Raw genomic sequence first — 72089 nt, forward strand, 5'->3', positions numbered from 1 at the left:
CTATTTAGAATTAAAATTCTATACCTTCAAGTGGGACCTAGAAACCCTACCTACCACCATAGGCTCCTTTCCCACTGCCCTCTTTGTTGAGGTAGACGTATGAATTGTATCTACATATAATAAACATTGCATTATACAATGTCAACTTTTTGCTTTCAACTGACATATGTCTTAAAGAACTTAAGAGAAGAATAATATTTTATTTATCCAGATAGTTAAAATTTCTGTTGTTCTTCCAAGTTTTCTGCTGGACGATGGAACTTGTTTCTCTGTTTACCTCCTTATGTTTGAAAAATTTCTTCAGGAACGTTTTAGAGGATATCTCAGGGTTCTTTATTATCTGAGAATGTCTTTTTTTCACTTTGATTCCTGAAGGATAGTTTAGTTGAGTATAGAATTCTTGCTTAAGACTGTTTTCCTTTTAGCACTTTAAGAAGACTGATCTATCCCTACTGGTCTCTGAGGGCTCTGGTAAGAAATTTGTAGTTCTCTGAATAGTTTTTCCTCTGTAAGTAATACATTGTTCTTCCCAGGCTCCTTGTAAGACCCTTCTTTATTTCTCAGAAGTTTGATTATGAATCTCTGGCTATGGATTTTTTGTTTTTATCCTATTTTAGATTTACTGATATTCTTAAACCTGTTGGTTTATGGGATTTGCTACATATGGGAAGTTTTCAGCTATTATGTCTTTAAACATAAGGGTATTATCCACCTAAGCACATATATATGTGTATACATTCTTTGCAATCTTTACTCTCCTGGGATTTCAAGGATATGCGTTTGAGACTTTATTTGTATTGTCCCACAGGTTCCCAAGGTTATCTTCATTTTTTGTCACTTTTTTTGTGTTATCCATATTGAGTAGTTTTAAAGTTCACATTCTCCTCTTTCACTTTCATTGTCCCCTGGCACTCCCCAAGTGAGAGAATTTTTTTTTTAGTTTCAGTTATTATATTTTCAGCTCTAAAAGTATCATAAAATTTCTTTGTATCTTATTTCTTTGTTGACACATTCTTTCTTTCCATTCATTTACACAGTGTTTCTTCCTACTCATCCATCATTTTCATATTAGCTGCTTTTAAGTCAGTGAGATACTTCCAACAACTGTCATCTTCGTACTAATATTATTTCATATGTTACTAACATGTTAATACATTTTCATTTCCTTACACTTGAAATGTTCCAAGTTTCCATAACTGAGTAATTTGTTTTTTATCATAGACATTTTGAATATTAGAAGACTCTCAGGCTTGTGTTAATTCTCTTGGGAATGTTAACTCTTTTTTTTTTTTTTTTCTTTCTTAATAAGGTAATTGACCCAAGAGGGTTCAGACTACAAGTTTTGGCCAGCTATCTGTGTTCTGTTTGTTTGTCTGTTTGTCTGAGTGTCAGTTCCATATTCAAAGCCTTTTTGGCACTATTCATATATGTGGTATATGTTGTATCACTCAATGCCCAGTGTAAAATTTGAAAGGTGCTATAGCCCTTAGTACATTTCTCAAAACCCTTGGAATTCTTGGATGAAATACACCCATATACAATTCAGGGACACACTCAGCCCTTTAGTTAAAAACTTCGTGAGGTTGGTTTCCTGCATTTCTCTTTCTCTGCAATCTTCTTTACTCTTTTGGGTTATCTGAGGGCTCCTCTTTTTAGTTCTCTAGCCAGAAAGTTGTGGCTTTGTTTTTCTCTATTACGCATTTTTTTCTATTATGTGCTTGTGACTTCCATGGGGGAAGCCAACCAGGAGGACAGAGACAGGAAAAAGCCCTTTTGCTCTGTCCTCCTGGGACCAAGCTTCTTTTCCTAAGATCTTGAGGCACCTGCAAGCCCCCCACTGCCATTTCTATTACTTCCAGAGACTCCTTTGCTACTCCATGAGCCACAAGTGGAGATCTTTATCTGGAACTCCTTCTGCTTATGTTGATGTTCACTTCAAGCTTCCCCAAGTTGAAGCTGGGTGCTCAGAAGAAAAACATGGTAAACTCAGCACTAGTCTTGTAGTATTTTTATTTCTAGCCTCTATCTGCTTTTTACTGTTCAGAGTCCTTAAAAATATAATCCATGCATTTGATCATGTTTGATAGTTATGTTCAGTAGGAGAGACAAGGTTCAATCTGTCCAAACTGGAATCTCATAAAGAGTTCTAGGTAGACAAATATCATAAGAAAAAGAGCAATTTAGAAAGATAAATCCTGCTGTGTATAAGTTGTCTTTGTTGGAAAAGAGATTAAAGAGAGACAATCCAAATGTTTCTTTTAGTTTTTAGTTGACAACTTGAGCCACAGCAGGATTTTTCTGAATCGTTTTCTATAAGATAACTAAAAATTAGATAACCATTTCCTAAATAACAGAGTTACCTATATTATATAATGACTTCTTACAACTCAGAAGTTAATTTAGTGTGATGCACAGTGTCAGGTATCAGGAATGTCTCAACAATAACCACTAGTATGGGCACCAAAATAATATATGAAAATAGCAGTGATAATGGAATTCAGTTGTTCAAGTTCCTGTCTTTAATTAGAAAAAAATCCTCTGCATTCATCCTGTATGACTATTTTCCAAATAAAGCCCAGAAGTACGGAAGGCTCAGAAACATACTTTCAGTGCTCAAATAATCCACCTCTAAATAAATCCCTTGTTATGTAAGGCTAAAATTTAAATTTTAGTACTAAAAGTGTGTGTATGTATAGTGTGTGTGTATATACACATATATGTATGCATACAAACACACACAAATAGACACACACACATACACACACTACCAGAGCAACTTTTTAAAAAAAGTCTAGGGAGATTAATCATTTGTTTGCAATGCGAAAAAGACCATAACCTGTAACTGCTGACAGCAGCAAGAGAAGACAATGGGCACTGTGCATATAGTCAATTCTCCTCTTCAACTGCTCAGATGTTCACAAACCAAGGAAACCAGCATTGCCTGAACTCTGAGGTGGTGATGTTTATCCTCTAAAAACACATTGAAGTGTTTTAAATCCCAATAAATAAACAGAAGTTTTCATTCAGGTCCACCTATTACTTGCGTAGCTATTTGTAAGAATTTAAGTTAAAGCATGCATAGTTCAATAGCTACTCAGGTAATTAACTAAGGATTTAACCGTTTCTAAGGTCATTTGCAAATTGCCTGGGCTACTTTTTGTAATTTATTAGCATCATACAATATGATAGGGACGTCCTCAAAACTGTTTTTCTCTAACACATAATCTCTGAGGTATAAACTCTATTAGGGCAAGTACCAGATACTGGGAGCTGGAATACAGTCATGTTTAGAATGAGTTTGTTTTCTTCCCTTAGCAAGTTCAGGTTAAAAGCAATGGTTGGCCCAGAAAAAGAGCTCAATAACGTTTGTTAAATTCTGGGTGCCTAGGTGGCTCAGTTGGCTAAGTGATGGACTCTAAATATCTGCTCAGGTCATGATCTCACGATTTGTGGGAATGAGCCTCACTTCGGGCTGCAGAGACAGCATGAAGCCTGCTGGGGATTCTCTCTCTCTCTCTGCCCCTCCCTCCACTTGGGTTCTCGCTCTCTCACAAATAAGTAAACATTCATCTCAGTCATGCATCAGCAGAATCTCCCTTTCCCAGCTTATATTGCAAACCCTGGAAATAACAGAAACCATTTCTATTTCATGCTAAAATTGTGCTTAAAAACAAAACATAAAACAAAACCTCTGTGTCCATTTTTCCGATGTACGGATAGCTCCTGTGTGCTAAAGCACCTGAGAGATTAAGCAAACATACCCAGTGATTTTTCCATCACCTTCTTCTCTACTGTCCTCATGCAAACACATGAAATAAACAAACACTAATAACCTAGGTTAGGTTATTTGAGACCAATGCTAGAATGACACTCATAGGCTAAGATAGACAAAAGGAGGAAAAGACAAAACATCTGTTGAATGAATCCTTTGTTTCAATAAGTATACTAGTTGCTTTACATACGGTATCTAATTTATTCCTCACAGGAAGCCTACAGATTATGATTAATGTGATTCAACAAATAAGGATACTGAGACGAGATAAAAGCTAGCAAGCATAGCCCTAAAATATGATTCGGAAGTTAAATGTAAAAGCAAATTGTTCACTGTTAGTTTTCACAGATGAAACAATAATATAAAGCCAGTACAAACAACCTACAACTCGGCGATGCTTTGCCCATAAGACTATATAATTTCAGCTCACTTCCTCCTTGGTCAGTGTTTAGTGTACTGACACATTTCTAGAAGTGATTTTTCCTTAAACTTTTTCTGAGAGGGATTTTTGTGACGCTGCCCAGAACAAGAGAGACACCCACTCAGGGAGAAGTTTCCAGGGACCGCATTCTGGTTGCAGGCAAGCAAAATGAATTTGAACAACAGGTGGGGCTAGTTTCCTTTACAACAGACCTTGGCCGGATGCAAATGCTCTCTGGCCTAACTGCTCAGAGGAGGAGGACCAGGTTCACTCACAGACCTCAGCCCTCTCAACAAGGAGACATGCTCCCAAGTGTCGCATTCTTCCAAAGCCAGTACCGAATGTGAATTTCAAAACTTGGCATCACACGTTGTTAAAAACAGACAACGATATGGGAATACCGGGGGTAAATATAAACACAGGGAACATTTGGTTTCCTCTGATTCCACTAGAAAGCAAAATAAAAATCAAGCAAAGCAAAAGCATCATCACCATGATACAAGCTCTTGTCACTTTGTCTGTCCAATTCTGTTTCTAGCAGTATCTGCATTGTAGACCCAGACCTAGGTTGTTCATTGAATTATTAAGCAGGTCATTGCGTAGCTGTAAAGGGGATAAAGCAGATAACTGAGACCACCACTCCATCCTCAGAGGCACGGTTGTTAAGAGCAGAAAGGGGACAAACAGGAGTGTGTGAGGAGCAGGTGCTTGGAGAGGAGAGGAGAAGCCCTCACGGGCAGTGCAGTGAGCTTCTGGGACCAAACAACACAGCTAAGAGTCAGTATGGGGTGACTGCACTGCTGCCTTTATCATCCCAGGAGGAGTTTTCCTTAAGTCACTGCCAAATTTAAAGGGTTGGGCAGACACCTGCCCACCTGCAGAAAGACAGGTGGCCCTGAGGTCAGGAGGTGGCCTGGTGCAGAGGTTGCCGTTCTTGGAAACAGGGTGCAGGCAACTGGAAGAGAGCTGTGGTGGCAGAAAGCTGATGACACTTCGACGCCGGCACCAGAGGCCGGTGCTATTGCTTAGAACCACCGGCTCCCTGTCACTTTCTCCCCGAGAGATGGCTGCCGTCAGGGATCCCCTGAGGCCACCTGGCAGCCTGGGAAATTTTGGCTGTAGGCAGATGGTAGCCCAGGATCCTGCTGGAGAGGAGATAACAGAGGGAACAGAGTAACCGATCCTACCAGAATAACGAGGGAAATACCTTGAGTTTTATTAGGATATATACTGTTTAATTTTGTTTTAGCCGTTGTATTTTATTTTTTAAAAATATACAGACTAGAATTTTGCTTTTAAAAGGAGAGCCATTCTCAACACTTTGGCTTCTCTCATTCCTGACGGCTCGACTCTTAAATGATGCTAAAGTATGCCCGAAGACCTCCAGAGGCTTTATCCTTGACTCTGCCAACACTCATTTGCTTGATCTACAGACAGCAGAGAGGATCAATCAGAGGCAAAGAGGCAAGAGTAATGCTACATATTACCATCTCCAAACTGGGCCTTAGAGAGATGTTTTTCCTTCTCTAGCTATGGAGTAGCCCTTAGTAGGTTTTTAAAAAAGCCACCCTTTGTATTAAATGGCTATTTTATATGCAGGAGGCTGAGGAAGGCGACAGAGCTGACAAGCTGAAGCAGTTTCTAAAAAAATAAAATAATTCATATTTAGAAGGGCCACACGAGATGAACTTCAGCATCAGCGTCTGACTAAAACATGCTCTCTGTTGTTAGATTCATTCTTAGCCTATAGAGACAGTGGAAGAGCCAAATCCTATACCGATGTCATTTCTAATACTCTCTAACTGGAATATGCATACTTAACACATGATTACATAGATCCTAGATCACTATACTACCCAATCAACAGCATTACTTCCGTGGGAGGCTGCCATGAGGACTGGATGCCATTCTGGGTGAGTGCTCACTTACACAATGAGTATTACAGATCTCATGAGTGAAAATCTGATGTGCATTATGTGTTGCAATTTATCTACAAGTTGAAATGCAGATGCATAGTTATTATTTGAACAGTAAAATGCTATAATAACTAATGGTGACTGTGAACCCTGTGAAATCTATGTACAAAACAATTATTAAGGACTTTTAATATAAATAAGCAGGGAAATAGATTAACAGTTAAAATAAAATGAGTGTGTTATGCAAATGCCTTTAAGAAAAACACCTCTAGAGCCAACAAATGTTCATTAAATGTCAAAATAACATAAAGCTAAATGCCAAATATTAGAGCATATCAAAACTTAAAACCTATGGATTTTTTTTCATGAACTAGCATTCATAATTTTAAATATAATTAACCTTGAGAATTGAATTCAATTATTAGGTATTTCATACCATTTAGGTCATGAGGCTTTCAGGAAAAATTTCTGCTTAGGAATTCTTTACATCTGTGAGAATAAATTAATAATGATAGAATGTTAACTATGCAACTCAAAGTTTCATTATCGAGAAAAACTCCAAAATATGCAAAACCCTAATAGAGTTAGAAAACATGTAGGCAAATTTCTTATTGTACACATGAGGAAACTGAGTCACAAATCCAACACTAAATCACAGAGCTGATGCTACTCTTCAGTTTTCAATATCCGTGCCCTGTTGCTTTAACATTAAGTCATGTTCTCTCTTACAAGGAAGAAATTATTTTTTTAATTCTTATAAATTCTTATAAATGTTTTTCATTAAAACATTCTTGTAATGTTTTCCATTAAACTATTATATATGGTAATATACAATTACATATATAATTATATAGTAAATAATATATTTAATTCTGAGATGCATAGATCTGATCCTTTGTGTTTGCTCATTAGAAGAAAGAAACTATATTTATTAATAGCTGGGCCAAACCACATGGATAAAGAAAGTTTAGTAAAAGTTAATGAATTAAGAACATCAAAATAATAGTGAAAAATCATTATTAAAAATAAAAAAAGCTATGAATTCTGTTTTATTAGGAACTACAATTTAGAAACCATTATTTCCTAAATAGTTTGATGCAGAGTAACAAAATAGAAGGAGAAGTAAATAAAGTTTATGCAAAAAAGGAAAAAAAACCTTGTTTGGTAAGGCACTGTAATTCAGGTTTTATCTATTGTTGTAATCTAGCCTACCCTACCCTGAAAAATATATTGGCTGACTCTTTGAAGACAGTGAAGATTCAAGGCTACACAATTTGAGAAATTATTTACTACCTTAGTATATTTTCCCAGGAGACTGGACTATATTCTTCTTCCAATGCATCACAAAATATCAGAAAAGACATTAAAATGACTGCAGAGTACAAGAGGAGCTCCCTCCCTTCTTCATTCAAAATTTCCTAGATTGCAGAAAAAGAGATAGCTCATGAACGAAAATCCAGGTCTCAAACTGTATAGTGAATAAAGAAAACACACAGTATGGTGGGAAGGGAGTCGAGACGCTGCCCATAGTGTATCAGAGCTAATATGATGCCTTGACAAAGACGTCCAAGAATGAGCCAGAAGAAATGCGGTGACAACTACACAAACCCACTTGAGTGAAGAAAGGAAGGAAGGGAGGGAGATAGTGTACAAAAGCCCCACAAACTTCACAAATAAAAATCTAAAAATATGGGACACTCAGCTAAAATTAAATTTAATATAAACGACAATTAACTTTTAGGATAAAAATGTCTTAAATAGTGCATGAGACACATTTATACTAAAATGAAACATTCACTGTTAATCTGAAATGCAAATTTAACAGGCATCTCTTATCTGACAACCACACTCACAGCTGCTTCTTCCACTAGAATTCAATAAGAGAACGTGAGTTCATTAAAGCAAGAAATCAAAGGCAAAATGACAAAATAAATAAGATGATAAAAGGGACAACTGAACAAAAGTGGGAAAAGATCCAAAGCAATAGCCTTATGAAACTACAAAATACTTTAGGAAAAGAAGAGATGTGACTGAAAATTTAAGTACTGACATAGAATGGCTTAAGATAATACAGTAAAGGAAGATGGAAAATAAATTTAAATCAACTAAAATAAAGCTAATCGACAAAGACTAGACAAGGAAATCCAACATGAAGCTCATAGGTATCCCTTAAGTAGAGAATTTAACAAATGAAAAAGATTATCTATTGAAAGATGTAATCCAAGAAAATTTCTTGCAAAAGAAAAAAATAATAATAGTTAAATAATCTTTAGATTGAAACAGAACGGTGTCTAAAACATCAAGTGCAAAACACTCAAAAACTCAACTTTTAGATATAACAAAGTCAGGCTATCCTATTTTAAAGATAAAGTATTGTTAGACATCCTGGCACTAAAAAGCCAATCACCTGTAAGGTAGAAATATTAGTTCTCCTTCAGATTTGTCTCCTGCAAATTTGAATAAAAGAATTTTGTGGAAATTTTCCACATATTAAATGAAAGAAAATGTAAAGAAAAGGTATTATATGAACCTAAAGTGTAATGCAAACAAAAAGCAGTAAGTCAGTACTGTCAAACGTGAGAACAATTCATAGAAAACAACCCAAGTGAGCCCTTCGTAGAGGAAAAAAAATACTTGACAATAAATTTCAGCCAAAGAAATGAATTCAAGTTAAAATTCAGAAATGAGATACAGTCAATAATATTGGAATAATGTATGTTGAAAGACGGTGACCACACTTATGGTGGTGCAAACTGAGTAATGTGTAGAATCAGGGAAATCACTATGCTGTACACCTGAAATTAATGTGACATTGTAATGTCAACTATACTTCAGTTAAAAAGAAATTCAAGAACTGAGAAGAGCCAAAGGACTAGCATGGTCAAGGGCACTGAACTGACTTGAGCTGATGACAGTTGTTAGAAAATAGGGTCATGGGAGAGAAGGACTTGGTAAATGTAAAAACTAGTAACCCAACTAATAAAAACTGGGAGTTAAGCACTGTGATGAGACCAAGTATGAGGTGGTAACATCTTCGCCTTCATAGTTGGAAGTCAGTTGACCTTCATAGGATAAAAAAGTAAAAAAACAAAATTAAAAAAAAAGGAAAAGAAACCTACTTTAACATTTCTCATTAAGATAATTTTGCTTGAATCTTCAATGGATCTTTTAGGAAAGGATATTTCCTTACGTGAAAACAAAACATTAATTTGAGGTCAACAGCACTAAGAGTAAAGCTTCAGTTTTAGGCTAAAATATTAACTCTACTATAACCTAAGTATTAAAAAAATGAGTCCTATTTGCCTATATGTATCTCTATCTGTATATGTCCTTCTGTCTGTCCATCCATCCATCCATTCACTTTTCCATAATTTTACCCATATATACACAGAGAAATACATCATGGAATTTTACGCACCTAATGTTAACCTGTGAGTCTCTCTCTGTGGTTTGATTGGAGGCTTTATTTTTTTATTTTTTACTAGTTCAATGCATTAAACAATATAGTGGGTTTTCTTAATGAACAAAGAAAACTATGCAAGCAAATATGCCAAAATGCTAAATAAGGCTAATCCTGAGAAGAATATGGATTATTATCTTAATCGATGAATATTTCAGTATTTTTTAAAATTATTTATTTTGAGAGAGAGAAAGAGAGAGAAGGTGCGAGCTGGGGAGAAACAGAGAAAGGAAAGAGTGAGAATCTCAGGCAGTCTATGCACCACCAACACAGAGCCTGACACAGGGTTGGAATCCATGAACCACGAGATCATGACCTGAGAAGTTGGATGCTTAACTTACTGAGCCACCCAGGCACCCCTATATTTCAGTACTTTTAAAATTAAAAATATTCGCTCATGCCCACTAGAGAAATATAAGATGAAAGTGGCAAGTTTGCATCTCATTCTCATTCCCATTCTCCAGAAATAACCACTGTTAATTGTGTACTCTTCTTTTTAGAAATCTTCTATATATAGTTATATACATACACAGCTATAGATATAGATGAAATCTGTTTTTTTATACAAGCCAGATCAAACAATTCTGAAATACTTTCTAAACAGTTTTAAAACATTGTATAATGAATTCGTTTACTCTTCTTCATTTTCTCTTCATCTCAATGAGAGGCTGGAAAACGTTATGCTTTGTAGGAGATAGTATGCATGTTAAAGAACGTTCTATTTCTTAGTCTTCTTGTGACGGGCTTTCCACTCAGATTTTCCAGTTCTTTCCTGATTTCATGATTCTGAATTATTGATTCCAGCCTCTTGGGTCCCAGAGGAGTCTCGGAGATGCCAATTAACTATGGTGCTTGGTAAATATGGAAAGATCAACCTTGAGGTAGTCTTTTTTTTTTTTAATTTTTAAAAATGTTTTATTTATTTCTAGGAGAGAGAGAGACAGCGTGAGCAGGGGAGGGTCAAGAGAGAGGGAGACAAGGACTCTGAAACAGGCTCCAGGCTCTGAGCTGGCAGTCAGCACAGAGCCCGACGCGGGGCTCGAACCCACGAACCGCGAGATCATGACCTAAGCGAAAGTCGGACGCTTAACCGACTAAGCCACCCAGGCGCCCCAACCTTGAGGTAGTCTTAATCTAGTAAATTTCCACTGGCTTCTAAGGCACTTCCCAATCTTCCTAAATACACAGGGTATTTATTGCATAGCATTAGTTCCACTAACGACAACTTCCCGCCAGAGCACATCAGAACACAGATCACCGTAGCCTTGCTTCCTTCCCTTATCCTTCCCTCCCCTTTGTTTCATGCCACATGTTTCCCCGCCTTGCCCACTATTCAAAGCTTAGGAATTTAGTTCCGTGGCCTGGGGTCATTTTCTTCCATTTTCTCAAACCTCTGAAAAGTTCACTTTGCAATTTTCCATCAATTCCTTTTAAAAGAGTAGCAAACCGGGGCGCCTGGGTGGCTTAGTCGGTTAAGCGTCCGACTTTCACTTAGGTCATGATCTGGCGGTTCGTGGGTTCGAGCCCCGCGTCGGGCTCTGTGCTGACNTAAACTCTCCCTATATGAGAAGTTCATACAATGGAAGTTTCCAATGAGATGAAATTACTGTATCAGTCAGGATTGCAGAATTCAACAGAAACTGCCTGATGTGTATGCTTAGAGATCACAGCTTGGACTGGACAATGAAGTATAGCATCAGACCCCAAGGTAACCCTAAAAGGCCCGTTTATAGGAAATGACATCCAGGGCAACCTCCTGGCTGTACAGGAGACTGGCTCCATCCAGCCTCTTGCCAAGACTTCCTTCTGTGTCTTGGGATCCAAACATAACCCATAGTATTTCAATCTAAGTAGGGGAATGGACTGATGACAAATCAGTGGTGGCTACAAGGTCATTTCCTCACAGCCTGTGTTCTAGAGAAAGGTTAAGACGAATATACTGCTAGCCTCTTGTCAGAGTTTCTGACTTGACCCTAATTCAAATGAAGCCTGAGAAGCCTGCCTCCAGCCTTTTCTTTCTTCTGGAGAAGCCCGAGTGTTGGCTTCTCCATTTCAAGGCATTCTCTCCTGGTGCCTTCAGAAACCTAGTGCCTCTTTCTGGGTCAAGACACAGTTTCCCTCTCCTTAACCTTTTCCCTAAGAATCTGAAAGACCCGAAGATGCTCCCAATCTGCTACCCAGCAGCTGGTCACCAGTGGGTACGCCTCAGCAATTAAAATGCCAAGACCAGTTTCTGGAGAAAGGCTGGTGATGCTTTGTGCCCTGCAGCTGCTCACAGACCAGAAGAACTGCCAGCCCAAGGCAGGGCAGTCAGTATATCATACTCACTTGCAGCTGTTACTGAATTTCCTCACTTCCTTTCCTACAAATTCCAGGGTTTTTCTTTGCTGCACTATAAATCAAGCTTCATTCCGATTTGGTGGAATTTGCACTTTCAGTACTTTAAGGAATATCTAGGAAACTCTATGCTTTCTAACATACTTCCATTATTTTCCTTTAACTGTCTCTTTAACTGTGTAGCCAGGGAAACGGTGCAATGTGGCTCAAAAGGAATTAGGAGGGAAATATGAGACAGTAGGTGTAAAATCGTATTATATAGCCAAAGTCAGTTAAAATATTCCAACTGTAAGTTCTGGAGATTCCCTAAGATGTAGCCCAGTTAAGTATCTAAATCACTTGATGTACACAACTATAAATGAATTTCCAGTATTAGAAAAATACACGTAAATACATGCACACGCATCTGTCTTGGTAATGAGGAAGGTATAAGGCACAAAGGTGGTAAGACAATCCATAAGGTTTCATGAAAACAATTTTGAAAGCTCTGCTCCCATGCACACTACACTGTGTGTTTGTGAAATCTGCTTATTGTTGGGTTATAGTGATAATAACATTTAGCTGTTCAATGGTTAAGTGAATGGAAACAGAATGTTCAAATATTGAGATATTGTGGGCTTGAATCATACGTGAAATGACTGCACCAGGTACAGTGGAAAAAAAATGCAAAAATAAGGTCTTGAGCTACAATTGTTTTTATCTAAGTACTGACATTATACAAATCTAGGTGATTGTATATGTCATATTAAATGGAGTGGTAGTCAAATAATGTGCCAATAAAATTTTAGCTAGAGAAACAGGTCCTATGTATTCTAAATAGTTCCCTTGACCCTGCTGTCAGTAGACTGCATTAGTTTTTTTCAAACAAAGTTTGCATCTTGTCATTTGAATATACTTTAGACTATCTAATGGAGCTCTCTGATACCAGATTTACCTTTAAATGTCACAATTTCAGCATTATCAGTGTATCTGCATATGTATTCCTTGTTAAATAAATCATCTGAGTTTAAGCATGGCACAGAGGAGAAATAAAGGCCCTGTTTAATATGACTGACAGGACAGCTGTACTATGTACTCGGGATGTTGATTAATAAATGCTTTTCAATGAATTAGATTAAGAGAAGAATTAGGACATACTCATATTTCTACTTCAAACTTAAACAATGGTTCAAGTAAAAACCCTGCTCTACCTCATTTCCACCTCTCACATTCATAACGATAATTTTGCTTTTTTTCATAGAAGACTTTAGACCATGAATGACATCAGTAAGATTACATAGCCTTTAGCATATATAATTAAAAGTAATGTTTATAAAAGTATTAAGACCTGACATAACAATAACAAACAAAAACACACACATTAGGGGTTTAAGACCTGATACAACAACAAAACCTACACATTAGGTTTTGCTTAGGATAAAAATGCTCAGACTTAAGTCGACAGTAATGGAATATCTCCAAACACTCCTGTCCGCAACCTCCTCCAAACTGCCATCATTAACTAAAGAAATCTGGCAACTATTAGTAGATAAGGAAGGAAGGAAGGAAGGAAGGAAGGAAGGAAGGAAGGAAGGAAGGAAGGAAGGAAAGGGAGAAAAAAAAAAAGAAGCAAAGCAAGCAAGCAAAGGAGGAGAAAGAAGATGCAAGACCAAAAAAATTAACGTTTTCCCCCTCTATAGTGCATAGATAATGAAAATAATACCAATGAATATTAATGTGTAATTTTGAATTTAGAGTCAATTCTGTAGTCCATGTGGTCAGACAGCAAGACGTGTTGTAAGAATATATAGGAATTAATAGTTAACATTATACTTTTGATGATTCTGAAGGCTTTTAAGTGTCTTGTTATAGTTTCAAAGCTATATATGTTCAAACGTCTCCTTCCACATTAATGTATACTGGGTTAATAGAGTTTTTTAATTGACACTTTCCAGAAAAATTCAACTTTGATTACACTTTGTTTATTACAGCAATATTGTGATAAAACGTAGTGCTATTTAAATAGTGGCTATAGCATATGACACAATTTGAAATTTGAGAATAACAACAGATCTGCTTTCTTCAAAGAAGACAGAATGGTGGTTACCTTTGGGAGATGGGGTATTATCTGGTAAGGGGCATAATAGAATGTCTAGGTTAATGAAGCTGCTCTTGTTTTCGCCTAGATGGTAGTTACACATGTGTAAGCATGTAAAAACATTTCAAGATCACTTTGTATTTGTGCATTATCCTCAAAATAAATGGCACATGAATTAAGTAAGAACAGTTTTTAAAAAAGGAGACAAAGTAATCCACCTTTCATTTGAAAACTTGCAAATGAATAATTCAGTTAATCCCCTGATCAGGCAAGGTTGTTTTTCCCCAATGTTCTTCTATATCTAAAAAAAAAAAAAAATTAGTCATGAGAACAATAGGAAGGAAGCATACAAGGACATAATAGAATGATTTTTATTGACATACTTTCTGACATCACTTAGAAACACACACACATACATACATATACATGTAGGTATGTATCTGTAATGCAGAGTACAACTGAGGATGTCAAGTCTTAATGTATCTCTATTTGTTCTTCCAAATCACAATCTCACTCACACACACACACAAATACACACACAGAGCTTTTCACCTTATTTTTTCTGAATCCCCAGTATAAAATGAAGGGAATTGCCAGGTTCTCAAAAACACAGAGCTGAAGCTAACCATAAATATGAACCACTCCAGTGTGCTCCTATTACAATGTCTTAACATTGTCTTCTAAATTAAAATGTGACTTAGAATTTAAAATCTTACAAATAAATGTTTGTACTGTTGATACCATTACTCTCAGGAATCTTGGAGAGAAACACAAACTAGCAAATCATCCTATAACTCTTGGAGTGGCACTGCTATTGAACTGTCACAAATAGACTGTGAAGTGTACAGGCCATGGTCACACAAAAGCCTCTGATTTTGATCATTTTATTGTTAGTGTCAAGTTCAGTTACTCACCTCCATCCCCTAATCACTTTTTGAAAATGTTCTATTTGCTATTCATAGAACCTGGACTTTAATTATCCTGGTTATTATATGCAACATCCCAATTTATTGGGAATGAAAATGAAAATAAACATGAAGGAATGGCATATTTGATAGTGTAGAGAGAAATTCCCAAAATATTTTTTCTGTTATTATCCTGAGAGTGTTAACAAATGAAATAATAAAATTAGTTGTTCAATATATGTTTGCTATGTTTTTAGTATGACAATATATACGCAATGCCTTGGAGTCTGTTATAATGTGTTATGTATAAAACAGATAATTATTTTGGGCATATCTTTCTTAAAATAGTTTCATTACTATTATATATATTTATTTTAAAGGATTACATTACAGTTGACTCTTGAACAATGCAAGTTTAAACTGTACAGGTCTACTTATACACAATTTATTTTTTGATGAATACTGTACAGTACTTTAAATGTATTTCCCTTGTGACTTTTTAAATCATGTTTTCTTTCCTTCAGCTTACTTTATTGTAAGGATACAGTATATAGTACCATAAGATACAAAATACATGTTAATAGATTATGTTTTTGGTAGGGCTTCTTGAGTACTTAAGCTTTAAGGGAATCAAAAATTATACATGGATTTTCAACTGCAGTGGTGGGGGTGTCAATGCCCCGAAGGACCATGTTGTTCAAGGGTCAACTATATTTCCAGCGGGCAGAACATTGAAACTGCAGGAATATTTACATCTGCTTTTTCTAACAACATACTGACAGAGTTTTGTTTATTTATTTTTAAGAGAGACAGAGTGTGAGCAGGGGAGGGGCAGAGAAAGAGGGAGACACAGAATCTGAACCAGGCTCCTGGCTCTGAGCTGTCAGCACAGAGCACAACGCGGGGCTTGAACTCACAGGGCTCAAACTCATAGAGCGCGAACTCAATGGAGGGCAAGATAATAACCAGAGCCGAAGTCAGAAACCACCCAGGTGCCCCCCGGAAAGAGCTGTTTATACCTGAAACAGAATATTCTCTCAAAACAGAATATCCATCACTGCACATCTGAATATTATGCATACCTTATTTCCTATTTTGGACTGGACTTTTCCAGAGTATAGAAGGTTAAATGTTTCATTTTAAGTGGCCCTCATTCAATCCATGACTTTCTGTAGTATACTATATAAACCACGGATGTGTAGACTTAGCAGTGAAACATAATTTTCAACTAAATTCTTACACTGTATTCTAAAATGTAATGCAAATATAGATGAAAATTGACTGAGATATTCAACATAACTCAGAGTGATAAAAATAAAAAACAAGAGGAAACCTTCTGCTACTGTGAAGCAGCAACTGACTTTTACCAGATTTGTTTGGGCTTGGAGTATAATAGTAAATATGTGGCAAGTATAGCAGATAGAGTTCAATCCATTACTTATAAAAATGAGCCATTTGACAAGATGTATGGACCTACAGGGTATTAAGTAAAATAAGACAGGGAAAGACAAATACCATATGATCTCACTTACATGTGGAAAATAAAAACAAATAAATTTTAAAAGGCAGAACCACATCTATAAATACAGAGAACTGTTGGCTGCCAAGAGAGAAGGGCGTGGGGGTATGGACAAAATGCGTGAAGGGGAGTGGATGATACAGGCTTCCAGTTATGGAATGTGTAAGTCACAGGCATAAAAGAAACAGCATAGAGGGGTGCCTGGGTGGCTCAGTCGGTTAAGCGTCCGACTTCGGCTCAGGTCATGATCTCACAGTTTGTGGGTTCGAGCCCCGTGTCAGGCCTGCTCCAGATTCTGTATCTCCCTCTCTCTCTGACCCTTCCCTGCTCACGCTCTCTCTCTCCCTCTCTCTCAGAAATAAATAAAACATTAAAATTTTTTTTTTAAATAAAGGAACAGCATAGAAAACATACTCAATGGTATTGTAAGAGTGTTGTATAATGAAACATAGTAGCTATGTTTGTGGTGAGCATAGCATAATGCATACAGTTGATGGGTCACTATGGTATACACCTGAAACTAATGTATCAACTATATGACATGTTATGTGTCAACTATACTCAAATACATCAAAATTTAAATTGAAAAATATTTAAGTTTTACAAATTTTAAAACTGAGGCATACCTGTTCTTAATTTTTTAAGGCTTATGTCACTTTCTGATAAGATTTGATATGACAACTAAAGAAAGAGAGTTCCATGTACACAAGCATCAACCTCGAGTTGGCAACTCTGTTACTATATATCGTCTGCATAAGAATTATGGAATATCATGGAGTGCATTATGTACTGTGCAATTTGGTGATGCCTTAGAATCCTGGGAGAAGAAAAAGTTTTTCTTCCCTCAAGGACCCATAGTGTTCCTCCTCGGTAATAATAAAACTTATGCGACCAGACTCATAACTCTTTTCACTTTGATTTCCAGGAACCTCAAATGTGGAGCTCAACTGTATCACACAGACTTTCCCACTCTTTCCTAATGCAGCTTTTTCATTTATATTAATATATTTCATAACTCCCAAACTCTATATGGATCATAGTTTGTTTTTTTTTTGTTTTTTTGTTTTTTTTTTTTTTTTTTACCGAATGGGGGTTTGTGTAAGATGCCTAAAATCTTTTAGTGTATCAAGTAGAGAGAAATAATTAATTTGCTGATGAGACATAGGGAAAAGGTTGCATTAGTTTGCTAGGGCTGCCTGGACAAATACCAGAAATGGAGTGCTTTCAGCAACAGAAATGTACTGAGTCTTGTTTCTGGAAGCGAGAGGTCCAAAATCAAGTTATTAGCAGGGGTGATTCCCTCTGANCCTGGCCTCTGATAGGTTGCTGGCAATTCTTGGGGCTCCTTGGCTTGTAGATGCACTATCTTGATCTCTGCCTTCTTCTCCACATGGTGTTCTCCTTGTGTGCATATCTGTCTCTCTGTTCAAATTTCTCATTTTACAAGGACACAGTCATGTGGGGTTAAAGCCAATCGTAATTGCTTCATCTTAAATTGATCTTATTTCAAATAGAGATTTCACCTTTTTTTGTGGGGTACAGATGTGGAGGGTCACAATTCAACTCATCACAGAGTTCAGACAACTAATGAAAGGAAACAAAAAGAAATCAGGCCCATGCGACTTGAAAGCCCACAGTTGTCTACACTATCAAGCAACCTTCCTATGCCTCCCCAGTCCCGCTCAGCATGGGTGGGCTCCCCTACCTAAGTGCAGTTCGGTTCTTCTGAAAGCTCAAGCACTCGGCTCACAGGCCAAGAATAGGGACAGATGACTCCCGAGGCAGATGTGACTGGCTCTGGTGTGGACTGCATTTCCCCAGAGCTTTTGCCTGATGATTTGTAAAAGCAAAGGCTGAGGTGAGGCCTGGGTGTATACTGCTATCATCTAAGTTTTATTACAACTGCTGTAATAATAATAATAATCGGAGCAGGGTCATAAATTTTTCCTCCTTCAAGTTGGCTATGGGAAAATGCAGCTTTTTTTTCTTTCTGCCTACAAGGCATTGCATCTTTCTCCTGACTGCCCCCCCCCACCCCCCAGCTGCTTGTGTGGTGTTGGTGGTCATGGTGGTGAATGGCCAGCGGAAGATTAAAATTAGTTCCATTAGGTCAGGTAGCTCAATCCAATACTATAAACAAACTCACATTTTCCCCTCTTCTTGTGATTCTCTCCCAGATTGCACTGGGCATGTGGAGACTGTAGTGAGTTTCAAGACCTCTGAATAATGGACAGACAGGGTCTCTGAGTCTATTGGAGACTGGGGGATGTGAAGGTTTATGACAGTCTCTGGTGTGAGTTGTTCCCTGAATGGGGCCCTCCCTGCGATCTGATGCTCAAGTCGGACAGCCAGTCTCCTGCAGCCTGTTCAGGGCTAAGGGCCCCTCCCTGGAACCCTGGCCTTCTTTCATTTCTCACTGGCACGGCCTAGCAGTCAGCACCCATGCATTGGATTCAGGAGACCCAATAACTTCTCAGTCCCATCCCTGTCAAAGTCACAGACAGGCAGGCTCAAGAAAGTTAGGCACCAACATTTTCTCCACACCCAACTACACTGTGTCCCCTGGTTCACGCCCCTTCTCACTGTGCCCAGTGGGTATGCGAGCAGCCAACAAAGTGATTTATCTGCTGCTGGCACTTTCTGTAACTAACACAAAATGTCTTTCCAGTCCTGGACAAAGTCTGGAGAAGGAAGAGCTGTTCTTCCCCTTCCTACCTTCCCCTTCTCTTCTCACATTCCGCAGATTGGAAGGGAAAAACTTTCTTTCCTTTCTTTTTCTGTCTACATAGGTCCTGCCTGTGTACAACTATGATCTAGTCTATCCACAGACTTCTTGATAGTGAATTTTATAAAGCCTCTTTCTGTTGACAGTCTGGCTTTCATTGCAACCATCTAGCTGTTTACTGAAAATTCCCATTAGAAATATCAAAGAGCTGGATTTCATCTCGTTCTCTTTCCATTTCTCCAGTAATGATTCTACATCAGCTCTCCCCATAGTGGATGCTTTAGCTCATTTGGAAGGAAATCACACATTCACAAAAATGCAAAAGAGAAAGCAACTTGAATTCTGTTTCTGTCTCTATTTCTCTCTCTCCTCCTCCTCCTTCTTTCTCACACACGCACAGTTTCAAATTTATTTCTATTACATAATAACCTATACCTCTTGAGCATGTAATCAGCATGTACAGTACGCTAACTTCTTGATATATATCATCTCACTTAATCTTGGCAACAACTCTGAAATACAGGACTTTTTAATACCATTTTTCACATGAGGAAACTGACGATTTTTCCCAAGTTAAATTGCTTTCAAGTGGTAGAGCCAAAAAACTAAACCTGGTTCATTTTTTCTTTTGTTTATTTCAATCTAAAAAGCTATATGTACCTGAACTTCATTCTACCTTCTGGTCCCATTATCATTCTTTAAAAGCTGATTTTCTTGTGAAGCAATTCTACACAGTCTCTCCCAATCTCCCCCCAGATTTTCATGGTGCCTGAAACTATTTATAGCTTGTGATTCCATGAGCTCCCTCTCCCTTGATGTCACTGTGTCCCTGAGAATCAACTGCAACTCTCCCACTTAATTCTGACACTGATGCTTGTCCTTGCTACACAGAGATTGACTGTCACGGACCCCCTGTTGCCTGAACATTTTTCATGCCTAGTAAATATACTTGTCATCAATAACCTATTAGCATTCAGCAGCGGCAATAAAACAAAAATAAACAGTTTAAGAACAAACAGTTTAAGCTCCAGAATTTACAGAAATCCATAAGCAAAGCAACGGACAGAGGGAAAGCTCTAGATTTCCTCCAAAGGCCAACTCTCCTTTCATAAAACAGCATCTAAGACTTCAGACCCAGCAGGGGGACTTCTTCAACAAAGACCCCGTAGCCTTCCATAAATATCTATTTGCTCACCAAGCTTTTCCCTGGTCCCTGCCGTTTTATACGTGTGTGTGCATATATATGTGTATAGGCGCATGTATATATATGTATGTATGTGTGTATATATGCATACCTATGTATATATGTGTATATATAAGATTTATGGAAACCTTACATATTTTCCTTTTTGTTCCACACATCATTAGGACATCAATAGGATGCTATTCCAGCTGCTTTCATTTACAAAACAAAAGCTCTTATGTCATCATGAGGAAAATCTCATGTACCATCTTTCAGAAGCTCAATTAATTAGAAAATTGTCCTGCTCCCAAGCCCAGCAGCATGAATCAAAAGCATGCCACTGCCTTTCCCAGGTGTCTGGACTTTCTACCGCTTCCTCCTCACCTACAAACTTCGGGGAAGGAGAGCCAGATAGTGCTCAGAACTGTGTACAACATTTGCACCATCAGAAAGCAATTGGTACAACAAGCAATTTTGATAACAAGGTACAATTTTTTGACAAAAAAACAATAATAGTTTCAAAAGTGACAGCACACAGCTACAGAAAAGGGCAGATTAAAGAGAAGTGTCTGATAAAAGCACTTGTAGCTTTGTAATTTTAATCATCCTGACGTTTTGATGAATGCTTAACCTCACCAGAAAGGCTGGAGGTTGAAGTGTTAATCATGGAATGCGCAAAGCCTGTTGCTGCTAGCTTGGAGCCTTGAACATAAATGTGCAAATGGGACCGAAGGTGTGAAGGATGCTCTAAATGCTTGAGCTTGCTGAACCAGTAGCACTGCAAGGAAACATCACTAATAGGTAAGCGTTTGTGGTCCTGGTTTGAAAAACACCTGCAAATACCATAGTATACAAAAGAAAAAGCAAGTTCACGGGCTCTGCAGAAGATATACGCACACATATGCACACATGCGCGTGCGCACACACTCATCCCCCCGCCCCCAAAGTACCTTAATGGCATCACTGGTGATGAGCTATAGAGCTTTGTCACCACAAAACAATTTTAATGTGTAATCTGTTCATCTCTTTCCACTACTCATTGCACTTTGGTATCCTATCATCATGGTTTTGTAAACCAATGATTCCAAAGACTGCTTCCCCGTTATCTATCCAATATCACTTTTTAAAGCATATACTTAAAAATCTCATTTAACAAGGGAGGTTTCTTTTGACAAAACTGGATATTCAGCTTCTGGTTGCAAACAAGTTCCATCATTCCTTTAAAACATTACAGGACATCGGGTTTGGTACGTTAAGTGCTGAAAAACCAACAACAAAAACAAGTATGTTTCCTCTTATTCTGACAACTTTCTGAAGATAATATCAGGTACATTTAATGTCAGAAAACATATCAATGTTAAGGGCTAAATTATTTTCACATAAAACAAATCAGGTGAAGAGCATTTAATGGTAGGTAGTGCTGGGAGAACCAAGTCATTGAAATAAAGAAGAAAATAAGGGAATAATCCATTTCAATTTGATCAACATTTTAAGCCATAAAGAGAATAGCATTAAAGACAATAAAAATTACCCCTCTCTTACGTGATGCAAGAATTTAAAAATAATTGTAACTTCACAATGAGTATGTGCTCCACTTGCCAGAAGTTAATAGCTGATTTAAAAGAAAGCAGGAACCACACAGGCCCTCTGTCTAAATATTAGAAAAAATTAATGGACAGGGAATAAGGAGAATGAAGTGAGGAGGAGGAGGATACATCATAAATGTTATCTCATGTAATCACCTGGATGAGGTCACAAAATAACCTAAGAGTTTATTAAAACCTAAGAATGTATATTATAATGCACATAAATTGCTTTGATTCCTTTTAGGATGCTATGTGTTGAGCTCCACAATGACAATTTGCTTTACTCTAATTACGATGTGCTTCCCTTTCTTATAATAACAAAAATATATTTAACCTACCTGATGCAGGGCATGAAGTAATTAAGAATGACTATGAAGCTATTGTTGCAAGAGATGTGTTTAATGAGCGTACCTAGGAAATGCCTGGTCACTAGTCACTGAGAAAATCGGCTTTCAGCTCAGACCGCAAGCAGCAGGTGATGCCCTCCAGACAGAGGCTTTACCACTCTCTCGTGAATGCCAAGGACATGCTGACCCAGCCAGGATACACATCTGATAAAAGGAGCCAGAAAGAGAGCACTGAGTGGGGAAGACAGGGCAGGGTGGTGGGCAGTGAGAAGGGGGGAAGTGAATGAGTTAGACCATTACCCATTTTCCCTAACCAGTAGGCTGGCTTCTGAGTTTGGCAGAACATGCTGACCATTAATAAAAATAAGACTTAATATGCACCAGCCAAACAAGAATCAGGCATTTGAACAAACCTATAAACAATATCTAAGACCTAGGATGAAGAGTCAAAAACAGGAGCTGGACCTCCTGGTTTAGAGAACATGATTCGAGAGGACTGTAAATCATGATTCAAGAGGACTGGGTAAGAGAGACTTGCCCAGAACCTGGAAAGAAGACCAAAGTGAGACCAGAACTAGCCCATCCATCACAGTCGTTGGGACTATTTTGGGATTCCTGGCGAAGAGAAACTACACGTATCTTAGAACTTACTATATTATATATGGTGAATCAGCCATTCTCAAAAACAAACAAACAAATAAATAAAAAGCCTTGGACCCCTCATAAAATCCCAAATTGAACAGTTACTCTAGACTTTGTGACATATTGACAGCAAGAGCAGGTGAGTACCACCAACAATTATAAGATTTTAGTTCCCAACTTGTACCAAACAAAGTTCACAGCAACACACACAATTTTTTGCATGTGGTTTATTTCTAACAGGGTTGCTGCAGTGTTTTTCATACATTAACTGGGAGTAATTTTAGTCAATGGTGCTGTTTTTCTGCAATTTTTTCCATCTCATCAATGGTGCCTCCATCTCTCTAGTGCACAGACGGAAAAGCTTGGCGTTAACCTTGGCTTCTCTGTTCGGCTCAAACCTCGTATTGAAACCATCAGCAAATCCTCTCAGTTCTACCTTTAAAATATCCACAACCAGGCCATTTCTCATCATAGTCACTGCTTCCACCTTGGTCTAAACCACTACCACCTCTTTCCTGAATTATTGCAGTACTCTTCTGACTAGCCTCCTTTCCACCCTGCCCTGCCCCCCGAGATCCTCTTCTCAGCATGCCCAGCAGTGTGTCTCCTTACAATATTAAGCCAAATCGTGTCATTCTTCTACTCAAACCCAACAAGGGATTCCTCACTTCTCACTGGCTTTTAAGGACTTACACAACCTAGCAATTCTCCCACTCCCTTGACCTCATCACCTTTTGTTCACCTTTTTGTTCTTGGCTGCGGCTAAGTTGGCCTCCTTACAGTTCTTCAAAGGTACCTGGCCTGTTTCTACCTCAGGGCTTTGGCATTACCTCTGCCTGGAATATTCTTCTGGACAGAGATGCAGGCTTTGCTACTTTACCTCCTTGAGTATTTTTGCTCAAATGTCAGTCTCAATAAGCCATACCTAGACCATTAACTTTTTTTCAATGTCCTGTCCTTCCTCAAATCTTTACCCTCTTTCCTGCTTTATACTTCTTGTTAGTGCTTATCGCCTTCTAATATATGTCCTGTTTTCTTACTGTTTTTATTCCCAGACTAGATTTTTAGTTTCAGGTGAGAAATTGCTTGCTTCGATCACTGCTGTGTCCCTCACACTGAGAATAAGTGTCTGACAAAGAGTAAGATCTTAAATAAATATTGATTAATTGAATGAATAAATGTAGAGTTAACCATTATGTATACAACTGGGAGCAAAATACAACTTTACATTGGCAGGCTGTTTCATTCACTGGAAAGAGCAGAGAAAGATGAAATGGTTGGTGTCTAATGAACGAAACAAATGAATAAACAAAAAGCATAAACAGACCTATAAATACAGAGGACATGCTGACAGCTACCAGAAGGAAGGAAGGTGAATGATTGAGCAAAATGGGAGAGGGAGATAGACTTCCAGTTATGGAATGAATTAGTCTTAGGAATAAAAGATACAGTATAGGAATATAGTCAATGGTACTGTAATAGCATTGTATGGTGACAGATGGTAGCTACATTTGTGGTAAGCACAGCATAATGTATAGAGATGGTGAATCACTAAGTAGTACACCTGAAACTAATGTGACATCGTGTATTGACTATACTCAACAACAGTGACAATGACAACAATAACAAAAGAAATGGTTAGCAGGGGTGATGGAAGGAAGGAGAAGTAAATTGACTAAGGTCCCTACTAAGTTCTTGACATCTACTGGGATTGTATATGGTCATATTATCCCTAATGAATTTCCCAAGAAACTTAAGAAGTAGATTATATTTATCATCTTGATTCTACAAGACAGAGAAAGGTCTGCGAAATTAACCAGGAATAAAATAAGGTCACTACAGTTAGATCTTGAAGTCATCCACAGGTCCGTCTAATCTTGAACTGAGTGCTCAAGAGAATATGTCTTAGAAAATATCCTATGACCTTCTGGATATTTGAACACACTTGGATAAGGGAGAAGGAGGAGGGATGGGTCGTGAGTACATCTTCCCAGTGCCTGGTGACAGGTTGACAGTGATGGAAAGAACCAGGACACAGGATTAGCAGACACTATTCAACTTCACATATTTTTCTGATGCTTTGAGTAATGGAAAGAGAAAACACATTTCTCAAGGCTTACACAACTCCTCAGGAAGCCAGCAGAAGTTTCTCCTCTCCTTTTTGTCCTGAGGCTAATTAGTATCAAACAAATGATAAATCTGACGTATTCTCTTCAATGTGTTCTCAAATGAAAGCGTCACTGAAACATTTCAATCTTTCTAAAAACACTCCAATCTTTTTTAATTGTCTAACCACAGAATATAGATGTATATATGTATGTATATGTATATACACATAATGTATATATATTCACTATTTATGTAAATGATACATATATAATATTTTAATCAAAGAATACTTAATACTTGAAATACTCACTCTGAGAAAGTGAACTATGTAGATCAAAGCTTCCAATGAATCAATTTCCCAGGAAAGTTATGTTTTTTTCCTAGCAGTGTGGGATGAATAAATGTTTTCTTTTGTTTCTCTTATAATTAAACTTGTTTGAAACTTGTGAAGAGGTGAGAAAGGAATGGTTATACACGTGTAACAGCTCCCTGATGTCTGGTCCTCAATGGATCTCTGATTTGGTGGGGAAAACATCAGAGTTTAAACAAGCCTCAAAAAAAGTCATGTTTCTACACACTGAGAAGGCATACTCTAATAAATATGTGAAAGAACAAAAGCAAGCTGACATCCATCTCCTCTACACAGCCTATTTGCTGAAGAAATAAGATATGTCTTAATGGCTCAAGGGACTCAGGCAACAGATGCATTCTTTAAATACTGCAAAATGGATGGAGAAAAGAGCAAAAGAAATATAGTGGTCAGAAATATTCTGATTCACGTGAGGTACTTTATTCCCAGATTTTTTTTTTTAATCTTCATGATATAGCCTATCTTCTAGTATTCTTCCTAACCCCTGCAGGTTTGGGAGTCAGGGGTGGGCAGTGAGTAAGGAACTAAATCACAGTTCAGTCACACATATCGGGACTAGGCAGTCATTATGGCCTCACATTACCATCCTTCAGGTATGTAGCACCATAGGTTTGCCTTCCAGCCAATTTCAACACAATTCTGGGAGGCAGATCGATGTTAAAATGAGTCTTAAAAAATTGTAGCCCCAGAGAATGTCACAGTCTTGTTCTGAGTCATGGATATCCTGGTCAGCAGTACAGTGAAAACTTGTGAACATATTTCTCAAAGTGGTCTGGGGGCAAGCCCTATAGAATTGGCATGTCATCACAATTCAGTGTAAAAAATTATTGGAAATCAAGAGACTCAGATTGTAGTTTCTGCCTATGCCATGAACTGACTGAGGAAATTTGAACTTATAATAATTGCACCTCTTTGGGTCTCAGTTTTATCAGTTGCAAAGAGTGACCTTGAACAAGCTGCCTATTTCCTCTGGACTTCACTTAATTATCCATTATAAGCAAGCTGGCTCTGGTGTTTTATAATATTAGTGAGATTCTTATTATAATGCTGCTTTTTTAATCTAGTTAATGTCCCTGCCTACGGTAGGCATTTAAGGAAGATTCTGAGTAGAATTAGCCAAATGATCAAATAATATCTTTTAAGAGTTGGGATTATTTGCTTGGTCACTGAAAATATGAAGATCAGAGGCAGTGCAGCTTGAGGGGAAAGGTCACTGGATCAGAATTCCTGCTGCATTTTGGCTTCTAGTACCAACTTTGCTTCCTGCAACATGATTTATTACCTTAGCTGGTGGTTAGATTTGCAAGACTCCTTATGAGTAAACAGTTATGTGCTATATATTTTAACAACAGAATTTTCAATGGAGGAGACTTATAATCCTTTCTGTGATGTCTGAGGAAGGAAGTCTATTGGTTTAAAGCAAAATAAAGGTATCAATGGGATGAAAAAAATGGCCTGGAACTCTGAAGTATTGAACACTGAAATGGGATACACTTTGGCATCTCAAACCACAAATAGCTACCTGTTTTAAATGCTGTATTCACTTTTCTTTTTTTATAAGTTTACTTATTTTGAGAGAGAGGGAGAGAGAGAAAGAAGGAGGGAACATGTGTGTGTGTGGGGGGGGGGTTGATGGGGAAAGAGAGGGAAAGAGAGAATCCCAAGCAGACTCCATGCTGTCAGCAAAGAGCCCCAGGTGAGGCTTGATCCCATGAACCATGAGCTCATGACAGGAGCCAAAATCAAGAGTCAGATACTTAACAGACTGGGCCACCCAGTTACCCCACTGTATTCACTTTCTATTGCTGCAGAACAAATTATCAAAACCCTACTGGTTTGAAATAAATCTTAGTTCACAGTTCTGAAGGTCAGAAGTCCTGGCTGGCTCAACTGGGCTTTACTCAAGGTATCACAAAGTCAGAATCAAGGTGCTGACCTGCAGGGCTCCCATCTGGGAGCCACTTCAGGTTGCTCATTCAGATTATTGTCCAATTTCAGATATTTGTTGCCCTAGGTCTGAGAACCAGTTTTCTTCGCTAGCTGTCAGCTATGAATCTTTTTCAGTAACTGATGGCCACCGACATCCTTCTTAAAGACCCTTTCATTTTTCAGGTCAAATCCTTTCTACTTTGAACTCGTCCACTTTCACTTCTTTCTTCTTCTGCCACTAGCACAAGAATGATCTCTGCTCTTAACAGCTGATGTAAGTAAATTAGGTCCACTGGGATAAAATTCCCCTTTTAAATGTGGTCAACTTTGCCACATAACATAAGGGAGTGATAACTCACCACATTTAAAGATTCTGGAGATTAGCCATGTAGAATTTGGGGGCCATTTCTAGAAACTCTAATATACGTGCTTTTGTTATGTCTTTTCTAGAGTCACAAGGCCTAAACAACAATGACCTTTTTGCCAGGATATTTCAATAACATTCAGTTTTTGCAAAAAAATAACAGTGTTAGATCCATGCAAAGAATGACACATGAGTGTCTTCTATTTTTGAAGAATTCACGGGTTATTAGCATTTTTGTGACCAGAGTACATCACAGGTGAGGACACTCAACAAATACTTCCCAGTCACTTTATACATAGTCAAACTAGGATTCAAGGGTAACTAAATTTAAATACACATAGCCACAATCAAACTAGGAAATCAGTGAACGTCCAAGAAATGCAATCCATCCATATTTGGAGTCTCTCATCCACAGTGACACAGGGCATCCCTGAAATCTTCGAGAGACTGCACCTGTAGTGAGTCATTCATACTGACAAAGGGGGGGGCCCAAATCTCCCAGACCCTGAGCTGGGGTCATGAACATCTACACACAACAGGGTGAACCAACCTCTCCCAGACACTGCACTTACAGTCACTCATTCATACTGACAAAGGGGATCCCAAATCTCCCAGACGCCAAGCTGGGGCAATCACATGTCCATAGTCACCAGGGTGACCCCACCTCTCCCAGACCCTGTACCAGTGGTCACTCACCCATGCTAACACAGGGAGACCCCTAAATCTCCTAGATCCCAAACCTAAGATCGCTCATCCACACTGACAATGGGTGACCTCCAAATCTCCCAGACACTGAACTGGGGTGGTCACACATCCACTACACTCACCAGGGTGACCCCACCACCTCCAGAGCCTGCACCTGGGGGCACTCAGCCATACTAACACAGAGGGATCCCCCCAATCTCCCAGACCATGCACCTAGGACTACTCATCAATACAAATGTGTAGGAGGACCCCCAAATCTCCCATACCATGAGCTGGGGTGTTCATACACCCACATGCACCAAGGTGACCCTACCTCTACTAGGCCCTGTACCTCAGGTCACTAATCCATCCTGACAAAGAAGGACCCCAAATCTCCCAGACCCTGCATCTGGGGTCACTCATCCATACTAACACAGTGGGTTATTATAGTCCCCCTATATTCCCAGATCTTGCACTTCAAGTCACTCATCCTCAGTGACACAGGGGGACCCCAGAATCAGCCAGATAATGCCTCTGTGGCCACTAATCCATACTAACAAAGGGGGACCCCCAAATCTCCCAGGACATGATCTGAAGTTGTCACATGTCCATACTCACTGGTGTGATCCCACATCTCCCAGACACGGTACCGCAGGTCCCTAATCCATTCTGACACAAGACAACTCGAAACTCTCAAACACTGCACCTGGGGTCACGCAGCCATACTGACACAAGGAAACCCCCGAGTACATGTCCACATTCACAAGGGTGACCACAACCTGTCCCAGATTGTACACCCGAGGTCTCACCCCTACTGATAATGGGGGTCCCCCAAATCTCCCAGACTCTGAGCTGAAGGAGTCACACGTCCATAACACCACTGTGCCCCCTCCCCGACCAGACCGTACTCCTGGGATAATTCATTCACCCTGACACAGGAGGACCCCCAAATATCCCAGACCCTGCACCTAGGATCATTCACCAATATCAACATAGGGAGACCCTCAATCTCCCAGACCCTGAGCTGGGGTGGTCACATGTCCACACTCACCAGGGTGAACCCACCTCTCCCACACCCTCCAACTAGGGTCACTTATCGATACTGACAGAGGGGGACTCCTAAATCTCCCAGAACCAGAGCTGGGGTGGTCACACATCCACACTCACCTGAAGTACATACAAATAACCAACTGAAATAATGAATATAAAATACAACTCTAAATGGTTTTGTTCCTAAATCGTATGGATTCATATCTTCAGGTAATTACAGTTTTCTGAATAAATGCCACAAAACTCCCTACTTTATTCCTTTGTGCATGCTTCCAAAGTATAAAGAGACAAATATGTAGGCTAAAGTACTGAACAGGAGACAGAGGGAGACAGAGAAAGAATTTTAATATGTTAAGTAAAGTAATTAAAACAAAAAAATTTCTGATGAATGGAAACTCAAAAACTCCTTTTAATACTCCTTTTAATGACATAGATTGTATTGAAAAATTCGAGCACAAGTAGAAAAAAATGAAACGAAAATGGTATCAGCTTATGGAGTTATATAACAGCAGTCAAAGAAAGTGGTTCAGCTCATTTTTCTACTAAATAATAATAATTTAACACTCATCTCACTGAACGTTTTGTTTCTGCCCATTCACTCTGAGGAGGCATTTGAATTACTGTAGACAACTTTTACTGTCAGTCAAGTGTCTAAAGTATCATACCAATTGCCTCTGAAATATTTTAAGATAAATAAGGAATCTTGACATGTAAAATTGCTTTTGATATCTGTTGAGAATCATCGTTCAATAACATAACTTGATACCAATACTTGAGGCTGGCAGTTACATCAGATTCTTAAGATGTCTGCCTTTCAGTAATTATCATTTTGCTAAAATTGAAAGTTACTGCCCCTACATTTTTCTCCTGCAAATCTGTCATTCACTCATTCTTGACCAATCTCACCATTTCTATAGGGATGGCTCACATGTGATTGTCCACATACTGCATAAAACTTCAACGAAACACATCAAAGAAGATCTAAGATGCCTTCCATTGGCTATCAAGTAGGAAATTCAGGGAAAACCTAAGATTTTTTGAAGGTACACAACTCTTCAGCACCTGGCCCTGGTGTGAGGTCTCACCAGCCTCTTCCCCAAAATTCATACAATCTACAGAATAGCTATACTACCTTCTCATTCATCCTCTACTTTGTTTTGACTTCCTTCCTTTTTCCTTTACTTCCTTCTCCCTCCTCCCCCTTCCATTCCTTCCCCTTAGCCTTTCCCTTCTTACTTTATATTTTCCTTCCTCCCTTCCTTCCTTCCTTCCTCCCTCCCTCCCTTTCTCCCTCCATACTCTCTCTCTTCCCTTTGCTTCTTTTCACTGGACATATCGAATTTTCTTCTTCAGGTTTATTAACTAACTTCAAATTTTATTCCTCCTTAGTTACTCCCACTTTATTAAGAAAATACCTGATTACTTCCCCTTACTATCCTTATGTATAAATCTGATTTTATATTGCCCTCAAGACAAGTTTTCTAGCACATTCTGATCCCTCAGAGGACTCTCTATGCCCTTTCTCCCACATTCCCACCCCATTCTATTATACCACATATTTTATTTGACGTATAGTTGACATACAATATACACCACATTTTTATCATCAAAAAGGCTTGATCTAGATAAATTTTTAGACATACTTTTTCTCTTTTGGTTATTGTTTACTTACAAATAAACCTTAGTAGTAGTTTTCTCAGCTATAATCGTCATAGTTTATTGTGATCTCCTAGATTTTTTTTCTGCAGAACTTTTTAATCAATAGACTTTAGTTCTTAGAACAGTTTTAGGTTTACAATAAAACTGAAACCAAAATAGAGACTTTCAATATACTCCTTCTCCCTCTACCAGCTTATTTTCTATTATTAACATCTTGTATTCAAAGTGAGACAGAGTGCGAATAAGGAGGGACAAAGAGGGAAGGACAGAATCCGAAGTAAGACCCAGGCTCTGAGCAAGCGTTCAACACAGAGTCCGACATGGGCTCAAACCCACAAACCGTGAGATCATGTCCTGAGCCGAACTAAGTCAGACGCTCAACTGACTGAGTCACTCAGGTGCCCCACCACTGACACATTATTAATTAAAGTCCATAATGTACATTAGGGTCCACTTTGTGTTGTAGAGTTCTACTGGTTTTAGTAAATGCAAAATGAAATGTATCCATCACTAAAGTATCACATAGAAGAGCTTCACGACCATAAATATACCCTACCTTCCACCTATTCATCCCTGCCTCTCCTGCCTCCCCTTGAACCCTTGAAAATCACTGACCTCTATGGTTTTGCCTTTTCAAGAACATCATGTATGTTAAATTCTACAGTATCTAACATTTTCAGACTGGCTTCTATTGTTTAGCCATGTAACATTTAAAGTTCTGTTTCCTGTGGCTTGATAGCTCATTCTTTTTTTTCACTGAATAATATTCCACTGCATGGATACCCCACCTGTGATAGTATTTTCAAAGCACACTTTAAGTGATCAAACTAGTAATAAGTCTATTTCATCTACGCATCTAAATTATATTTGGCAGTATATAAATATCCATATTTAAAGTGTCTTTTAAGAATACACTGCCATCATATATTCAGTATAACTGGTAAGAAATGTTATATAGCAATCTAATTTTTTGCTCCTTTGCAGATGACCTACTCCCTCTCCCCTGGAATATTTTCATTTATTTGCTTTACTTTTGAGGTCCTAAAATTCACAGTGATGTGTCTATATGTAGGCAGTTTTTTCTTTATTAATTCTATTCTTTCCATTAGGAAATCCTTCAATTTGAATTCATACATATATATATATGAACATATATATGAATATATATATATACATCAAATATTATAAGAAGGTAATACCCTCCAAATATATCTTATCCTTAATTATTTTTTTGCTGCTTCTAGAATGTCTATTTTTTGGATATCAACATTATAACATCTGCCCTCTATTTCACTTTTTCTTTCATCTACATGTTTCATTTGTTTATCCCTTTTTTATGCTTTTCAGAAAAGTTCCTAAAAGTGGTTTCCAATTTTTTCAATTTCTTAAGGCATGTTTTATGGGCTAGAATATGGTCTACTTGAGGAACATTCCATGTGAGTTTGAGAAGAATGTGTACTCTGTTGTTGGATGTAATTGCATATACATGGCAATTAGACCAAGCTGATTGATAGTGTTGCTTAGGACAACTTACTGTCTTTATATCCCTACTGATTTCTTGTATCACTGCATTTTTACTCTTTTATTTTGTTTAGAAGTTGCCCTAGAATTCGCAATAAGCATTTACCCCAGAACAGAATGCAGACTATGCCAGAAGAATCTAACTATATTACAAGTATATGAATCAACCTCACTGAAAGGGATTGAAACAAAAGTTGTTAAGCAATTTTGGAAATAAGTAGAATCGAGAAGACCAAAGGCAAAAGGAACTGCACATAAGCCCAGTACTCTAGCTGATAATGTGTTTTTCTCTCTTTTTTTCCTACAGATTAAAGCCTTTCCTCTGCTATGTATGTATATATGTATGCAAGAATTTAACAATCATGTAAGTGCATGGAGGATGGCAGAAACCAGGCTCCTCAGTGTTGGAGTAGGAGTTCACAAAGAAACCAGAGGAGGAGGCCAGAGTAAACCACGTCATCATAGGTGAGAGTTGGAGACATCAGTATGAACTCACGCTCAGCTTAATGCACATAGAAATGGTTACACACAGAAACATTTATAGATTAAGTGTATACAGGTGAGTTAGTATGTACACATGTATTTCTTTGCTTTGTCAGCTGAGAGAAGCTTGTTGCCAGCAACAAGCATTCTAGAATTTGGCTTCAGTACTATTTTTCAATTACAGGTATGACGATTCCTTGAAGAACTGGCTGATTTGAGGGCTAGGCGGGAAACACACAAGACAAGCTTGGTGAGTCTTGTCATTCTAGAAAGTAAGAAAGTGCTCAAAAAAACCCAAAATTCCACTACCACAACAACCTTACACGGATGCGAACTGTCAAAAGGGCTCAGGAGCCAAAGGCCAACAATGGAGTAATACAAGCAATAAAGTCTCCTGGATTATAAATAAAAGTATAAACTGAATCTGTAAGTCTATACTGATCTAAATAATTAAATGATAAGTAAATAAATGGGGAAGACACAAATTTACCACAGAGAAGAAATCCAAACAATGAAGCCAGATGCTCCATCCTCAAGGAGGTGGACAAGAACCCCCAACTTCTTAAATGGTGGCTGCACACCAAAAAGAACAGTATGGAAAAGACAAACACAGTAACTTCATGGTGGAGAACTCTGATACTATCTGAACCAGATGATCAAGGTCAGCATCAAGTGTTAAGTCAACTGCAAGTATGTACACTTGACTGATGCACTGAAAATGGCACTTGACCTTTATGATCTTCCATAATCTCTGAAACCCATAACCTTAGTCTAATATTAAAAAACACTATCACAACTTCCAATAAAAGGGCATTCTGAAAAATATCTGACCTGTATTCCTCAAAATTGATCTTTAAACACAGAAAATCTGACAAAATGATACAGCCAAGAGGAGCCAAAGGAAGCTAATAGTTACATGTAATGTGGCACCCTGGATGGGGCCCTGGAAAAGAAAAAGGACACAATGTAAAACCTAAGGAAATCTGAAAAAAAAATATGGACTGTAGTTAAAAATAAAGTATATTCAGTATTTATTCATCGTTTGTAACAAATATACCATACAAATGTAAGATGTTTTTAATAGGGGAAGCTGAGTATACCATATATGAGAATTCTCTGTATTATCTTTGCAATTTTTCTGTAAATCAGAAACTGTTATAGAAAAAAATTGAGAGTGCTCAATTTTTGTTGTTGTTCCCAGAGCCCTTTATTTACAACCCTATATAGCATTTATTCTAACATGTCTTATATTATAATCATATTATATCTATCTTTTTATAGTTCTCATATATCTGTTTCTTAATTTGAGTGCAAGTTCCCAGAAGGAAGAGACCATCCCACTCATCCTGTTATCCTCTTTAACTCAGTGCTTTCCACAAAGTCAAGACCAAATAATGTTAGGTACAAAACCTGTGAATTAACTGAAATGGGTTCCTTTGGAGAAATTACCAGTGAACCTACTTGCTGAATTTTACCAAAGGTAGATTGTGGTAGTCAAACACGGGCCACAAGCCCTCTCCTGTAGGTTCCCTGAAAGCGAATGCGGGCATATCACAGGAAATGAGTACTTTCAGTCAGTGCATCCTTTGGGTACCAAGTTGTATTCCTTCTTCAGCATAGGTCAAAATAATGTACATCCACTAAGTTAAAACTAGGGGACAACTTGATTCTGACCACAAGGAGTCCTATAGAAATGATATACTTAGACACGTAATTCAAGCTTATTTGGCTTTATTGCTCAGCAGACACAGGTAAGATGGAGAAGAAATGAGTGCAGGGCCGCTTAAGCGTAATGAGGACATTTAACAAAAAGGGGCTGCATACAAATTCATTAAACTCTTGACAATATTCTTGAGGCTCTGAAATTCAAACACAATGTTTTCTTTTTAATAGTGTTGTCATGATTCTAGGTCTAACAGTAAACCTATCAATTCCTATTGGAAAATACTTTCAGTGTTGTTTTCTTGTAGAAGACCAATTTATTTCAATAAAGAAATCCTCACGATGTTACGAAAAGGAAGAACTGCCAAACACGTTGGCACTGAGCAAAAAGTCTCTCAAATTATCGGAAACTCTCATTTATACTGCCCTACTTAGGGGCACATGGGTGACTCAGACAGCTAAGCATCCAACTTCAGCTCAGGTCATGATCTCATGGTTCGTGGGTTTGAGCCCCGCATCAGGCTTTCTGCTGACAGCTCAGAGCCTGCTTTGGATTCTGTCCCTCTGCTTCTCTCTCTGTCTCTCTCTCTCTGCCCATCCCCCATTTGCTCACTCTCTTTGTCTCAAAATAAACTTTAAAAATAAAATGATTTATACTGCCCTCCTTAATAAGCAAAGTGAAAGTCTGAGAAATTTATTCAGAATTTGTACTTGTAACAGTAATCAAAATGAATATTTTGTGCTATACCAAAAAGTATACATAAATGACTACAAAAAATTGATCCTTTGAAATAGGAAAGACTTGTCCTCCTAATACTCCCAGTTTATACCCACAAGAACCTATCTCCAACAAATGTCAATGCGGTAGCTCCTAACATGCGATGTACAGTGTGCTTTAAAGTGGACACACTTTATTTTCATAATGAAGTCCCCATTGACTCATGGAATAAGTTCTAAACACTTTATACTTGATGAAGTATTACCAAAGAACCCATATATAATTATACCATGTGTTATAATTTGCTTTTTCCTCTATTTTACCCTAAGACTAACTTTAATGCTACTGGTTCAATCATGCCTCCCATGTTTTCTCCATATTAAAGGAATTTCATGTCTTTCCATGAAGCTTTGTGCCTTTTAGTGATTTACCAAGTATCTGTTCAAGTGTTTCTTTCATTTGATTGTAAGCTGCATGTTCATGTTACCCAAGTGCATATCACAGCCCTTGAACAGAACAACCATTTAATATATGCACAGTTGACTGAATAAGTGAAATACTCCAATCTTTGTCTCAAAGTTAGTATATTTATGGCAGCAGCACTATTCTTGATACCTTCCCATACCTGACTCAATAATTCCTACCCTCCTGGATGCAGGGCGGGGGGATTTCTCTTTTTGGAAACCATACCAATATAATGATTGTTAAAATTCTTATTGCCATAAGAGATACCTAGAAACTCACCGCAAATCCTAATGTTCATGAGAGAAGTCAATTATAAAATATGGTTTTTGCCCATTTAAGAGACAACAGAGGAGGGTGGTTAAGCATGCAGTTAGTTATTGGAGGCAGACTGGCTGGATTTGGGACCTACTTATTGCATGTATTGGTCATGTAATCTTGGGTAAGTTACTTAAGTTCCATGCTTCCTTGTTAGTGAAGTGGAGAAAATCACTGCCTACCTCATAGGTGTTTCAAGAATTATGGGGGTGCCTGGGTGGCTTAGTCGGTTAAGCGTCCGACTTTCGCTTGGGTCATGATCTCGCGGTTCGTGGGTTCGGGCCCCGTGTCGGGGTCTGTGCTGGCTGCCAGCTCGGAGCCTGGAGCCTGTTTCAGAGTCTGTGTCTCCCTCTCTCGCTGACCCTCCCCTGCTCCCGCTCTCTCTCTCTCCTAGAAATAAATAAAAATATTTTAAAAAAAAATTATGTAATACGTGTAGATACCCAGCAGTGTCAAGCACAGAGAAGACTATCAGTAAATGTTAGCTATACTAAGGCAGCACAGTGAAGACACGAACCAGGAAGCTGCTGAACTAACTAGCTGCTGGTTAGAACACAGCAAGTGCAAGGAAACAAGTATCGGCGTGAAAGGGCCTGGAGAGAAAAGTAAGAAGAAACGGATTTAAGTCCTGGCTCTAACTCTAACTTTAAACTATCAACCAAATCATTGGTTCCTTGAGCATCAATTTCTTTGCACTTCAGTGTGGAAAATGGTACCTAGCTCACAGCACTGTGAGGATTTAAATGTAATGAACGTGAAAGAGCTTTGTGAAATATAACGCATTATAAACTATGAAATATTATAAACTATGAAATGTTATCTCTGTATCATCAAAAGCACAATGAGGAACATTTGCACTCCACCGAGAAGCTGGGAGAAGGACAGTAAAAGTGTGTGCCGGGCCACCCTTCTATTGGTTCTACTGTTAATACCCAATGATAGCATAGATATTTTATTTTTAAAAAATTTTTAAAAATATTTATTTTACAGGTGGGGGAGGGACAGAGAGAAAGGAGGACACAGAATCCGAAGCAGGCTCCAGGCTCTGAGCTGTCAGCACTGAGCCTCACACGGGGCTCAAACTCACGAACCGCGAGATCATGACCTGAGCCGAAGTAGGATGCTTAACTGACTGAGCCACCCAGACGCTCCAATAGCATAGAGATTTTAAATCAAAAGGAAGTGTATTCTTTACTTTGAACTTGCCAAGTCTGAAGGACACTCTTGAAAGTGAACTGTGGGCAAGCACTAAAAATAAAATGAAATTAATGCCTTTCATAGCAAAAAGACAGTTACCACATGAAGTGTAGTATTTTATCAATGTATTCTGGGCAAGTGATTAAAAAAATAATGCATGTTATTTGTTGTCTTTAAAATTGTTTAAAAGACTAAAGAAATTGTAAAAAATTAAATTTATTTTTACTAACATAGAGAAAACTCTAGGAGTTTTAGTTTTTAATAATAAACTAGTCTAGAAATAAGAGATCATCTAAACAAAGATACTGTTTCAAATGGAATTTGAGATCATTACAATACCTGTTGACTATAATCTGGAAGAGGATTCTTTGGGCCCTGCCGCCCCCTTCACGGAGATGGGCTGTGGAGTGCGGGAGTTTGTCCTAACCAAAAGAGGCCTTCCGTAGATCTTTTATACAGCTGTACAAATAGTAAAATGTGGGCAATTAATACTTCACTCACTGAATCAATCTGACCGTTTCAGCTGAAAGATCTATATTCTTCATTTAGACTTACAGTCAATTGAGCTAAGTTTTCTTGTAGGTCAGAAATCTCTTGCTTCCTCTTTATGTATCTTTCTGCTCCCCTAAAAGGCCTCTCTTCCACTGATAACAAAATGTGCTCTCAGTCATTCAGTTTTACTGTGATTTTGACCTCAGTTGTCACCTATTGTAGGGTATTTGTGTTTCCCGTCTGCTTCCTAACATCGGAATGAAAGATTCTTTCTACATGTTAACCAATAGAAGTCATGTCATATTGGCCACAGGGTTTTCCCAAATGGGATAGAATTCTCCAAAATTCTACTGAGTGATAATTTACTTATTTGCAAATGCTTCTCGGGCTTTCTATCTCTTCCTGAACATACACTTTGTTTAATTGGAGTTAAAATATAAAGATCATGAAAAAAGATAAGGTCTCAGCATTTGATGCATCTACGTCTTACAGTGCAAAGACTTTATTAAAAAATGAATTTGGGGGCTCCTGGGGGGCTCAGCTGGTTGAGCGTGGAACTTTCTTCCAGCTCAGGTCACCATCTCATGGTTCCTGAGTTTGAAGCCCTGTGTTGGGATCTGAGCTGAGAGGGCAGAGACTGCTTGGGATTTCTCTCTCTCTCTCTCCCTCTCTCCCTTCCTCCTTCTGCCTGACCTCACACATGCTGACTCTCTCTCTCTTAAAAATAAATAAACTTTTTTTTTTTTTTTAGAAATTAATTTTGTTACTGGATTTCTAAGAGAAATGGGGAGGAGAGAGAAATAAATTGTAGGAGAACAAGCAAAGATACCAGTGGGTATAAGGGCCATGAAAAAGAAGAAAGAACATACGCACTTTTATGAGAGACGAAGTAGAAGAAAGGGCACAATGGGAGAGCAGAAGATGAGCATGCTTATAGCGCTAAGAAAAGAAAAGCATTTTTCACTGTAGCATTTCAAAGGGTTTTTTAAGGAGGCAGATACTATGAAAATAGAAAGAGGATATTCTGCAGGAAACCTGACAGGAGTAGGGAGGGAAAGCATGTGGACAAGAGAAAGGAAAATAAAATGAAAAGGCATATATATTACTCTGTAATTGCAACAATAATCTCAATATGGTACGTTTCCTAAGTCTGTTTCTCTCCAAAACTAGTGCCTAAGAAAAGGTACCTCTATATTCAGAAAAGAAAAGTCATAGAGGGAAGTGAATTATCTGAGAACATAGAAATAAAGGAAATGTAGGCTCAAAACTTTGGGCTTTAAAACCCCCAACGGTCAGGCATAACCCAGATGCCCCATCCTCAAAGTCAGCCTCTCATAGAAGAGCTTCTGGCTTTAAATAAGAAGACAGTCCAGAGAACTCATGGTGCCCTATCTCATAGATGGCTGATACTATATAATTTTAATGTGATCTTTATGTTAAAAAAAACAATGCCTAAATTCATTAGTGAAAAAGTTGTAATGATTACAGACTTTAGAATGAAATAAAGAGAAGAGTGTGAGGACAACTTATCCAAGACAGAAAAATACATTACAACATCACATTGTAAGGGATATAACAGCAGCATGTATAAATCACTGCATATAAACAGAAGAGTAAGGAATTAAATTCAGCTTGGACTAAAGGGCAGGGGGAAAAAGTTCAGAAAAAGCTTCACAGGGAATGCAGTAAGTTGACCCTTGGGGCGTGTGGATGGGTTAGTACGTTAAGGGTCTGACTTCAGCTCAGGTCATGATCTTCCGGTTCGTGTGTTCAAGCCCCACGTCCAGCTCTGTGCTGCCAGCTCAGAGCCTGGAACCTTCTTCAGATTCTTTCTCCCTCTCTCTCTGCCCCTCCCCGACTTGCACTGTCTCTTCCTCAAAAATAAATAAACATTAAAAAATTAAAAATAAAACAAAAGTTGAACCTTAAAGTCTAAGCAAGATTTCTGCAAGTAGGAAGGATTTCTATACCACCACCAGCTGAACTGCCAAATGAAGAAAGATCCAGGCGTTTTCCCTTCTTTCAAAATTCAGGATTTTGGGGGCACCTGGGTGGCTCAGTCCTTTAAGCATCCGACTTCATCTCAGGTCATGATATCATGGTTCATGGGTTCAATCCCTACCTTAGGCTCTGGGCTGATAGCCAGCTCAGAGCCTGAAGCATGCTTCAGATTCTGTGTTTCCCTCTCTCTCTGACCCTCCCCTGCTCACGCTATCTCTCTCTCTCTCTCTCAGAAATAAATAAAACATTTTTTAAAAAATTCAGGATTTTCACTTGATTTCCATAAGCACAGACAGTAAAAATATGGCCAGAAACAGCCACACCTAAAAGCCCACAAATGGCTTTAGAATCCACATCAAAATGATCTCATACTAACAAAGGAACATTGAGTGCATGATGTGACAAAAGAGGGGGTCTATCTACCCAGGGTCCAAGAATTCAAATGTCACTCAGCCATGCCACTGGGACATCCCCTATAGGATGTTATCTGATAAAAAGGTGTATGAAAATTACCGAGCGTATCAGGAAAATTTCTGGAGCCTCATGTTATGAGAAGATATGCAAATTATGATCTTTGCATCTATCACACAATTTATGCACTTGGAAATCTATTAAAGGATGTTTTTAAACCCTATGGTCGACTCAGAGGAGAAGAGTGGTAGGCTGGTGTAGGCTTTGAGGAATAAATGTGTACCTTCCTTTTCTAGACCTATAGGCTAGCTTCTTATAAAAAATAGTCTGCTGCTCTTCCAAAAAGGATGTGACATAGCCTATCATGTTAAAATATATAAATAATAAGATAATTAAGAAAATAGAATAATAAAGAGAAACTATTCTGAAAGAAAAACAATAATTGTACCAGAACAAATGGCTAGGGTAGTTACTCCAATTGTTATTCTAATTGTGAATCAAATTTAGCTGTGAGCTCCCTGGTAGCCAAGGAGAAATGGGAATGGTTATGAGCTATTTACAGATCACTAAAGATAGTTCACAAAATCACCTCTAAGAGCATGTCATTTCTGGGCATTAAGTCCTACGAGAACTTCATCATGGAATTCATTGTGTAAGGGAAACAGCATCACACAAAGTCTTCAACTGCGGTTCTGTAGAAAAGAGATTCCTCCTGTGGTACTTCTTATTTTCATCTCCATAAAAAATCTGAGGACAAAACATTAAAACTGTAACTCTGGAAGGAATTTCTATGGAGATACAAAGTAAAACAGTCCTAGTAGATTGTTCTCTGGGAGTATAACATAATTCAGAAATAAAACTTATAAAAACAAAGATGTTATTAGATAATTTGTCTCTTAGATGTTCAGAAATTGTTCAGCTTAAGAAATTCAATACCTGAAGCATTGGATCACTGCAGTTAGTAGAAGAAATATCCTTAGTGATAAAGTCTTATTTAAAAGCTAGTGATAACATATTTTAAACTAAAGCCAAGTATCTTAATTTATATTCTAACTCAGAGAGGTATCCCCACCTCTAAATGAAGTTGAGTCTAAGTGGTACAGAGTTTTTTTCATCCAAAAGGAATTTTAGACTGCCCAAGTCCACAACTGGAAAGTTAGAGTTCTTTGTGACATCACAGAAGGGAAAAAATATAAGATATTATCAACTGCCCTTCTCATAGGTGAACCAAACAGAATCTTCTAATCCATCATATGACACCAAGCCACACTTACCTATGCTAACATCTAACTTAAGTTCATGCCTAACTTTGTCCTTGACATCCATGTCCCATTGTCTTCCTATTAACTGATGCTTAATGGATTACTCCCCTCTCCAGGTCTGAAACACTCTTCTGAAAAAATAAGAATACTCCACAACTTATTATAAATTCACATTGTCAATATACCTTTTTCGCATTATCAACATCTTTTGTGTAAAATGCACTGGAATTCTCAAACCTTCTCTTCTGTGTTGCTGCAAATTTCTCTAAATAACACCATACACCTTCCTTTAAGGCAACTAGCCCTTGCCAAAATTGAGCCATTACATCACTATTTGTAATGTTGTAAAGACTGAGCTTTAAAATCTATTAAATCAGAAATTCTGTTTTCATTTCTCCAATTTCCTCATGCTGGGTTTGAACTTTAACTCTATTTGGATTAAGCCACAATCACTTCTTGTTTTAATGGAACCGACTAATCAGTTTTACTGGAACCAATGTTCATCATGGGCTATTTGGTCTCCATGACATCAGTCTGGACTATCAGAAGCAGTGTAGTATGTAGTATATAGTATGGGTGGGCAAATTGTGTTTATCACCATTTTTAAAATTTTTAATGTTGGTTTATTTTTGAAAGAGAGACAGAAAGAGCACTAGCAAGGGAGGGGCAGAGAGAGAGGATGACACAGAATCTGAAGCAGGCTTCAGGCTCTGAGTAGTTAGCACAGGGCCTGACACGGGGCTTGAACTCATGAACCATGATATGATGATCTGAGCTCAAGCCACATGCTTAACTCACTGGGCCACCCAGGTGCCCCGTGTTTATCACCATTTAAAAGAAGTAATAGGGTAAGTATCCTGTTCATTACTAGAAGACAAAAAGTATAGGTTGATTTTGCTGCAAAGTCTTCAGTCCAAAGGTCCAACGTGGAATCCAGGATCACAAATGAAGCTCACTGGAACCCATGCTTGCATCAGGGATATTCTTAAATAGGCTGTAAATGATGCCTCTTGTCTTCCTCTGATCTGGGCTCCCAGCTTTACTTGTCTCTGTCTCTAGCTTTGCATTTATAGAATCTTGCATCATTTAATTTCCTAGAGCCCTAAAATATCATGCCAGTTATCATTCTCTTAAATCACCTAAACCCTACACCTTAGACTTCAATTCCCTCTAGGATCCACCTTCACTCTATTCTTTCATTTTGTTTTTCACTCTTTCATATACATTCTCCTACCGTCGGCCTTGTTCTCCCCTGCTCCTCAAGCACATCATATAAAATACCACTAATGTGACTTTGCTTATACGATATGAATGGAGAGGCTCCCTTTTCTACTTGTCCAAGCCCTTTATGAGTACATCCAAGTGTTGGCTTCCTCCATGAAGTTCCCACTGATCACCCTCTACTTGAGTGAATACCACATACTTGTTAACTCAGTTCAATCTTAGTTTCTGCATGTTGCTTTTGTTCCTTATACTAGAATATAAGTTCCATTATGGGTGATTCTAAATCTTACAATCTTCCTATATCCCATATCACAGCTAGAAGTGTGAGCTTCAATAAATATTTATGGAATGAGCAATTGTTTTGTTAATTGCATATATTTCAGAGTAGTATGATGATAACTTGTTATTACAATTATTTTGGAAGAGCTCCCACTTAGGCTTCTCTGAGGTTTTGGAGACTTTCAAATGCTTCGATACTCACTTATTCTTGGAAAAACTATTTCACATTTGTCAACTTGTACATTCAGTTGTAATCCTATTTCATAATGAAGGTGATAATTGTACCTGCCAATAATTATGATAAATGTACTATTTTATACAATGTCTTTTGTTCATTTCTACGATCAGGAAAGTAGAGGTGATTTCGTTGCAACAGTGTGTTCAAATGTGGAACTAAAGTGAGTGATATATGATTAGAATGTTTTTCAGAAATGATAAATCTCTTTGGTCTAATTAATGTAAGTAGGTGTCAAGAATCAAAAATCTTTGTATTTCTCCAAGAAAACTCTATCCTTCCAACTCTAGCTCTTCTCCTCCCACAGTTTGCTTTGCCTGCATTTGGCTCCTGGTTTTATCATCAAAAGCTGCTTTTGTCAGTTCCCCTCTATTCTCTCTCACATCAAGGATATGATTGATACACATGGTTAGAGTTCAGGATCATGTAAGTAGAGGTGACATCAAGGCAGTGCATACATCTTCAAATTGAGTATCAGATACTTCTGTTCTTAAATACCATTAAGATAGTACAATGTGCCACTTGGTCTGCACTCTCTCCATTTGGGGGAACCCTTTTCCTTTCAGGAATCCAACCTAATCAAATAAAAACTTGAATTCTTCTCATTTTCTTTCTGAAGGAAATCATCTCTCTGTTGCTCTCTTTGAACATTTAGAAGCCCTTGGATAAATTGCAGTGTGTCCTAAACCTGTGGTCTTCTACTTTCTCTTTTCCCAACGAGGCTTTCCAAGGGGGAGGGAAGAGTTGATGCATGTTCTCTTTTTCCTTTGACAAAAAGAATGTTATTCCAGGGCAGAAACACAGAGAACTTTTCTGTAGTGTACTATAGGTAAATATCATCTAAAATAAATAAATAAATAAGAAGCTTAATTTGAAAAATAGATGGCCTTCTATCCACAGACAAGAGAGAAACTTGATACATATTCACAGGATATGGTAAAAGGAAAGAGCATGGGTTTTCGGATCGGACAGCAGTGATGTCAAATCTGAGTCCCACTAGAATGTGACCATGAGCCAAGCTTCTCTCATCTCTAAGTACTGTATTATAGCATGAACATTAAAGACTGGTGTCAAGAGTAGGATAGTACTACTGGTCAAGAGGCTGGATCAGTGCTTGGACATAGAAGATGCTCACTACTGGTCAGTGAAATGATTATGATTATGGCAATATTAGAATGAAGCAAACTCATTCCTGAGAAACCACAGCTATGAAAGCAGGGAAAAGAGTGTGTTTACTCAGTACTTTAAAAATGGTTATCCAGTGTATAAAATAGTTTCCTAGGATGCAAAGTGTAAATGCTCTAGGATCTAATCTTATATAGGGTATTGTAGGGGCTTTTCCCAATTTATGCAACAGAGGACGCATCATCAGAGAGGAGAGAGAATACTATTCTATGGTTACATAAAATGGTGAAAAATACATTCAGGATGATATTAAAACGCATGGCAATTTTTAAAATGCCTTTTTTTTTTTTTTACTATTAGAACTACTCACTATATATTTTCTTTCTGAAACAGCTGCTAACAGTGAAAGTAACTGGGGAGAGGATGGGAGGCTTTTAACTTTTCTGGCTTGGAAACCCATCAGTCAGGATGATTTCAAAAAGCAACAATCTAAGACTACCAATTCTTCCTGGTTAGAATTCACCCTTCTCAGTGTAAATGAGCTTCATACTCTCTGCATGCAAGGGATAAGAAGGAACTCAGTCCTGCAGTTCCATCTGTGCCCAAGGTCACCATACTAATATTGTCTCTTCAGTGACTTGGCAACCACGCACGACCATCATCTACAAGGACTTAAACACACAGCAGTCACTAAGATGTGTTAACAAGAACCCTTTTCACTTAATGCTGATACTTAAGTGTTGTCCAGTCTAGGATCAGGGCTAGAATCACCACAAAGGAAGTAAATGAACGCCACTAGATGTCACATGGCTTAATAGAAGGAAAGTGTCTACCACAAAATGTTCTTTTGGGAAGATATTATTTTGTCTATGCTAAAAATGACCCCTCTCCCCCAAGAAAGAAAATGTCATTTTCTTAGTCTACATATTTTTCTTGTCCAATTACCTCCTGCCACTGTAGTATGCCTATACTGCAACCAGTAATATGCTGCTCATATCTACAAGAGCTCGGGGTACAGTAATCCTGTTTGTATATATAAAAATAAATTATAAATTCATTTCTTTCAGACCTATTGTGACTGGTCATTTCTACCTACCACATTAAGATTCTCTGTTCCTATCATAATTTAATAACTTGAAATGTATAGCCTATGACCTGGTTACGTATACTATTTAGTAAGTGGCAACCTAGGATAGTTATTTCACTTATAATGCAAATAAAGTTAAATGCAACATAGTTTGTTGGAACAACACAATTTAGATTAAGAATCTAAATATGAAGTTTCTACTAATGTTCATCAGTCACTTATTAGTAAAAGCCAGCTACCAGCTCTCCATTTCCCATCTGTAAAACAACACTTTCTAACATCTCACTACAAAACGCTACCTAGGGCTGGCTCAATGAAAATAAATGATATGTGTATTTGGTACCATGAACTCCTTGGAGTTACAAATTGGGGCATTCCCTTGTTGCTAGGCAACATTAGAATGGATAACAAATCAAAGCCTGAAACAGCATTAATGTGAGTATATTTGTAATGAATTCATAAAATAACTGTACAGATAAAATTTATGAGAAGTTGCTTACTAGACATAATACCTCTGAGATACAGAGAATTCACATGAGCATACAGTTCAGAATGGCCACTGCATTTATCAACAGGTCAGAGAAATTCTAGCCAAAAGCCAATCTTCCAAAATGTCAGACTCAGCCAACTTCATTGGCATGTCCTGGAACAACGGGATTGCCAAAGGTAATATATCAAAAAGAAAGGGGCCACAAGGGGCCATGAAGGAAGAGCAGGGCATAGGGGTTTTCAATGGTATACTTGTATTAGGTTACTGTTCCTGCCTAATGCAGAAACAGATCCTTCCTTTTTTCACTTACACACAACCAAGTTCCAGATCTCCTTCCAAATATTTTGCCAAGAGCAGCCCAAGAGGACCATATGCAAGGCAGATGCTTAAAGGTTAAAGGAAGTGCTTGAGGCATAACAGCTTTGGAAAGGTACTTGGAGACTACTCTAGAGAACATCTCTATCATAGTTGCCTTACTCTGTATGAAAATGATGGAAGTTGGACTGGACCTAGAGAAAAGGTGAGCTACTCAGGATCATGGCAAGTACAAGCAACACACCGAAAACAGCAAGCAAGCATGTCTTGGTGGCTCAGTTGGTTGAGTGTCCGGCTCTTGATTTTGTCTCAGGTCATGATGTCACCACCATGTGTGAAATCAAGCCCGATGTTGGGCTCTGTGGTGACACTGCAGAGCCTGCTTGGGATTATCTTTTTTCCTCTCTCTCTGCCCCTCCCCATTCATTCTCATTCTCATAATAAATAAACAAACAAACATTAAAAAAAGAAAACAGTAAGAATTTGGATGTGATATCCCTGTTAGAAGCCTAGAATCTAGGGTTGATCCTATACGTCCAATTGTATTATATAGGTTCTTTGTATTTTAAGCCACAGAAACTCATACAGACAGGGAAAGGGACAAGTTACTCTAAAGACAGCATGACAATGAAGATTAGGAATCTCACTGAAATTCAAGAACTTCACAGAAAGTGTCAGAGTGCACAGATTTCTTAAGAAGTAGAACCAGAAGGACAAAGGATTCAAGGCACTCAAGTATACAGGCTAACTTAGCATTTTCTCAGAATCACATACATAATTTTCCACTTTTGTTACCTGCAACCTTTTAGTGGGCCTCTGGTCTCACCACAACTGCTGTATCCAATTGAGAGAATCCCCTGTACTGTGTGTACATTATGTATGTTTGTAAAACAAATATTTTAAAGCCATTTGAGACTGGAAGAAGATATGGAAAACATAACTTCTATTTGTCTGTTTTTGTACCTCTTGGTAATAAATAATCACAGCTTATATTAAATCACACCTTCCTTTGAATGACCATAAAATGCATTCCCTAGAGCAGTGCGTTATTATTCTATAGAAACATCAAGTGTACTCAACTGAGAAAACTTTTTGCTCTTTCTATACACGCTCACTCATTATGGATAGAAAAGCTCGCCTCAAATTTTGTAAGTCCTTTACTTTAGGGCAAAGTGCAAGATGTATAAAGGAAAACCAAAAATAGAACTGAGATTCCTGAGTGCTTGGTTTAGAATCAATCTTCTCCACCTATTAACCTCTCTGTTTCTCTCCTTTTCTCCTTGTCTTCTCATCATCCCTTAAAGTAATTATTTACATTTTTTGTTTTCTGAATAAGGATCACAAACCTCACAATTCTCCTTTATAAACACTCTCGGACACCTGAATATTAATAACCATTGCATATTCTTCCCTATAGCACTCAAGACCGTTTCTTAGTTTTAAAGAAATGACTCATTTCATCCTACTGTAGAGTCTTGGATGGGCAAACCTCCAAGGAATGAATAGTCTTAGAGATCAAGGTAAGAAATCTTTTCTTCCCCAGACTGACCGCCAGTGTATATGCTTTTTAACAGCTAATTCCACTGCTGAGCAGTTAATATGAGCAGGAAAAATTCAAAATTCTTCAAACGAATATAATATGTGCTTACAATGCAAGATGCCAAAATCCCTCTCACGCCTTTTGACCGAAAGTGCAGAGGGGCAGTGTGCCTACTACCGAAAGGCCAGTGAGCAGAGCCAACGTTCCTTTGGGCATCCGAACACAGGAACATTGGAAATGGGGCTGATAGCCGCTCTCCCTCACCCCAGCTTCTAGGATGAGTTCCAGCTTTCTTAGCATCACTGTTTTGAAGGAGATTTTCTTGCATTTCAGAACTTCAAGAGTATTTTATCAAGTAGGTCTTGAGGAAGGAAACTACAATCATTAGGATGGAGAATCAGGCATGACTGGAGTTATCTTCTATGATGGGGGGCTCAAAGGGACAACATTCAGAGTCTTCCCCTCTCTTTTTTTAAAGTTATTATGATGACAGTAATTTTAAGTTTGTTATATTGCTCATAATTCAAGAACAATTTGCACATTTCAGAATTTCTAGTCTATATTTTATCATATTTTTTCCAGGTAAAAGTTTTCTTTTAGAGAATAAAAGCTTATTGTTTTGAGATTGTATATCCCCCCTGCCCCAACCCGCCTCTTTGGTAATTTTAAGATTTCACACATAGGACTTAAAGCTGTCAGAGACTCCTTCATTTTGAATATAAAACCCTTTATAATATAATCTCTGCCCACTTGTCTAGCCTTTCACACTACTCAGCAACTAACTCAACCAACTTAACAGTTGTTTTATCTTGTCTTCCTCTTTCTTCCCTTTGTTCTTCTATAAACACACTTCTTTTGGGGGCACCTGGGTGGTTAAATCAGTTAAGTATCTGACTTTGGCTCAGGTCATGATCTTATGATTCGTGAGTCTAGCCCTGGATCAGGTGAGCTAGAGCCCTACTTTGGATAAGACTTACTTCGTTGGCTTCCCTACCCTCTCAAAACCGAACAAAAAAAACACCTCTCTTCTTTTCTTTGCATGGACTATTTCACTTCAATACTGAATTCTCAATTGAGATCACTTGTCTTGTATGGTCTGCTCCATTAGAACTTTGTGTGGATACTTGCATGTCTCACATTGATTTATTACTGCCTGCTCTCTTGTCTATTTCCCTCATCAGCTCAAGACTTCTCTTTGGAGAAGAATCATGTATTAACTTCAGTAACCTGGTCCAGAACTCAGACTATAGAAGGTGCTCCATAAATGTTTATTGTATACATTCATTAGCAATTCAAGACAGCAGAATTTATTCAGATTGATAACATTTAATTGAATATCAAGAGAGCCTGACATAGATGATGAAATCAAGAGTCAGGCTGGTTAAAATGACTTATTTATACTACAAATTCTACAAATTAATAGATCTGGGTTGAGACCAGAAGTTTAAATCCATGGACTGTACATGATACTAGTTAAGTACTCTGCAGCTGGAGTCTGCAATTAAGCACTTTAAAACTTTTTCATAGATGAATGAAAGATGAATATGCCAGAAACGTGACTATAGATCTCTACTGGTGTTTCAACCACTGATTCAATGCTTTGACAAGATTCCAGGGATATAATATATATAACAACATCCTGAAAGAGAAATATTCTGAAGATTTTGTCAGGGGATTAGGTAACTCCTAATGTCCACTTTAGGCTTAAAACTGCAATGATTTTACTTACATAGACTGATTAAAATACCACGTGCCAATCTTGAGTGACTCTATAACAAAGAGAAAGGCATAGCCCTCTCTCGGCAAACAAAAAAGACTCCCTCCCTTCCTCAGTCTTTGAAAACTCCTGCCAGGTTGAAACCAGCATTGATTATTTGGCGGGAATAAATATCCATATTGCCATGCCCCAAAAAATCATGTTTCTTACTAATAATTTCTTAACTAGGCATCCATGCTAAACAATCTCTTGGATCACGTGAAATGAAAGATAATTAAAAGGCTTTCCTGAAAAATATCTGTTTCTCAATTTCATAGGAGTCATGGAGCAAGAGATGAACAGGTATGTACTTTTGTTCATAATAAAGGCAACCAAACAACTAACAGAAACAATAGGCCATGGATGTCAAGTGGAGAGATAGAAAAAGTTATGTCAATGAGGAGGTATTGAGAAATAAAGTTTAAACAAATCAAACTCCACATCTTCTTCACAATCTCCTCCTAATGTGGTGCCCATCTAAGTGGGTGACACTATTATCCCCCTGTCTGTCTCAATCAGAAACCACAGATTCATCCTGAGCAACCTTCTTTTTCACTCTCTGCATGCAATCAATGACCAAACACTGATGAGTCCATTTCTTTCATATTTATTGGATATAATCCCTCCTATTCATTTCCATAGCCATGACCTTAGTTTATACTCCCATTACTATCTCATGCCTCCTTCCACAAAGGCCATCCTCCATACTTCCAGGAAGACTTCTTTAGACTCCCTTTCTGATTATGATGTCCAATTCAAAGTCCTTCGGGCATTCTTCTTTACCCTCAGCATCACACAAAGGGATTTTCATAGTCTGTTCTCTACCTGACTCTCCAACACCATCACTCCCAAGAAACAAACTTTGCTCCAGATATTTTAAGTCCCTCCCAATTCTCTAGATGCATGAAAACATGCCTTCAGCCCATCTTGTTCTATAGCCATGGGTGATATTCTCCCTATATCTCTACTTTGAGTTCCTAATACACTTTGGGTTTCTGATCCATTGTCTTCAATCACCATCTTTGTTTCCATCACCTAATATGAGCTGTCAGAATTTCTCTTCACAATATCCTTCAGATGGTCTTCCTATGACTTATCTTTCTCCCAACCGCACCCTCCATTTGTAACTGGAAAGAGATTTTCCTTCTTTCCTTTTTTTAAAGAAAGTATAGTTGACACACAATGTTACAGGTGTACAACAAAGTGATTTGACAAGTCTGTACAAGTCTGTGTGCCTACCACAAATGCAGCAATTATCTTGTCACCATACAATGCTATTACAATATCATAGACTATATCCCCTATGCTGTGCTTTTAATCTAGAATGATCTCTTAAAATCTTATCATGTTACTAATTTGCTTAAAACTCTTCAGGGAGATTCCATAGTTTTAAAGATACAGACAGAATCCTAATCAGAACTTACAATGTACCACGGGACCCTGCCAGCTCTTATGATAGCAATTCACTGAATTCCCTTCTCCTACTGCCTTTTTAAGCTGTGACCACAGTTTTCTTTACTCAAAACCTCTATGGCTCCACACATAATGGGATCTATTTATACAGGCTGTTCCATTTTCATGAAAGACCCTTCCTTACCCATCATCCCTACTACTTTCATTAGATGATTCCCATACATGATTTAAATATCAACCCTATCCATGGCACAAACACATTTGCTACCTGGATAATATTCCTTTGTCTAGGCTCTAATAGCACCATATTCCTTTCTTCTTCTTCTTCTTCTTCTTCTTCTTCTTCTTCTTCTTCTTCTTCTTCTTCTTCTTCTTCTTTTTTGTAAGCTCTAATTTAAAATTACATTTAACTAGGAGATTAACTGATTAATATCTGAATCCCTCACAGGGCTATAAGCTTCATGACAGCAGTGACCATGCTATTTTTATTCAAACTTTCTAAAGGCTGGAACAGAATACTAATCTGGAGGGAGTCACAGGATAGATTTGAGGTAAAAAATGTAAGACAGGAAGACCAAACTGGAGGTGTTATGGTATTTAAAAAAAATACAGAGTGCTTGAGCAAAGAAGGTGTTGGTAACTATGGAAAAGAAAGGCAGATAATGGAGAAAGAGAAAGGAAATTTCAGCAAGATTCAATAATTGACAGAAGGCTGGAGGGCAGATGGAAAACAGAAAAAGAGAGAGCTCAGAGATGACTCTGCCTCTAAGCCCACATGTATTGTTTCTCCAATAACAAAAAGAGAAAAACAAAAAAAGAAAGTAGTTCAGTGAGATAAGTGAAATAACCACATCAAAAGTTTTAGCAGATGGGAAACTTGGTACAGAGAGGTCATTTAACTGGAGCAAGAGCTGAAGACCTGGAAATGAATAAAGTAATACCCAAGATTTTTTTCAGTGTCCCTCAATATGGCTGGCATTATCTATGAGAGAATCGGAAAATACATCAGTCCTTGCTCCTCTCTCCATTAATCTCTTAGTTTTGGAGAGAGGTGTTTGGACATGTGCGCTGGTCTAAAAAAATATTCAGTACACTTTATACTCCTCTCCGCACACTCACTCCCATCTTGCTCAGTGCCCAGATTGAGAACTGTCATATAAAGAAAGAGAGCAAAGGGCTGAAGGCCTACCATCCATATTTAGAATCAGAAGAAAAATAACCAGTAAAAAACTCAAGAAGGATCGGACAGAGAAATAGGAAGGAACAATATAATGTATTGTCCTCAAAATGAGGGGTTTTAAGACAGAGTCTTAAAAAGAATTAGGGGGAGATCACTTCGATCTGTCAAATATTACAGGGGACTTTCAACCTGAAAATAGGAACCACAGAGCTCAGCTACAGGGAATGTCTTACAGTCAACATGACAGTACCTGGGATTTACCTAAGGCGGGAAGGGGAAACAGAGATTCTAGCAAATGATTTTCATCCTCATCTATATTGTTATATTCGTCACTCAACAAAGAAAAGAACCCTAGTAGAATGTCCAGGCTCTAAGAGAAAGGCTCCTTGAAAAGACACAATTGGCAACAATAGACGTAGGCATCCTGAGAAGATTTCACCGTTAGCGTATCAAGGTCCAAGTTACAGATTTTTCAAATCTCTGTGAGATGAAGTCACTGGATAGTCATTTTAGGTTTTGTTTTTTTTTTTTTTTTCCTTCTTTACATATGCTGAAAGAATAGAGCTCACTCTACAGATTTCAAGACAAAGTCGTAAATGTCTTTTGGGTTAGCACCTCAGCTCCAAAACATGAGAACCATTATTCTAAAAGCAATTGTTTCAGTCCCCCACCTATCACTATGCTGCTCTTCAGGGAAGTTAGTAACTAGAACTGTTTCCTCATACATATGCATATTAAATAATCCCTTGTCAGTCATTCCTAGATTGCAATTTACAGTAAACACTGTCACAATCCATTACAGGGAAATTTCAGTATGTTAACTCTGTTTAAGACTAGCCACCAATTCTTTATTCTTCCATCCAGAATGAGGTAAATCATTGTGAAATATATTTTAAAGTAAACAGGAAGTCGATATCAATATTTTTCTGTTAATAATTATGCCAAATTTACGAAATATCATAGAGAAAACATGGAGTCTCTTTGGCTTCCAACTTCCAAACGAGATTGACTAGAAGTAATTATCTAGTCCAGGCCTAGACCTTTATGATAATTTTTTAAAGATTTTTTTAAAAATGAGGCACATTAGTAATAAAATTAACCACATTTTATTTTTATACTATTCTAATACTTCCAGTTTGACTCAATTCTACACTTACTTCCATTGTATAAATACAGCCAGTGAGTGGATACTCCCAAATGAAATTATTTTCTAAACAAAACCAAAATCGCCATTTTCCTTTAGTTATTAGGAGATCTTAGCAATTAAGAGCCCTATTCATAAAAGGAATAACATTTGTTAAAAAAGAAAAAAAGCCTAAATTTAAAAATTCAAAGAACCCTAAATTTCAAAAAGGAAAGAAAGAAAAAGGAAAATAGATTTGAGGCGATGGGAAAGGTGGCCTGAATCCAAATGGTACACTTCCCACCAGAGACAAAAAGAGAGTCCCAGAAAAACTCTTAAGTGAGACGCATGGAGGGAATGAGCTAACAGAACTTGTAAACAATTTCCAGTGTTTAATTGGTAAGAGGCAGAACTGCTTCATTCATTATTCAGTCTAATTTATGCACAGATTGAAAGGCACCAAATAATACTTGTCCAATGAGAAAAGCTGGTACTAAGGAAGACAGCTAAGCAGGAATATTTTCAGTGAAACACAGGCTAGGGGTGCCTTCCACTCTAGGAGGCCATTGTCTGTGAACTCCCTTTTAAGTTGATTGCTTCAAAAAGCGTAACACTTTTAAACTGGAACACTAAGGCATATTGTCAGGATAACTCATGGCAGAAAGGTCATTAGGACACTAAGTCGGATGAGACTATTTCTTATGCTTTGGATTCCTGTCTTTTCATGTCCACTAAGCTCTGACGCAATGCCAGCTTAAAATGTGTCTTAATTTCTTTTCACTAAAATACAGGTGGTAATTTTCTTTTTATTTAATGTTTATTTATTTTTGATGGAGAGAGTGACAGAGCGTGAGTGGGGAAGGGCCAGAGAGAAAGGAAGACACAGAATCTGAAGCAGGCTCCAGGCTCTAAGCTGTCAGCACAGAGCCCAAAGCGGGGATAGAACTCATAAGCTGTGAGATCATGACCCGAGCTGAAGTTGGATGCTTAACTGACTGAGGCTCCCAGCCACTCCAGGTAGTTATTTTAAGTGATTTAATATCCATCATATAAGAGTATCACAAACAAGGGGAGAAACCTATTTTTTAGAAAAAGGTGTTGCTTAAGTTCCTGGAGCACAGTGGTTAAGGATGTAGGTTTGAATCTTGAAAGGATGTAGGTTTGAATCTTGACTCCACTACTGACATACACTGTGACCACACATAGCCAAGCTGCTTCTTAGTAAATCAGCTTCCTATGTAAAATAGGGATAATAGTATCGACTGTAGGAGTGTCTTGAAAATTAAATGAGATAACATTTGTGAAGAGCACAGAAGAGTGACACTGTGTATGCTATATTAGTATTTGTTAAATACATAAATTTAAATGCCACTGATTCAAACCAGATGATGAGGAAGCTACAAAGAATGAATGAAACGTTTTAGATGGAATGCTTTATTGAATAAGTATGCTTTTCTTAAATTCTTACATCTAGTTTACATGTGTGAGATAATCTTGGGAAGCAGGTTAAGTCAAACACAGTATTAGTGAATCACACAGTGCACCCAAACCAGGGAGTAGATGTATTGGTGTATAAGCCATTATTTGCTCTCAAGGCACTTATAATCTAGTTTGGAGCAACATACAACCATTCAAATTGAAGGATTATATACAATTTAAGTATATTTTCAGAGCAACCCACTGACCCAAAGCAACCTACTGACTTAAGAATTAATACAAGTAATTTTAATAGAAATTATAGAGAGAAGAAGGCAAGGTAGATAAATAAGATTTTATTTTAGCAGGTAAGAAAATCATTAGGAGATGAAGAATTTGCAAGGTAGACAAGACAAAGATTTTGCGATGATTAGAATGATATAAATATAAGTTGTAATAAGAAAGCAAATGGCAGAGTGTCTAGGTGGCTCAGTCGCTTGGGTGTCCGACTTCAGCTCAGGTCATGATCTCACGGCTAGTGAGTTTGAACCCTGCATTGGCTCTGTGCTGACCACTCAGAGCCTGGAGCCTGCTTCAGATTCTGTCTCTGTAGCTCTCTGCCCCTCCCCAGCTCACACACTGTCTTTCTCTCCCTCTCTCTCAAATATAAACATTAAATATTTTTTTTAGAAAAGAAAGCAAATGGCATACTTGGAGAAGGAATGTGTAAAAACTTATTAGAAAGAATGGTTCACAGGATAAATAATGGAGACATGGTTTCAAAATATGGTTTAAATTTGCCTCCATTATCCCCACTTCCATTCATATCTAAGAACTTAAAGTGACCTACAGAGATTAAAGTCAAGATTTCTGGTCCATTGGTGCAAAAGTTCTAGCATTCAGAGAGATTCTGAACCTCCTTTAACAATCAAAAAGTTAATGAGCTTCCAGCAGACATCCTGGGTATGACATGTGGGTGAATCTGCAGGGATAAAGCAGAAATCTGGGCAGATGAGATGGAGCCCCATTAGGGGCACCTTGAGAATGTCAAGCTAAGGAGTTCTGATTTTATCACATAAGCTATCAGAGCCACTGAAAGGTTTTTTTGTGTTTTTGGTTTTTGGGGTTAAAGGGTGGTAACTTGATAAAATAATATGAGCCAAGAGACAAGGCACCATTTTTCAATGTGGGACTTGTGAAAGACTAGCTGTAGCCAATAGTCTAACAGTGAGTTATAGGAGTTACAATTCTCATAAAAATGTATCATGATTCTTCATACCACTTACACTTAAAATATGTCACATACTTGGACTATGTAAGATTGGTGGTCTTAGGTAGCATTTGGCAAACAAGGTGCCATTTATTTCAGCTGACTCACTCACATTATTTGCTTAGTAGTGTCTATATTTGATGACTGTGTGTTTTTTCTTTTAACTGCTTGATTGTGTTCAACAGCACCAATATACAAAATGAACTAATGGTTCAAAATTAATTAACTTGACTTATAAAAGTAGTAAAATATGAAAACAGTATTCTGAATGATATGCTATGACCTAAACTTGTCAAAGTAGTGAAGAAGTTTTTAGAGAGAAAGTACATAGGGAGTCTGTGTGCAGAGCAAAGTTCTCTGCCAATGCGTGAATTTCATGAGCAGTGCAAAAGGGAAATTGCAAACAGGACGTAGAATGATGAACAACTCAAGACTGGACTTTGTGCACTAACCATCGTTGAGTTGCTTGTTACAAAAAGTCATCAAATAGTGGCATGAAGCTGCTGAAGCTTTCTTATAATTTTCAAGGCAGAATTCAGGTATATCTATCAAATTTTTCCAAAACAAGTAAAAACAAAAGCTTTTAAGCAAAGTATTGATGAGTTCCCCCAACTAAAGGCAGAGAAGAAATCAAAACTAATAAGATATCATTCAAAGTTGCAAATAAGTTCAGTGACAGTAACCTTATGGAGAAAAGCAGAATAATCTAATTGTGAAATCATGTATGAAACTGTTAGAAGATGGATAATATCAGTGGTATGCAAGGTGAAAGAACATGTAATATTTACTGTTCAGCTTTTATTAGCAGACATTTTTCTTCAGACTTGTACGAAATCAGAGACGTCCACAGTGTAATGTAGATCATAACTGTAAAAGGAGAAATGACTGATATTATTTATCACTAAAAACTACTGCCAGAGGGGAAGAGATTTCTTGCTTGCTGATAATTTTGTAAGCCTTGGTGTACATGAAGAATGTGTTAGGATGGTTATTGACTGAGTGTGATCAATATGTACAACAAAGTAAGATATCGTCATGTGAATGACAGAAGCGGCACCTTGGGGCGATACAACATTGCTTTCTTTTATAGTCGTCAGTGTAAGTGTGCCCCCTGAACTTGACTGAAGCTTGAATGAAATAAGAAAAACTATGAGTATCATTAGATCGTAGGCAAGAATTTAAAGCACGCTGTGCAAGAAAATGGGGTGAGAACAGAAGATTCTGTTTCTTCATACTCAAGAACTCTGGCTGTCAAGAGTAAAGATCGTCAAATGAAACAATAAGTAAAAAAAAAAAAAAAAATCCAGTAAAAAAGATTTCTTTAATTTCCAGTGGCTTATCTCAGTTGTATATTCAATATCTGGAGAATCCTGAATCTATTACTTCATAGACAGCATATAATTTTTAACATTTAGGAAGAGAGGGGAAATTTCCTAAAAAGGCTGAATTTTGATATAAGTGGATTAGTTGACCAGAATTTTTATCTTACCATTTAAAGATATTCCAAACTTACTGAAGAAAGAAACCGGTGTATTACTGACCATATTTAACACATCTGAATGCAAAAAATGAATATGAAGAAATCATGATCACAAACAAATCCAATAAAAAATTCATCAGAAATTCATTGGCCATTTATCTTCTGTGTTGATGAATTCAACATACCAGCCACTTTTCAGAAGAGCATGCCCTCAGCCTAATTAGTTCCTGATAAGGCACTGGATGTTTGTTGGTGAAACTCTCCACAATTTCTGGATCCTTGTATTATCAGAAAAACACAGAACTAGTTGAAAGGCCACCAAATATTTGGTGTGCTTCACAATGACCTTTTTTAAAAATTTAACTTGTTTTAAGGTTTTTTCTCAAATGCTAAAAAATACTAAAGTACAGACAACGAATAATCATAATGTTGTGGTCAACACTGTGAACACAGAATTATAAAACAATTTCTCGTTTAAAAACTAAATCTGGTAGGGGTACCTGGAGGGCTCAGTCAGTTAAGCATCTGACTCTTCTTGATTTAGGCTTAGGTCATGATCTTGCAATTCATGAGATCGAGCACCGCATTGTCAGCACTTGTGCTGACAGTGCCCAGCATGGTTGGGATTCTCTCTTGCTCTCTCAGCGCCATCCCCCCCGACCCCACTTGTGCTCACATGCTCTCTCTCTCAAAATAAATAAACTTTAAAAAAATGAATAAAAGATAACAAATAACTCTGGTAGTCAATGCAGCTTCGTGGGGTCTCTGTGTCTATTAGGGCCAGTCTCTGCATCCCTGACAGTGCTTGCCTTTATCCATTTTTCACCATCCTCGACATCCACCTCTTTTGCCTCCTATCTGTTCTATTTAAGGTCCCAGGAGGTCACTCGGGCCACCTCATCTTCCTCCACCAAAGCCACCTCAGTTCATGCCCCAGCCACAACAGAAGCCACTTCTGTCTTCACCATGGCCACCTCTGAACATTCTACCAAGACCATGGGGATCCATGAGGACATCTCTTCTTCCCCACATGCCACCAGGGCCACCCCTGCCAAGGTCTACCAACATCCAGGGGTGGAAAAAATGGTGGAAGGAAGCCTTCAGGCTTTGGGGCCTTATACTGGCTGTACTCTGTTCTCTAGGTAAAGTTCTGGTTTTCACACCCCAGACTCAGGCATTGCCAGTGTCTAGCTCGGTGGTGGATGTGTCCTCCTCCACATGGGTTCCCTCAAGAACCTTGGGACCTTCTTGTGAGGAAGCCATCTCTGTCTCCTCCATGGCCTCCTAGGCAACCTCCTGTGCCGCCTGGACCTGCAAGGAGTGGGAGTGGCATCCCTCTACCTTCATGGGGATTCATACTAACCAGCATGCTATTCATCAGAAGCTTCCTCTGAGCAAGAGAAACCTCAAGTTTGCTCCTTAAAAGTCTTTCCCAACAAACCACTCTAAGGCAGCTTTGATAGTTGGTGGGTCTTCGTAGGACACTGTAGTACTGCCTTTGGACTTCCCTGATTCCTTGTTTAAGTAGATATGGATCATGGGTTGTCTGATTATCTTGTTCATCTTAACAACTCTACACTGTTTAAGAAGTCTGCCAGATCATCTAGAGTCACACTGTCGTTTAAGCCTTGCACATAAATTGCACTATTGTCAGAGTCTTTATCTGGATCTACAGTTGGGCCTAGCTCATGATCTGGTCCTTTGTCCATTAGTCCACCAGGCCTATTGAAGCCACCTTGCTCTCTAGCACCCATTCCACCACAGCCTCCTTCCCATCCACCTCCACTCATGCCTCCAAGATCAAATCTCAGAGTAGTATCACCACCAGGAGGCTGTCCATAAGAAGTTGCATAGTCTGGCCATAGGTCGCAGTGGTCTGAGCCTGGGTAAGGCTGACATCAGTGTGCTATACATAGGTTCCATAACTTTGCTGGCCATATGCCTGTGTGGTCTGTGCATATTCATGGTGGGCTGGGTAGTATAAGCACTGTGGCCTTGCTGGGCTGTAGCTTGGCTATAGGTACTATAATCTGTGGATGCCATTTTCTCTCCTTCGTTCTTGTTCCCACATTGACTTTTAAGTTAGATCTTTCTAATTTAGTAGAAATAAAGAATAAATGAAGAAACAGATTCCATATGCAATCTACTGTTACAGCTGGCTATGTGTACCCTCATTTTAGAGTAAAGATACTCTTTCCCTCTCATTAATATAATTTTTGTTTTTTTTCATTTCCACTGCCATAATTATTATAATGAATTAATTATTCATAATTTCTATTAGTATCACTTTTAAACTATTTACTATTGTTTAAAAATTATGACAGTGTTTTAAAATTTTACCTATAATTGGTCTGTCTATACCCTGGATGCCTATTATGTGGTGTGCTGATGCCAAAAAAATGGAGGATCTTTGTTATTTTTTTTATTTTTATTTTTTATTACATGTATTTATTTATTTATTTATTTACAAATAGTTTATTGTCAAGTAGATTTCCATATAACACATATAACACCCAGTGCTCATCCCCACAAGTGCCCTAAAAATGGAGGATCTTTGGTGTGTAGGATGGATTGGAGGAAAAATGGTAGGCAGAGAGATGAAAAATAACTTCAGTGGATTAGTAGAGGTTTGAAATGGAGATGCTGGAAATAAGCTAAAAGGACAACTGTAAAACGTAACAGCAAGACAGAGCTTTCTGGATGTTCCAAAAGAATAAATATTCACAACATGAGAGGAGTCTTTAAGGAAAAGGAGTCCTTAAGGAAGACTTTGAGGTTCCGAGATGAGGGGAAAAGTTATAGAAACAAAAACAAGGTAGTCAGCAGGAGACAGTGGTTTATCCTAGAAAGTGAAGATTTCGGTATAAACATGCTGAGTTTGAAGTTAACATGGTAACATTCAAGTAAAGAAGAATATTTTATATAAAATTAAAACAATACTGTGTACAGATGTATCTAAAATGTTTGAATATTGCTGGTTCTCTGAATGACAGTAAGCAAATTACACTGATAATTTGCCTAATGAACTGGCTTCAAAAGGAAAGGTAAATAAAAGCTCATACTCTGAATTAGCATGGTCAGGATTAATATAAACACTGTATGTGAATAATTATCACTACTAAATACTGTAGCATAGAAACACAAACATTTAGACTTCATAAATAATAACTATCCTTAGTCTGAATTACCAAGATATATAAATCTTTATAGTTTTCAGGATTTCATTTGAAGACTTTCAGTATTTTTTCTCTAACAACAGATCTGAAATTTCCCCCAAGAGTTGGCAGTGGTACAAACACAGCTTCATAATCACTGTGAACCGCTGTCTGTTTCTCTTCACTTGAGCATTTGCCTTTCTTAGATAATTAATAGCCATAAGTAACACGCACACACACGCAGGCAAAAACTCATACTCCCATGCCCAATCCTCACCCACTGATCCCCTCAAGCCCACCAAGTAAAGACAGTTGAGATGGCGTAACAATTAGCAATTTTTTTTTTACCTTTATAATAAAATTAAAGTTGGAAAACAAAAGGTTGGCTGCTGGTGGGACTGGAGAATTTTTTAATACTTTGATATTTCTTTCTAAAATATATAATAAGCTCATTTCGTCTCCCTGTAATACCCACATATGGCATGTCAAGAGAGGACAACACGATAGAGGGTCTGTTCTTGGGGGCTCTTAGTCATTCAACTCTTGTCAGAGCACATGCTTAATATATGGAATTAGTTCATCAAGATATCTTGCTAATACAAAATAGCTAAGAAACCTACAAAGATGAAATCTGGATTCAGGGTAGAGAGTAGGGGGCTGAGGAATTATTCAGGCATTAACTGTGTCAAAATAACATTAACCAAACAGTTGATTTTATTATAGGGAGGTGAACTCAGAACTCCTCATCTTTTACCAAACAGTGGTAAGCATCCAGAAAATGGGCAGACTATACCACCACTACTACTACTACTACTACTACTACTACTACTACTACTACTACTACTACTACTACTACACTACTCAGCTGACATCCTCAGCTAATGAGTGTAGTGATATAACACATGAGAAATTATGAGAAACATCACATTCAGCATGTCACCCCACAGCCACTGAATCCCTAGCTCTGTCACAGTGTCAATGGGTAAGTTCTCAAGGGTCCCTTAGTCTTTTTGAGGTTGCTCTCCTTTCTTGAATAAATACTGACATGTTAATACCAATTGACCAAGAATCTATTGTAGAGGTGGTTTTGTGCAAAATGAACATTAAACAAATATAAGAGCTATAGAATGGTTACGTTTAAGTGTAAGTAACTATATATTATGGCATACAGTCTCATGAGAGATACTTTGTCATCTAGGGTGAATTGAGGCCACTTTGTCTCCTACAGTCCACCTGTACTTAGAAATGGTTAACTAAAGAGACAAAGAGAAATATACACTCACTGAAAGCTGGGTTATCTGATTACCCAGAGAAACAAGCATTGGATCAGCCATAATTACCCTAGAGATATTTTCTGTCAGGACTGGGAATTATAGTTCCTCTTTCTGGCTGCTTCTTTTTAGAAAACTGTCTCATTCTCGGAAAAGTCAACCTGTTCTCCCTTCCCGCTGTTCCTCACAGTACTGGTGTGGGAATGGCAATCACTGAAAATCCCAGCTCTGGGAAATAAATTCGTGCTAACATCAAATACATCCTGTAAACATTTAATATTCAGCTTTAGAAAATTAGGCTCACCTCTAAACACTGACCCATCAGAATACACTCATGCCTCAACTCAGTCTCCACCTCCGGATTCTCTTTTGATCCCGAGCTGGGGGGTTGGGCGGGGGTACTGTACACCCAGGGGTCTCAATCCAGACTTCCAAGATACAGAGATCTGAGGTTCATTGCCACTCTGATGCTTACAGTTCTGTGACAGTCTCTCCTTTCTGAAGTGAGGATGGTAATATGACTGGCAAGGCGATTGTATGAGAAAAACACCTCTGTGGTGCCTAGCAGATATCTGATACATGGTAGGTATGAAAAAAAAAATCCTATTAGAATTATACGCATAAAGATGCAGAGCACTTCAAGGAAAAGATGAAATAGACAATATAGGCCTGGAACCTAGTAGTACTGTTTCTGAACTGTCACAGAAAACCCAGCACCAAAAGCAATTTTCTATTCAACTGTCAGATGCCCTATGACCAACCTGAAAGCACATGGAACACAGTGGAAGGGCCCCCGCTGTAGAGTGTCTCCAGGGGTCCGTAGCAAACCTCTTCTGCTGGAATTATGCCTTCAAGGATTCTCTTTGGAGTCTTTGGAATGCATACAAAAGATCCAATCAGCTTCATAATAACCTAGGAATTAGCTGCCTTGAAGGAACATTTGTTTATTTCTATTTTGTCAGTGAAGGTCATGAAGCCCACAATGAATTCTCTGCAGGGACAAGCACGCAGGATATTCAGTGGTACATTTCCCACTTGGATATGGGAGGCCCGGGCAACCAAACTCTCCCTTTATTCAGTACCTAGCATAATGTTGGCATGCCCCTAAATTATTTGATGACTGAAAGGACTGATACTCAGGGTCCTTTGGGGACAATGGAAATTCACCAAGTGCAGAAAAATCTGGCAGAGGATAACTCTTTATTAATAGATCCATATATGCCCCATTAAGAAATGTGATGTAAAAGTGTGGGTTTTTTCCTATACACATAAAGGTTCTCACATTTTGCCACAAGTTTTATCATCTTGGGAAACAGTTTTCTAAGACTCCAGACAAATTTTTCTAGCACTGTGAAAGGGGCTCCAGTTTGAAAGCTGAGCCTTTCCAGATGTGCCTGAGAGCCCAGGGAGGATCCTCAACCACAGTCTACCTACAGCTTCTTCGGGGAGGGGGTGGGAGAAGCTCTATTAAGATGGGAAGTGAATTCCTTTCACATTCCTTTTACAGAGCTCTTCAACACAAATTTCTTTTATTAATGCCCCTTCAAATGCTGGCACTCTTAATGAGTCTCCACTGGTTGATAAATCTGGCTCAATAAAAACAGACTGATCTATCCACACCAATACGTTAATAGGAATTTTCCCAAATTCTTGCTCTGCCCTATTTCCTCCCTACCTTAGGCCTGAAAATGTATCTTATGCTGCAGCATACTCTCACATTAAGTCATAAGTATCGTCAGAATGGCCTCTAATACAAATTTATGGGATTCTGTGTAGTATGATTCAGAGAGGACTGGACTTGGGAGGTACCAGGGCTAGGTTCTGATCTGAGGCGTGGCACTAGTTGGCTGCAAGACCTGAAGAAATCACGGATGTTTACTGAGCCTTAGTTTTCTCATATGTTCTGTAGGATGGCTCAACTAGGAGTTTTCAAATTCCCTTTTCAATTCTAAAATTCAAATAAATTTCAGGTTTTGTATGCACATGTTTGGTAGTTTATGTAAATTAACAAAGTTAATAATTCGGTGTAAAAAATGACTGTTCTTTTTGATTTGGAGTGATTTCTGCCAGATAAGATATAATGACAGAAGAATATAAAATGTATATATTATGAGCTCACCTTTAAAATGGGTACCAAAAATCCTATGTATCTATAGTGTGCATGGATGTATGTACGTATGTATGCATGCATGTGTGTACACATGTATATGTGTATGTGTATATATATACAAATATATGAATGTGTGTTTATATGTACGAATTTGTATATATCTTTAGGTATATAAGCTTGGAAGAAAAAACCCAGGTATATTCTGGGTTATTGACACAGATTTTCTGGGTATGTGTTAATGAGGTGAGGCTGATTTTGATGTAGGGAATGAGAAGAAAAGTGGAAACTAAACCAAAAAGGAAAACAACCAGAAACTCTGCTAAATCTCTCCCCACCAATTTGTACATAAGATATAATCATATCTGTTCGTTCCTATAAAATTATCTATTATGTATGTGCACATGTAAACAGAAACTTTTACAACAGCATAATTCATCTCCCTCTCCCAGTAAGGGGGCTCTGTCATTTTCAGTGCTGGTAGTTTGGGCTCTGAGGCAGAGCATACGTCATACGGCCAGCAGGGACCTCCGGTGCCTGTCAAACCACAGCAGGATGAGATGCTAGGTGCACACTATCAGGATAAATAATTGATTCCAGTGCTGTCTTTCATTACACCCGTTCTGAATGGTTCTAGGAGTAGCAAAGGTCAATAAGAGAGCTGACCTAGGATTAGAGGGTAGGTCTGTAAACAGAATGAGTTGAAAGAGCAAGGCAGCTGGTAAAGGAGGAATTCAACTGAGCAACCATGAGGTCCTAAAAAGGAACCCTAAAGGGGCTTAAAACCAGGTAGAGAATAAAAGACTCAAGACTGAGAGTACAAAAGGGGTCGCAGGTAGGCTTGCGAGGGAAGATGGGATGTGGGAGGCTTTTGTTGGGAGAACATAACAGACGTGCCTGAAAAAGTGTATTCCAGTGGATGCAGGGAGACAAATGTCTCTGGAAGAGCTGAGATCAAGGAACTGCAAAGGTAGGTTGTTAAATGGGTCATTCCAAGCAAATGAGGAAACCACACACAAGCATTTCAAGGAGTCAAGTACGACTAAGGACCTAATTCATTGGTGGGCATCCATTAAGGGCCTTTCCAGGGCCATCAATGTGAGTTACAAGGAGGGATAAATTATATGTAGTGCGATGGTAAGATCCACCAAAGAGAACAATTTGGAGGTGAAAATGGACTTAGTTTGGCAAGTATCTAAACATTCTAGTGGCAAAGGAGGAAACTGCAAGGCTAATCACCTCCTACCAGCCGCCTTCACCCTCCAGGCATGCATGTGTGTGTCTGTGTGCCGAGAGAAAGGAAATTGGGCTGCATGGAATCAGTGTCCTTAAAGGAGACCTAGGTTTAAAATGCAATGAAATGTTGAGAATATGGAGGATTCATTAACCATCCAACAGAGATAGAGCTAAGTCAGCAGTGGAGGATGAGAGTAGGGTGGCAGGCATACAGGAGATGAAAATTGAAGTCTACTAACCAAAAAGAGCTTACAATGCCAAGGGGATTTAGAGATAAGAAAAAAACATATGAATGATTAGCCTAAAGATTTCCTAAGCTGTCTTCATGTTGTTTTGGTATGAATATTAGATTAAGGCCCAAGAGATGCTACAGACTAGAATGATCCTTAAGTTTTCAAGTGGCCTGCATCTGAGTTCCCTGCATTTAGGAAGAACAATAGGTAGACCTACCATATCCATTGTTCAGATGGAGTGGTCAGGCAGGACAGCAGATCTACAGGTCAGGAGCTCTCAAAGCAGTGAGAAGTAACAAGTCAGGTGAGTGGTCGGAAGCAGAGCAAAGAAACTGATAGTTGAATTGCTGCTAGAAGCTCATGTCACGCGCTCTGGCCCGATCCTGCTACCTATTGTAGGGGCTGAGAACTTTCCGTAAGTATCATCACCTTGTCAAGGCTACCCACACAACTCTTCCTCTCACTTGCCTTTAACTTTGACATGACAGCCAGGTAAATTAACACTTTTAACCATTTATGTGTAGCCCAGATAAGGAGAGGGTAGCTACGTCTACAGGGTGTGTAGAAATGGAGTAGAGAATGAGACTCGGAAACACTGAAGTAACTGGCTGTTAGAAAAGCTAGCTTTAATCTCTTCATGTTTTCATGACCCTTGTGGAGCTCATGTTTTCATGACCCTTGTGGAGGATGAATGAATTTTTTTCATCAGCAAATAGGTCAAAGCATTTTTTTTTATAGCCAGGGCAGTAATACAATGGAAGTTTAAAAGATAGGCTTGACAGCCATTCATAGTAAACCATTATTAGCCCCCAAATGAAACTGCCTTTATCTGTCACTTATTTTATGTATGCTTCATTGTGTATTTGTCATGTATTTGTATTTATTTGTCAGTTATTTTACGTATGCTTAATTAGGGTAAACAAATCAGCGCATCAGAGACTCTCTGGGTATAGACAATACCAGTTCATCTACCCATGCCTCAGTTTTACAAAAAAGAAAATATGAATAATGCTAGGAGTGTTTTGTCTGACTGATCCTTGTCAAACACACCATCCCCACCACCGTGCCTCAGACACACACACACACACACACACACACACACACACTCCTTAAGAACTGTCAGAAACAGAGAGACATCCCAATTCTTGAGAGGGTGTTTTTGGCTGCCTTACTGACTCTTTTTAAAACAAGGATCTTAAGACAGAAAAAAGAAAACTCAGGTTTCCTTGTGAGCAAAGGAGAGATAGAAAAGAATCAGAACGGATTCATATATGAGGAAATGCACTTGTAGTGGTTAGGCATTCATGTGTCTTATAAAATGAGCTCCCGTCCTTCCTGTCTAGAACCAAGCATAGCAGGAAAGGAAAGGCAATAGTTGGTAATATGTGCTCAGGTGGAATGTACATCAGACGGAGCCCTTTTGAGATGATGAGCATCAAACATTCCAGGAATGGCTGACGCTCAATCAGTTAACTTCTCCCTCAAAGTGTCTTGACATGGTTATGAAATGCCTTAACTTCAATAAAGAGCTCTGAAGTCCTCTGAAAAGTGAAACAACATGAATAGAAAGGCTTTTACTGCTTTAAAAATGATCCCAATATCATATTGCTATTAAATTCTTAGAATTTGATGTTTCCTGAAGCTATCCTACAACATAATAAGAAATATCATAGGTTTAAGAGGAAACTCAACAGGACTTTCATACTTTGTAGAAAGCTGAATTACAGAAAGAAAAAAAAAAAGCCAAAAGTAAACAGATGGCAGGAATGCCACATGGGGTAAACAGACTACATGGGAAATCCTTCCTACACAGGAATTACAGAGGGCTGTAGCAGACTCACTGGTGGTGCGCCAGGGAGGAGGCGAAGATGGTTGACAAATGAAGGGTGGGGAGAGAAGACTCAAATATGGAGAGAGTGAAAGAGGAATGGAGGTCCTATGAGCACATATCACCCTCTAATGTAGCGATGGGAAAGACACAGCGACAGCACAGGCCTATCATGGGTAATGCCCTTTCCCTGGATGGCAGAAAAGGTTCTCTCATTGTGTCAATTACATTTATGCCAGCTGGCTGCAGAAGAGGCATAGTACTCAAAAACAAAAAAACCCACCCCCACCCCCATCACCACAAAACCCATAAACAACACAAAACACACACACACACACACACACACACAAAACAAAAAGAAACACATAAAAAAAGAAAGAAACAGTGCCCAATTTGATGCTGTTTTACAGACAGAAAAAAATAGAATGCTGATCCTTTCTGGGTTTAGCAAACCCAGGAAATCACTTCCAATGGTACGATACAATATACATGCCACTTCAGAGACAGGACTTATTAAATGTCTATTAAATGAGGGCAGAAGTTAGGCGAATCCTTGCTAACCACCCACCATATTTCCTGCCCTGCTCTAGATGCCATGGATCAAGTCAATCAGGGTTTCTGCTATTGAGGAGCTCATATTCTAATAATAATTACATAATAAAGCAAACAAAAATAAAGTGTGGTTTAATTTATATTGGGCTCCTCAGGAAGAAAGTGAATAGAGGCTATCATGAAACCAATTTTTCACCACTCCCCTTTCTTCACTTGAGCAGACATTTGCCAAATCAATTATGGCATTCTCAGCTGCTGAATCCTTCTCAAACCAGCACTCATGACAGCCAGTAAGAATTCATCAGTGTCAGCTCATGGAAACCTAAACCAGAGTTCTGTTATATTTGACATATATACCTATTTTTTCCTCTCTTATTTTATCTCCTTTTTATTTCTTCTTTATTATTTGTTGAAAAATTGGAAAATTCTTAGTAGGACTAGAGGAAACTAATGAAAGGGAGGGACGTCCTCTTCTGGCCAGTGTTTTCAAAGGGGTTTGGAAGAACCCAGGGATTAGATCCAGTCTTGTTGCAGCACTGGAAGGAATTGAAATTGAAAACTGTGTCTCCAGGTAGTGGCCCCAAGGCTCTCTGTACAAACAATTCTGTTGTCCTCCCACATTTTCATACCAGTGATCTTTTCTGGGAGGGTCTGAGGCCTTATTTTAATAAAGTGTCTTAAAGATGGTACTCGCATGCTCTCGACATTGTCTTCAATCGAGTGTCTGGCCATTTACTTGGTAGTGTTTTCAGTCCGGCTTTGGTCTTGCTAAGGGTGGTGAGCAGCTGCTCTGCATACTGATAGCTTCGTGGCCAGGATGGAATCTTGTCTTGGTAATAGTACCCCCTTGTTACTGCCACTATACAGAACATCTGGCTAGTTCCTGTTCCTTCTCCACCCTGTCTTCTGGGTTTTATGGAGTTGTGGATGCCTGATTGTATGTGAAGCCTTTAAGAAAGTGCCTTGCTTAGATCTATGGAAACTACTTATCAAGGCCTCTCTCCTTGCTACTCCGTCCTGGCCCACTGCCTTACTTTCATGCCTGACTGCTCAGGTAGCTTTTGCCGCCCCTGTCTGAGGCTACTCAGATCTAAGCATTCCTCACTATCCAAGGCCTAATGCTAATGTACCTAGATTTCTCCTTTTCCTTTGAGTTACTTTCCATGCCTCCAAGGAAGGAAGGAAGGAAGGAAGAGAAAAGAAAAGAACGAAAAGAAACGAAACGAAACGAAACGAAATGAAACGAAAAGAAAAGAAAAGAAAAGAAAAGAAAAGAAAAGAAAAGAAAGAAGAAAAAATTTCATGCAACTGAGATTCTGGAGCTATCTGCCCACTAGTCACATCATTTCCATTTCTATAAACCTTTTAACTGTTTGGACTGCCTTTGTGTTCTGAGGATCATACACAGCCGGGTTCTCTAACACTCTCCTGGGGCTCCTCTCTAATCCAATCAGATAGCACATAATCACTAAATATAAGTTAATTTCAGTAGTATGCAAAACAAAACATAATTAGAAGGGCAATGTGCTGTGAAAATTATCATAAAAAGCATTCAAAATCGAAGTATAAATGCATCTGAATTATCTATGGTTTAGGATTATTTGTGCCACTGTTCCTCTCCATTAGGGCAGAACCACAGTTGACTTTAGCTGTGATTTCATGGTCTATAAAAACAACCATTGAGAATTGGGTATGGACTGTGACTGTGTTCAAATATTTCATGAACCTTCTTCAATATCAACATTTACTCATGCCCCTTAAACTAATGATAGCCCATCTATGTTACATCAGTGTAATACACATAGGTCATTCTCGCTAGATCCAGAATGGGCCAGGTATATTCAGTGGGAAAATGCAATTCACAATTGGTTTCTAAGATTGAAATGTATTAAGCAACTCCGTTAAGAAGCACCATGCAATGAATTGTAGTAGGGAAACTATAATAATGGATAATAGGAAAAATACCTCAAACACATGTAGGTAATGTCAACTAATGGGACAAAGCTGTAGATCAGCTTAGTATGCTGGGGTGTCTCTTCTTAAATTGGGGCTATTAAAAATCTTCGTGTAGGTGCCTTAAAGTAGAAATTCTTGTGTACTTGTATATAGTTTTAAGGGCAATGGCAAATGTACCTTTAATTTAATGCCTTTACTGGATTATTGCTCCAAGAGTCAAAAGCAGGTCTAGGAAAGATGATGAGGCTCAATGAGTCTGTGTGGTTTAGGTCTCTAAAGTCCTAAATGGTAAGATGTAAGTAAGTTGCAAAAATCACAGGGGGAAAAATCTTTGTCTCCTATTGTGTTTATTAAAAAATTTTTAATGTTTATTTGAGAGAGAGAGAGAGAGAGAGAGAGAGAGAGAGAGAGAGAGTGTGCGTGTGTGTGTGTGTGTGTGTGTGTGTGTGAGTGAGGTAGGGGCAGAGAGTATGGGGGCGGGGGAGACAAAGAATCTGAAGCAGGCTCCAGACTCTGCTCGGTCAGCACAGAGCCTGGCATGGGGCTCAAACTCACAAACTGTGAGATCATGACCTGAGGTGAAGTCAGAAGTTTAACTGACTGAGCCACCGAGGCACCCCTCTGCCCACTCTGTGTGACTTTAAGAAAGCAACAACTTCCATGGGGCTCAGTTTCTTCATCTGCTGAATGCAAAGGCTATTAGTACACACTTCATAGTTTTAGGAGAAAAGAAACATCTCTATAGCACTATTTCTATAATTATTATAAATCTAGTCATGAAAAGTACTGGGGTCCAGCACTGCTCTTGAAAATCAGTCAGCTAAGACTAAATAAAGTCTCTCTATGGAATTTTAGTCTTATTTTAGAGTCCTTCCTCTTTTAATAAAGCTCTCTGATAATGTTGATTTGCCTTCATCTCCAAATATATCTATTTCATCTCTGCCTCTCAGGGCATCTTCTTGTATCTTCTAGGCTTCCATGACAGAATCCTTATTGCCATCTGCTTTCCGTTCTCACAGACACTGTGTATCACATTCGACCCTGCTGATTAGACTTCTCTGCCTTTCAGCCATTTTTCTCCTGTGCCTCGCCATGACGAGCTTCGGTCTAGCAGCATGTGGGTTTTGAAGCCAGACAGCAACCAGTCTGATATCTCCTACTGTCCATGCCAGAAGTCTGGGGTTCCATATGGCACCTGCTGCTAACTTGTCAGGTAACATCACAGCTGGNGAGAATATTTAAGTTTGAAACATCTCAGTTTCCTCAAAAAAGTTTCTACCCATTACTCGTGAGGTCAAACTTGTCTTTGGATATCATTCTAAACTGGATTCCGCAGACAACTCACCTTTTAAAACGGTACATCTGACCTAGAGGTAGGTTATGGAGGTAACTTCTGCCATGTTTTCTCAACTAATGACTTTCTCCAGCTTTGAGGGTGGCCTATGGTTTACTTAGCTACAGATGGGAGCCCTCTGATAGTGGAAAGTACACTAAAAGAACAAACCGTTTCACTTTACTGTGTTTGATGACTGGAAAGTGAAATTACAAAGTATATGATTGTTTTACCAAGCTGAAAGGACCCAAATATAATACCTTTGAGGATGAAATGAGAGGTTTCTTTATCAAAGAGAAGAGAGGTGATATATAATTGTATGTCATAAGCACTGCCTCACCGTATGGTGATTTTGAAAAACACCAATAAGTGTGAGAATATGGAAGTGCTTTACACACAAGTTGATGGTATAATGTTGATTCTACAATAATTATTGGTTTTATCAGCTCACAAACTGTTAATAACTTATTTGTACCCAGAGGCACTAGTGGATTCTAACACAAACCAAAATTTAAAAATCAGATATTCAGGGGCGCCTGGGTGGCTTAGTCGGTTAAGCGTCCGACTTTCACTTAGGTCATGATCTCGTGGTTCGTGGGTTCGAGCCCCGCATCGGGCTCTGTGCTGACTGCCAGCTCAGAGCCTGGAGCCTGTTTCAGAGTCTGTCACTCCCTCTCTCTCTGATCCTCCCCTGCTCACGCTGTCTCTCTCTCTCTCCTAGAAATAAATAAAAGACATTAAAATTTTTTTTTTTAAATCAGATATTCAAACCACTAAAATTAAAAAAAAATGATAATATAAAAGCACAACCTATTCATTTGAGATAGTGGAACAAAGCAATTAAGCTGATGCATTCTGTTGATTGGAATATAAGGATAATGAACTCAAGGGTTCATTTCCATA

The 72089-nt window shown here is 38.4% G+C and overlaps 1 long non-coding RNA gene and 1 pseudogene across 1 annotated transcript; both read right to left on the reverse strand.

The window, feature by feature from the left end:
* Window positions 1–34841: 34841 nt before the first annotated feature.
* Window positions 34842–41432, reverse strand: LOC144228989 (uncharacterized). Its single transcript, XR_013334319.1, has 4 exons — window positions 41393–41432; window positions 40910–41067; window positions 37756–37875; window positions 34842–34918 (listed from the first exon to the last, which is right to left on the reverse strand). It is a non-coding gene; the product is annotated as an uncharacterized LOC144228989 (long non-coding RNA).
* A 16857-nt stretch (window positions 41433–58289) lies between these two features.
* On the reverse strand, window positions 58290–62847 carry LOC144228759 (RNA-binding protein EWS pseudogene; annotated as a pseudogene).
* Window positions 62848–72089: the final 9242 nt, after the last annotated feature.

This window comes from Crocuta crocuta, unplaced genomic scaffold (assembly GCF_008692635.1).
Source record: "Crocuta crocuta isolate KB4526 unplaced genomic scaffold, BGI_CrCroc_1.0 scaffold546, whole genome shotgun sequence".
NCBI lineage: Eukaryota > Metazoa > Chordata > Mammalia > Carnivora > Hyaenidae > Crocuta > Crocuta crocuta.